This window comes from Magnolia sinica, chromosome 3, assembly GCF_029962835.1.
Source record: "Magnolia sinica isolate HGM2019 chromosome 3, MsV1, whole genome shotgun sequence".
In the NCBI taxonomy this organism is placed as follows: domain Eukaryota; kingdom Viridiplantae; phylum Streptophyta; class Magnoliopsida; order Magnoliales; family Magnoliaceae; genus Magnolia; species Magnolia sinica.
In genome coordinates, this window is record NC_080575.1 from 951,641 (window position 1) to 1,023,729 (window position 72,089).

The 72,089-nt window shown below is 39.5% G+C and overlaps 6 protein-coding genes and 1 long non-coding RNA gene across 10 annotated transcripts in view; all 7 read right to left on the reverse strand.

Moving 5' to 3' along the window:
- Positions 1 to 8,220: 8,220 nt before the first annotated feature.
- Positions 8,221 to 10,717, reverse strand: LOC131241354 (UPF0481 protein At3g47200-like). The gene is made up of 2 exons (XM_058240171.1): positions 10,128 to 10,717; positions 8,221 to 9,039 (listed from the first exon to the last, which is right to left on the reverse strand). Exon 2 carries the CDS (start codon positions 9,010 to 9,012, stop codon positions 8,221 to 8,223), a length of 792 nt encoding a protein of 263 aa, XP_058096154.1. The 5' UTR covers positions 9,013 to 9,039; positions 10,128 to 10,717.
- Positions 10,718 to 15,057: 4,340 nt separating this feature from the next.
- LOC131239213 (UPF0481 protein At3g47200-like) lies at positions 15,058 to 17,049 on the reverse strand. The gene is made up of 2 exons (XM_058236813.1): positions 16,624 to 17,049; positions 15,058 to 16,028 (listed from the first exon to the last, which is right to left on the reverse strand). Exons 1-2 carry the CDS (start codon positions 16,891 to 16,893, stop codon positions 15,138 to 15,140), a joined length of 1,161 nt encoding a protein of 386 aa, XP_058092796.1. The 5' UTR covers positions 16,894 to 17,049; the 3' UTR covers positions 15,058 to 15,137.
- Positions 17,050 to 21,391: 4,342 nt separating this feature from the next.
- Positions 21,392 to 24,537, reverse strand: LOC131239215 (DEAD-box ATP-dependent RNA helicase 15-like). 2 transcript variants are annotated; one of them, XM_058236817.1, is made up of 5 exons: positions 24,378 to 24,537; positions 24,229 to 24,299; positions 23,592 to 23,648; positions 23,294 to 23,478; positions 21,392 to 21,782 (listed from the first exon to the last, which is right to left on the reverse strand). In XM_058236817.1, exons 3-5 carry the CDS (start codon positions 23,643 to 23,645, stop codon positions 21,692 to 21,694), a joined length of 330 nt encoding a protein of 109 aa, XP_058092800.1. In that variant the 5' UTR covers positions 23,646 to 23,648; positions 24,229 to 24,299; positions 24,378 to 24,537; the 3' UTR covers positions 21,392 to 21,691. The 2 variants fall into 2 exon arrangements, with proteins under 2 accessions (XP_058092800.1, XP_058092799.1); XM_058236816.1 differs by lacking the exon at positions 24,229 to 24,299.
- A 4,833-nt stretch (positions 24,538 to 29,370) lies between these two features.
- Positions 29,371 to 33,712, reverse strand: LOC131239216 (uncharacterized). Of its 3 annotated transcripts, XR_009168089.1 has the most exons (5): positions 33,399 to 33,712; positions 33,062 to 33,142; positions 30,367 to 30,426; positions 30,204 to 30,276; positions 29,371 to 30,102 (listed from the first exon to the last, which is right to left on the reverse strand). It is a non-coding gene; the product is annotated as an uncharacterized LOC131239216 (long non-coding RNA). The 3 variants fall into 3 exon arrangements; XR_009168087.1 differs by lacking the exon at positions 33,062 to 33,142; XR_009168088.1 differs by lacking the exons at positions 30,367 to 30,426; positions 33,062 to 33,142.
- Positions 33,713 to 44,751: 11,039 nt separating this feature from the next.
- On the reverse strand, positions 44,752 to 45,872 carry LOC131239214 (uncharacterized). Its single transcript, XM_058236815.1, has 2 exons — positions 45,164 to 45,872; positions 44,752 to 45,004 (listed from the first exon to the last, which is right to left on the reverse strand). The coding sequence occupies exons 1-2, from the start codon at positions 45,431 to 45,433 to the stop codon at positions 44,852 to 44,854; spliced, it is 423 nt and encodes a 140-aa protein (XP_058092798.1). The 5' UTR covers positions 45,434 to 45,872; the 3' UTR covers positions 44,752 to 44,851.
- A 2,327-nt stretch (positions 45,873 to 48,199) lies between these two features.
- Positions 48,200 to 50,480, reverse strand: LOC131241355 (UPF0481 protein At3g47200-like). The gene is made up of 2 exons (XM_058240172.1): positions 49,923 to 50,480; positions 48,200 to 49,403 (listed from the first exon to the last, which is right to left on the reverse strand). The coding sequence occupies exons 1-2, from the start codon at positions 50,478 to 50,480 to the stop codon at positions 48,549 to 48,551; spliced, it is 1,413 nt and encodes a 470-aa protein (XP_058096155.1). The 3' UTR covers positions 48,200 to 48,548.
- Positions 50,481 to 69,414: 18,934 nt separating this feature from the next.
- The window catches only part of LOC131241379 (exopolygalacturonase clone GBGE184-like), a 9,496-nt gene continuing 6,821 nt past the window's right edge, over positions 69,415 to 72,089 (reverse strand). The window contains exons 2-3 of the mRNA XM_058240195.1: positions 70,537 to 70,571; positions 69,415 to 69,599 (exon numbers count right to left, since the gene is read on the reverse strand). Of these exons, the coding sequence (XP_058096178.1) occupies positions 69,595 to 69,599; positions 70,537 to 70,571 (40 nt within the window). The 3' untranslated portion in view covers positions 69,415 to 69,594. The remainder of the gene's footprint in view (positions 69,600 to 70,536; positions 70,572 to 72,089) is intronic.

Below are 72,089 nucleotides of genomic sequence, written 5' to 3' on the forward strand. Positions count from 1 at the left end.
TGTGGCTTTCACACCGTCCAGCCATTAGACGTCCTGCTGGACTGCACGCAAGTGATAACTCAAATATCACTTCATTTCAAAGTGTGTGGGTCCCACTCGTGTGGACCCTCCTAACGTACACGTGTGGCCCTGATTGATGCATGTTCTACGTCCACACCAGGACGTAAGGCCCACCTCTTGCCAGTACCGTCCATCCGTTTGATCCAGACCGTTGGACGATCTGGATGTAGATGAGATCTACCGTGATTTGTGTATTTGGGGCCCACCATCCATCCGATGTGGGGATCCAGCAGCGTACGGCTGCTGGAATGATGTCAGCAAACCATCTGGGTTCCACATGTACGTCAAGATCCAGACCATCCAACTATGCATCTCATGAGCAGCATCGCCGTTGTGCTATGGGTGTTTGATCCACACCATCAACCTAACTGAAGTAGATTCAAATTTCTGGTGGGCCACATCCGTGGACCCCACCCTGATATGTGTGCACGTGTGTAGTACATCCACACCCTCCTCATCAGAGCCCAGATGGGCAGATTCAACGGCCCCGGGTCTAGCTGATCAACCTGCTGCTGGACGCAGCAGGTTGGATCTTATATTTTATTAAATAATTATTATTATAATATATTGTATAATATTGTGGTGGCCCTGCGTGGGCCCACCTTTGTGAATGAATCCCAGCTGTCCATTCACCCGGGACATGCGGACCCCACCGACGCATGTGCTTCATCTATACCGTCCACTCGTGTGGGCCCTCTCCATGATGCATTGTATATACAAGCCGTCTGTCCATCTGGACGGAACCATGGGACCCACCTTGGTATATTTGTGGCCGCACCATCCAATGGACGGTGGGCCCTGATGATGTCCGTGGGATGTATCCACACCGTCCAGTCCTTTGGGCAGTGGACCAGCTGTGATGTATGTTTTCCATACACTTCATACATTTGCTTTGGATGTGGGGCCTGCCCCACACGTGTTGGGACCACCTTGATGCAAGTGTTTTCTATCCACACCGTTAGTAGCCCACCATGATATATGCATTTAATCTTGGCTGCCCATTTCCATTCATCTGGGCGTGGACCCTGTGATGAATGCGTTTCATCCAACCGTCCATCTGTGCTGGATATGGATGGACGGTGATGTGGGTTGCGTGGACCTGGCATGTGTGTTGCACCCCTACTGTCCACCGTCCAGCAAAGGACGGTGGAACCACATGATGCACCAGCTGCTATTGCAACTGGGTCTCCCAGCTGGTGGGCCACCACGTGGCTCCACTTTAATATCCAGCCGTCCATCAGGGACGGTGGTACCCATCTTAATCTATGTATCTTATCCACACTGTCCAATGTTAGGACGGTGGGTCCCACTGCTAGCTGACGTCACTAAGTTTTGTGGGTTTGATTAGGAGGTATGTTGATCCAAACCGTCTATCAGGTGGACCACACTCCACTGATCAGTGGAGGAGTGATCGTCTACCATTGAATCTGTTTGGGATTCACATAGGTGCTTAATCATGCTTGCACGGTGTCACGGGACCCACCATGATGTATTTATTATATTTGCACCGTCCATTCATCTGGACGGTGGGCCACCTTGCTGTATGTACGTATCCCTCACCGTCCAGCTGTCTGGACGGTAGGCCCTACTAAGATGTATGTGTTTTATATCCCACGCCGTTCATCTGGACATGGGATGGTGGGGGCCCCACCTGCTATGCAATTAACATCCATGTTGTACGTATTTTATCCCGGCCGCCCACCTGTCTGTGCACCCATAAGGTCTAGCATGCAGCTGGGCTGACCGTCCAAAGTGGCCCACCTGCTGTGAAAATTTCATCCATGTTGTCTATATTCATCTGGTGGGGCCCATTTGGGAGGTGCAGGCCCACCTATTGGCTGTACAGGGCCCACCTGCTATGAGACCCATTATGATTTACATTGGGCCTTTATGTAAGGTCTATGTGATGAGGCCTAATGTGATGTTTATGTGGCCATGAGGGAGGCCCAATGTGATGTTTATGTGGCCCGTGTTCGAGGCCCATGTGATGGGGCCCACCTGTATATATTTGAGGCCCATGTGCAGGGCCCACATGTTGTGTATTTGAGGCCCATATCTTACGGCCCATCGTGATGTATTCGAGGCTCTTGGGCAAGGCCCATTGTGACGTATTCGTGGCCTATGGGCAATGACCATTGAGATGTATTCAAACCCCGTGGTTGAGGCCCAATGCGATGTATGTATGGCCCGTTACGTTGTGCATGAATTCCTTATATGAGCCACTCATTGGGAGCAATGTTGGTTGAATGTCCACATTGATGGGCAATGATGGTTGGATGTCCACATTGTGACCTTCCCTTAAGCCTTATTAGGCCCATTCCGATTTGCCGACTCTGATCATCGATCGATCCGATTCTTATGACCGATTTGCCGACTCTGATCATCGATTGATCCGATTGTCGTGACCGATTTGCCGACTCTGATTATCGATCGATCCGATTCTTATGACCGATTTGCCGACTCTGATCATCGATTGATCCGATTGTCGTGACCGATTTGCCGACTCTGATTATCGATCGATCCGATTCTTATGACCGATTTGCCGACTCTGATCATCGATTGATCCGATTGTCGTGACCGATTTGCCGACTCGATCATCGATTGATCCGATTGTCGTGGCCGATTTCGATTTCGATTATCGATCGATCCGATTCTTATGACCGATTTGCCGACTCTGATCATCGATTGATCCGATTGTCGTGACCGATTTGCCGACTCTGATTATCGATCGATCCGATTCTTATGACCGATTTGCCGACTCTGATCATCGATTGATCCGATTGTCGTGACCGATTTGCCGACTCTGATTATCGATCGATTCGATTCTTATGACCGATTTGCCGACTCTGATCATCGATCGATCCGATTGTCGTGACCGATTTGCCGACTCTGATTATCGATCGATCCGATTCTCGTGACCGATTTTTCGACTCTGATTATCGATCGATCCGATGGTCGTGACCGATTTGCCGACTTTGATTATCGATTGACCCCGATTGTTGTGGCCGATTGCCGATTCCGATGGTCGTGACCGATTTGCCGACTTTGATTATCGATTGACCCCGATTGTTGTGGCCGATTGCCGATTCCGATTGACGTGACCGATTTGCCGACTTTGATTATCGATTGACCCCGATTGTTGTGGTCGATTGCCGATTCCGATTGACGTGACCGGTTTGCCGACTTTGATCATCGATTGACCCCGATTGTTGTGGCCGATTACCGATTCTGATTAACGTGACTGATTTTTCGACTCTGATTATTGATCGATCTGATTCTCGTGGCCGATTTGCCGATTCTGATTATCGATCAATTCCGATTGTTATGGCCGATTATCGAGGTCAATCATCGAGGCTGAATCCGATTGCCGATTCCTACTATTGAGGTCTATCCTGATGAGCATTCAGCCTCGGCTTGATATATTTGAGGCCTATGTAATGTATGTGAGGCTCACGTGAAAGGCTCATTATGATGTATTAAGCTCTTGAGTGAGGCATATGATGTTGTATACTAGGCCCTTGTGTGCGGCCATGGGTCCACTCTATGGTAGGTTCTATGCGGGCCATTCCTTGGGGGTAATGTTGGTTAAATGTCCACATTGTCAAGGCCTATTGTTGATACGGATTATGAGTATATGACAGCATAACATCACGATATATGCCCACACGCATCATCTGCATGTTTGTTATGAGTTGTGGTTGACCATTGCATATGTCATTGGGCATGTTGTTATGAAACTCCCTGTTAGGCGGAGATTTTCTCTCATGAGTACACGGTATGCGTAGGATTGATGCATGACTGGATTGCATGACTCATGCATCTTGCATTGTGTGTTGTGATTACTGTACGCCCTAGCGACATCAGGGTCGTAGCCTTCACAGGTACTTCGTGGATGGCCAGATGGGACACCGGAAATCTGTTCTACATGGGGTGCTATAGATATCCCTGGGTGAAAGTCCCTAAACCCTCTTGGTTCCAGAGGTTGCTCCAACGTCTAGACCGAGTGGATGCATGAGCGCATGAGGGCCGCATACCGTTAGGCCGCGTCTCCCACTGTGTCGTGGTCGGTTGGAAGGGGGTACGGCCTTACCTGCCCGAGAGGAGGGGGCAATGCTAGGCTGAGTTTGACCAGCTCGAGGAATGGGTCCGCTATCGACGAGCCGGGCCCGATATTGGCAGGCGGATAGTGAGGTCTCTTCCACTCACCTTGTTGCGCGCGATGGGGCGGCAATCTGGTTTGGAGTGTAATAGACCCCGGTGATTTTCCAGAGAGGAACCATACTGATATGTGGACTTATTGGGCAAGGATTGCACATTCATTCATTCATTCATTCACTATCCACTCGGGCTGGTAGTGCGCAACTAACTGTTGTGTACCTTCGCATGGCCAGGATTTCGGTTGGGCGCGCGACTAACCTGAGATCAGGAGTCTACTACATTGGGTCTAGCTATCCAAATTTAGGTATGGGACTGGTTTGGATAGAAGTCTCTTGTGATGGACCCCATAGCCTGCGATACTACGTACTATCATCTCGACTTCACTCCAGCTTGGTCATTTCATTTGCACCGCATATTACATTGCATCCGCAGTACTTAGCATTTTGGGTTGCCATGTTTCTGCATTGATATGGCCGTTAAACATTCATGCCTTGCATCACATAGCCTTGGTACGGCTGATGACACTCATAGACTTATCGGTTTATTTCCGCTTATTTCGATATTGTATGATTCATGGGATTGTATCCTCGACATCTAATATTTAGCTCTCTTTGACTCCTCATTTGCATAATTGATTTGCATTGCGTACCCTGATATTGTGTGACTCATGGACTTATCAGTACTTCCACTTACTCTGATATTGGTTACTGGGCACATACCTTGTGCACACACTTTCACCACCCACTAAGCTTTCTATAAGCTTATGCACGATAGATGCGTGCAGGTGATATTAGGTTGCAGCAGCGTTGAGCCTGGAGCGTGCAGCGGTCTTCTGGAGCTTTGATTTATTTTATATATGCATTTCCCTTTCAGTATTGTACTCAAACGATTATATTAGTGGATATATGATGATGATGTTGGTTTTGTGTTTTGGGTAATCTTGTGGTTATGCTCATTACGAGATAAATGTACATTGGAAAATCCTCCTTGTAGGATCTCAGGATCGGAATCTGGCGTATATATACTGGGAGCCGAGAATGGGGTACTACGGAGGCTGTCCCTTCTAAACAACAACTCCCATCAGCCACCTCCCTCTAGCAGCACTCGGCCTTTTAGTCCTCTTCACGAAGGTCAAACGACCCAATCACAAGGCAGAGTATGCAGTCCAGCCCCCTACCCAACATCAACAACCCCAACGCTCTTCCCACCACCTTAGCAGCTCCCTTCCCCGATCCCCAAGTTGAAGACTTGGATCATCTTCTCGGTCATGGCAGAATTGCTTCTCATGTTTGGTGCCACTTCTCTCGCCCCTTCCAGATCCCCATCATCCAAAATCAATCCATCTAGGCAAGAGTCTTGTAGTGGACATCAATAAATTCTAGATCTTCCTTTTGACTACTTCTTAGGGGCATGACCCCCTTCATCATTATTTAAGAGATCTGGCTTGGCAGGAATGGGGCAAAATTTGAGAATCGCAAGTTTAAGGCAGCTGCCACAATTAGCAGAGTATCCAATTGGCTCGTGGAGACTGGAGCTCAACTCCTAGCGTTGGCATCTCTAAATGGAGAGGGCTAGTTCTTCAGGGCTTCAATATAGCTACGTCCACCACCTATTCTTCAGTTGATAAGGCTATGATTTTCAGATGGTTAAGACCAACCGGGAGCTAGAAGAAGCTGATGTTGACGGCTCTGCTAGGGGCAATCCAGGGGCTGGAGGTGGTGGAGGAGTCTGCCGTGACTGCTCGGGGAATTTAATCTTTGCCTTCCATAATAGCTACGACCAGGTCTCTAATATGATAACAGAAGCCCGAGCGATGGTTGATGGTCTCATATTCTGCAACGATATGGGGCTTTCTTCAATCATAGTTGAAACTGACTCCCGCGTTCTCTTTGAAGCGGCCTCCTGCCACTCCCTTTCCTGCGGCTGGAAGCTCTAGTATCACTTAGAAACCATCCATCAGTTCTCTTAGTCCCTCAAGCTTATATACAGCCACACCTTCCGGGAAGGAAATTCTGTGGCGGATGGCCTCGCTAACATCGCTAGCAGTGGTGCCCCAGACAAGCTTTACCTCAGCTCCTCTACCCTTCCCAAACACGTAAAAGGGTCCATAGTTCTAGACAAAGCAAGGATGGGTCAGATCCAGCATTGCAAAATCAGGAAAGGTGTTGGCTAGTCCAACCTTTCTTAGCCCGCCCCTCCCACCCACTTTCCTCCAGGGTAAATTTGTTTGCCCTCGCCTTCATGTCCCTGTGATGCTGCTGATCCTCGTGGTCACTCCACTTAGTCTGCTTTCTCTTCAACCTTGTTTTGGTCGTTGGGTCTACGATAGGTGGGGTCCGATATCTTTTTACTAATCTGGGACCAGCCCCGATGGTTGTACAATCTGTTCATCTTAATAAAATGCTAGTGGCAAATGACCACCTTTCTTTTTCTTTTTTTCTTTTTTTAAATAAAATAATAACCATCCAATACATGGCTATCAAATCCCCTAGTTAATACTATTCTTCTCTATGAGTTGTACAAAATTGAAGGTGAAAACCTGATGAAGACGGAGGATGCGAGAAAAGCAATGACGATTGTAAAGTTATGATGGAGGCGATATTAAAGATGGAGCTTGGAGCTTAGAGCAATGAAGCATGAATATTGAATCCATGGTGGATATTGTTGTCAGATGTCTTCAATCTAACTGAAAATCAAGTCTGTTGATGCCATAAAAGACCAATTGATCCATCGAGCATCTGTCGATGCCATTGACAAATATCCTCGATCCAATTGAGAAACTCCCAATTTATTCCAATTACACGGTGGACAGTTTTTAGGATGCTACTGAATGCCATCGAGGAAGCTTTGATCTCATCGACATGCCTTTGATGGATGTCAATCCCATTAACAGAAGCACGTAGTTATGAGGAATTGTGGGAATTGCTTCCTATTCTGGGTGCAACATTGTGTATAGGTGTAATTGTGGGATTAGAGTAACCTAAGGTATTCGAAGAGGGGTTAATCGTTTTGAGGGTTCGGGGAGGAGAAAACGAGGGTGTCCCGACGTTATAAATGCATCAATCTCTTATACTTTTACCTTTATAGTGATTTATGGTCGCTTTGTGCCGTGGTTTTTTCGTACAAGTGTTTTTTCACGTAAAACGGGTGTGTTCTTGTGCATACTAGTTTATGTTTGCTTTATTAACGTGTGATCTAAATTCAGAGTCTGCTTCCGCATATTCCCAACAAAGGACAGGCAAAGAAACTAGCCTTATATTGTAATGGATAATCAAATCCCTCTTATATTATTCTTCAAACTTGAAATATCCCTATAGATAGTCAAACATCATTGTTGTAAACAAAAAGCCACAAAAGCATCACACAATCAAACGCCATTAGTGTAAACGCAAAGCCAAAAAGGCATTACACAATCAGCAGCCATTGGTGTAAAAACAGCCACAGAAGCATCAATGACCTCTTTGAATATCTTGTTATACTAAATTCCTCCGTTCTCATTTCATAAAGCTGTCGGACAAAGAAACAGCGGTACCAAGCATCTGATGCATTGAACACTTTCACTCCTGTACAGAAAAAGGAACACCTACGGCCGATATACTTGTCACATTTTATGTTCAAACTGGTGATTGAAGCAGGCTCTATTTCATGGAGATGAAGAAAAAGAGGAGGGCCAATCTCATGCATGTTTTAGATCAAATTGGCAGGAGCTAGGCTCCTTAAAATAGATTGTTTTGGCATCCAAATGGGTTGAAAGAGTTTTTGGGAGGAAAGGAAAACGTGAGGAGTCAAATCAACACAAAAGGAAAATCAATTGATAAGAACTATAAAAACAGAAAAGAAAACAAATTATATATAGAACTCAATCACTGATAGATAAAATGAAAACCTGATACCTAAAGAAGAAGAAGAAGAAGAAGAAGAAGATGATGATGATAGAAAGATGCAAAAGCAATTAAGCAACACAGAAGGAATAATAGATCACCAAGATCAGGCAATGGCGCCTTAGTTCCTATAGAAATCAAGAACTTGGTACATGGCCTGGGTGACAGTGAGGCATAAGAGGAAAATTGCTGCAACGAGGGAAATGCAAGACCATGGGCTACTGAAGTGGGTGTGCCTGAGGTAGGCAAGCGACTGGCGACAACAGCCGTTGCAGTAATTATTCACATTCTTATGCACTTCTCCCAGACTACTATTTGGATCGATGGGCACATCGTAAGCGATTCCGTTGAAGAGGTCTGCTACAGCCTGATCAGTCCCCAAAAAATTCTTGATAATCCTTTTTTTGTTGAGGAGGATTACATCTTTCTCTGTATCGATAATATTGTCCATGAAAGATACATATAAACTCACTTCACTGCCGGCACCTGCATGAATTTGCTCAAAGGCTATTAGATTGAGGAATTTAGACTCGGTGGCATCATCAACTTCTATCACAGGGAGGCTGAGGATGCCGGGGAAAAAGAGGAAGCCCTTATCGAACTTGATGCTTTGGAGGCTCTGAGCTTCGATCTTCTTGAACTTGATTCCAGCCTCGTAAAGCTGTGTGGCAGGCCAGATCACCTCATGCTTTTCATACTCGCTTTGATGTTCCCTTTTGCATAGCTTAAATAGTCGTTGACACATGCTCTGCCCCGTCGATGAATCAGCTGGTTGCCTGGATCGGTTAAATCTTTGTGGACACGTGCTCTGCCCCATCGATATGACTTGAAGCATACTCCCCCTAACCACGTCCAACACATGGTGGCGCTGGCCCATTTTACAGGTTGACCACTGGGGGTCAAAGAATTTCATTACGAGCTCGTTTATGGATTCCTCATCCTGCATGGGTGCATACAGGCGAAACGAGTATGGTTTATTATTATGGATGTCCGAGGTCCATTTCCTTGCCTATCAATATGGGCCCACTTGGGTACTCGCTGGGGTACTTGATAATGTCAATCATAAATGGACCAAATTAAATAACACCAAAAGAGTAACCCCAGACATTTGATTTGACCTTTTGAACCTGAACCCTTGTTTTAAAAGCCACCAATCAAATGGCTAGGATTTACCCTGGGCGAGAAACATCCACGCATGAAAAGAAAACGTTACGTTGATTCAAGTTTTTTTTTTTTTTTTTTATTATTGTTATTATTATTATTATTATTATTATTTTCAAAATGAACTTTTCATTGATAAGGATGATGACTTTACAGATTGGAGGAGCTCAGGCAAACAAAAAGACCCTGAGACCCTGTCTGAACAACTCATTCACATTCGGGGAGGCCCAACACAAAAGCAGGCCCACTTATCGTAAAAAGGAAAAATAACAAAATCAAGGCCTAGGAAAACCGCACCACTCCTAAACCAGCCCTATCCATGACCAGCTCCCCGTGGGATAGGAAGGGGAGGCTGGAAACGTCATAAAAAATTATGGATTGCTGGTTTGAACTACCCTAGTGAGCTAGGCTGTCTGTTACCCGTTGGCCTCTCTCGGAATATGCTTGATGGAAATAATTCTTGTGGATAGAATAGAATCAAACTTCTTTTTCCAATAGAAGACACTCCAGGGAGTATCATCCGGCCTGGAGAACATATCAACTACGGCAAGTGAATCACTTTCCACCTCAATCAAACTGAACTCTGTCTATACAAATGATGAGTCCATCTACAGCTGCTTTCACTTCCGCGAGAAAGCTCTAGTTGTTATACATATAAATTTCCATATGCCGTGGTAACTGGCCATGCAACCAAGCAGTCCATGCTCAGCTACGTGTTCTCCCAATCTTCATAACACATAGAGGGTGTGTTTGGTTGCACCATATTTCATGAAATATCGCACTAAATCAGGCTAATTTATCATGAAATATTGCTGCAACCGAATTCACTCGAAAGTAAAAGGGATTTAAAAAATAAAAAAGTCTCACCTGGGGAGATCTGTCTTCAAAGGCTAGTAACGTCTTCAGCAGCAGAAGAGGAAGCTGGTTTTAAATCATTAGCATGTCTCTCTTCATGCGAGGCAGATTACAGAGCCTTGCATGGTTGCTGAAGATGGGATCATCATCCGCATAGCCATTTCCGCTCTCACCCACATTTCTCAAGATCTCGATCATGAAACATCCATCGTTGATCATCAGCTCCAAAAATCTCTTTCTATCTCTCCATATCTCTTCCAGCTGATCATAGGAGCCCATCAGTTGTTGCACCACTCCCTCCACAGCAGCCACACAATTACTAGCGCTTTTGTTTGCTCTTCCAAGGAAGTGAATGAGCACTCTACGCTTGTGCTCTTCCACCTGTTTCAGTGGGAATTCACCATAATGGTAGGGCCTAAAGGACACCAACTTAGGCTTGTAGGCCTCTTTGCGTTCAGGATTGCCAAAGCCTTCTGATATCTTGTAAATCGACCGCTTTTTCCAAATTGGTATAGGAAGACTCCCATCTCGGAGCTCCACATCAACGTTGGTGACCCAATCCCCCGATGTAGGAACTTGTAAAACTGACATATTATTTCCAATTGCTTCTGTGCAATGACAATTTGAGTCTCTTTTGCCTACATTGCATTTATAACAAACAATCTTCTTCCACTCTCTCTGCTTCTAACTCAAATTTCTCTTATTCTTCTTTTCCTTTGCAATTGTAGCGAATAAAGCAAAAAGATGGGGATTGGTCATGTTGGGTGGGAAAATTGACCAATTCGAGTGGTGACTGAGATGTCTTTATCGCCTCGGGTTTGTATGGTGTCTCCTGGGTTTGTTGGCTTCCACGTTGAGTGGGCTGTGCGCTCCTGGAGTTGCTGTCTGCAGTCCCGGCAAGCGGTGTAAGCAGGGAATTAATTGTTCCTTTGATAGCCGGAGTGGCCGGCTCAAGGGCTGCAGGTTGGTCATATGCTTTTTGTTTTTTCCTTTTTCTGTTTGCTTTTCAGGATATAGGATTGGTGAGGCCCTGTTCCTTTTTGTGGAGCTCACCTGTATCTCCGTTTTATACATTCTGTTCATAAATACAAGAATACAGGGGCATGCCACTCCTTTCTTTTTTTGAAAAAAACAAAAAAGAAAAAAGAAAAAAAGAAAAAAAAGAAGAAGAAAGAAACTCACCTTCAGTAGCCTGTCTGATTTTTTAGGAAGAACATCTAAGCATTGTTTAGAAACTTGTTGGAAAGCTCAGATCTTTCACACGTGTTTCACATTAGCCACACATACGAAGAAATGGACAACTAGTAAAATAACAACCAATAAAATTTGTATGTTATTGTCTCTTGGTGTACTGGACGCTATCATCAATTGTTCATAATGAAGGGTCAGTCAAGAAAAATTGATTGCAGTTCAAAATCCAAATTCTAGTACAGTAATTAAAGTAGACAGATGGGATTACACTACTCCTATGCTAAATCTAGATCAACAAAGTAGGGTAGATACGTCATCCAAGTCTGGGATAAACTAAGATAAAATAAAAGGATATACAATGTCGCATTGTAAATTTGATTTGTATTGGATTGAGGGGGGTCCGGTGGTCTTTGATCTTTTTCCTATTTATAGAATTTTTGAGTGGTAGCTAGAGAGAAATCTTCATAGCTAGCGGCTCTTTACATCCGTTGATGTGAAGATAACCGTCAGGGCTCAAAGACAACTGTGGTCTATTGAACAATGCCACGTATGCTAGTCATTAATCATGGGTTGACCATTAGTTACGCATATATACTACTATTATGTTGATGAGAGTTACTCTTGAGATGCCACGTGTTGGTGATAGCCATCTCTTTCTTTGTGTGAATGTCTGAAATGCGCCATAAAATTTAATCAACTTAATGTGCTTTTACTCCGCTCTTGAAACATTTTCAGCCATAAAGGCTTTTACAAGATGCCAGGGTGCATCAGTCGAACCCCTCACTTTCCATGACAGTGCTTCGGTTGATAATTGTCTTCAGTTGATATAAGGCAATTTTTTTTAGAATATGAAATATTCTAGTGGTCCCCAATCTGAGCTGTTGGAATTGGAATAGGTTCGACAGTGAAACACGAAATCTTGACGAGCTTCTCTATCTAATGAATCTATTTTCAAATTATCTTCCCTGCACCCACCCTCTGAGTATATGGTTTAACAAGAATCACTTTAGGGTAAATTTATATAATAAAAATTACGAGTTGTTAATTATATCCTAATTTATGGAAATGGCAAACCTTAAGTGAGTAAATCCGTAAGCCATCTACCTATATTGTTTATCATGGTTTTCAATCAAAGCAATCCTCTTTTTCTCTCTATTTCTTATTTGTGTTCTATTTTTATTTTTTTTTTCATTTCTTGTGTTGGATGGGCATCAACAATGACACGCAATGAATAAAGGTCCTTGGATTTATAACAATTTTCTAAGTTCATCATTCTCCCTTTTGGTATTTTTAAGTGGCACAGCAACAATGCGATAGGAAAAGAATAGAAAAGAAACATACAGTCTTTGACACTTATCTCAAGGAGATGTTAATTAATACAAAAGAATCACAAATTAATCAATCTTTGATTCTCGGTCGGTATATAAAACTAATTTCCATGTAAAAAAGCCATTGCCCTTGATTCTGGTTTTGGCATATTGAGTTTGTAATTTGTTTTTGTTGCCTTGATTAGGAGGTTATTCTAGAGGATAAAAGGAGAAAGGAATGGAGGCCTCAGGGCTTCATCTTTCCAGTCCATTCTTGGAAAAATCTGTTTTAAAATTCATGATAATTAATTGCAGGGCCCATTGTAGGTGGGCCACATTTCAAAAATTACAATGCATGGATGATTCCAACTGTTCAATGAGCGGAGGAGGTGCATTACAGTCCATTCATTCTTTGGGAACTTTTGGGTGGTCCATGGTCCATCCAAGTTTCCGATTAGTAGCTTTTAGGCTTGACGTCATCTTGATTGAAGAAATTAGCAATATTCCGTGATCACCGATTTTTGTTTTTTTATTTTTTATTTTTATTTATAGCTTTTTAGTACACTCCATTGTCAATTCACACTTCACACTTTACTATTAGCCACCCCACGAGGTATCTTTCACTCAGTCTACCACTTGAGCATCGAATCGTAAATAAAAGCATAAACTACACCACATAGGAGATTTTTCGTGAAAAATTCTCAAAGAGGTAAAAACCACGGGACCTCATCCAGATCAACAATTCACTATGAAGTAGAACGTTACAACCTTCTTTACTCACGCAAGAGTGGATAAACAATAAAAGAATGAAAGAAAAACGGAGATATCTCACCGATTACGAGGACATAGAAGCACTGAGATATCAAGTGCACAGTAGATCACCTCTACGAGCATAACCTACAAGCTTTCTCTCTCTCTTTTCTCTTACTTTCTTACGCCTTTGATAACTCTAAACCATTTAGCAAACCCTTGCAAAGCTTTAGAAAACCTTTTTACATTACCTCTTGCATGCCCTAAAAAATCCTAAGGACCTTATATTTATAGTTTAGGAAACTCTCTTTCGCACCCCTGCGAAAGCCGCCTCAAAATTCTGCATCCCGTACAAACTCAGACTCAAAACTACGTAACCAGGACTGATCGAGCAGGCTGCAGGACTGGTCAAGCACTGTTCACTGAGTTCGCTGGACTTTGAGTCGAGTGACTCTCGACTGGTTAAGCACTGTTCACTAGACCGGTCGAGCAGTGCAATGATTCCACTATTTGTGACATCCAAACCGCACCTCATCTTCTCTGAGCTTAGGAGGAAAACCCCATCAAGACTCCTGTGTCAATTTTGCACGCTTTAAAAGATAGTGGTGACTTGTCCTCAAATGGGCAGTGATGTATATCTATTGAGACCATTCAAATTGTGGGTCCCGTTGTATATGAAGCGTACCTATTTAAATCATGTTGATAAAGCAATCATAGCCATCCAACAAATGGCTATCAAATCCCATTGTTAATACTATTCTTCTCAATGAGTTATATAAAATGAAGGTGAAAATCCGATGGTTAATACTATTCTTCACGATGCGTTTTACCTTCATAAAGGTATGTGTAACCTTATCAACTGGTTGGATGGCAAATAAACAAAACGGTGGACCCAAGGAAGGTTTCAATGTTGGCATCATTGTTCCCATTGATTTCTATTTTGATCTGCTTGAACTTCGGATCTCCCTCATTTTTTTTGAAACCTTTGGCATGGGACTATCATAGCAAGAAAATAAACATTCTGATTGGGTAAGCAATCAATCCCTGTTGTTTCTTGTGGTGTTGTCCACTTGAGCTTTGTATATGGCTCATTTTTGGGCTAATAACCTAAAATAGCTGGCAAAATGGATGTACAACAATGATATAATACATACATCAAGGTGGGGCCCACCGAGCTTTTCGGTACCAATCCCAGTTGGGACCAAGGTTGTTTGGCCATGGTCCAAAGAGTTTTGGTGACGAAAGTACATATGAATGTAAGGCCACAAATCAACTCGAAAGGGAAATCAAACAATAAAAATACCAAAAAAAAAAAAAAAAAAGGCCCTACGACATGAATTTGGAAAGGAAAAAAAACTTACTAAAGATGAGAAATGATTTGCACACCCGCCATGCTTGTTTTGCTCACACCAACTTTCCATTTGATATTATTATTATTATTATTATTTATATAGGATAGAACAAGTACCAAAGTGTAGCATTAGAATTCTCAAAACTGAGAATGGGCGTACCCAAATATAAAATGGGTGGGTATTAATCATGCCTTCGTAAAAACAATGCCCAAAAAAAAGAAAATAGAAAAATAGAAAAAAGAAAAAGAAAAAGGAAAATGAAAAGGAATTTGTATATAGAACTCAATCCACTGGTAGATGAAATCAAAACTTAACAAAAAAAATTTTCCCTCTCTTCACCTAATGAAGATGAAGAAGATGATGATAGAAAGATGAGAGATCGCCAAGGTCAAGCCATGCGTCTTCTCACAGTGGATTTAGCCTTACTGATGATAGAAAGCAAGGACTCCATACACGGTCTGTATGGCAGTGAGGCATAGGAGGAAAATTGCAGCCAAGAGGGAAATGCAAGACCATGGGCTTCTGAAGTAGGTCTTCCAGAGTTCGTCCAACGACTGGTGAAAACGGAGACAATAGTTGTTGCAGTAAGCTATGACTTCCCTATGCACGTCCCCTACCTCCCCTATCCTACAACCTGGATCAATCGACACATCGAAAGCAAGCCCATTGAAGAGGTCCGCAACGTTCTTCTCTGTTCCAACAAAATTCTTAATAATCTTATTCTCATTGAGTAGTATTACATCTCTCTCCGAATCAATAATATTGTCCATGAACGATACATATGAACTCACTTCACTGCCAGCATCGGCATGAAGTTGCTCAAATGCCATTATATTCAGGAATTTGGATTCAGTGGCATCATCCACTTCAATCTCAGGGAGACTGATGGTGCTGGGGAAACAGAGGAAGCTCTTTTGGAAATTGATGTCATTGAGGTATTGGGTTTTGCTAGTCTTGAACCGGATTCCAGCCTCATGAAGCTGTGTCGCGGGCCAGATGACCCCTTGCTTGCCTTGCTCCCTTGGGGTAGGGGATCTGCATGGTTTAAATATTTTTTGACACATGCTCTGCCCCATTGATGTGATTCGTCGAATACTTCGGTTAACTATTCGTGGATACATGCTCTGCTGCGTCGATGTGTCTTGACGAATTCTCTCGTGAAGCATGGTAGTCGATGTGAGTCGATGATGAATGCGCTCTCGAAGCATGCTCTGCCTAATCACGTCCAACACATGGCGGCGGTGGCCCATTTTAGAGGTTGACTGGTGGGGGTTGAAGAATTTCAGTACGAGCTCGTTTATGGATTCATCATCCTGCATGGGTGAAATTAGGCAAGAAGAATGTTGTGTATTACTATGGATGTCCCAGGTCCATTTCTCTGCCCATCAAGATGGGATGCTTGATATTATCTCGATGTACTAAAATAACATCTGGACATTGGATTTGACCGTTTGAACATGAACCCTTGACTAAGCTGTACCTTTTTCAAGGCCATCAACCAAACGGCTACTATTTCCCTCCGGCGCCCAAAACATCCACATATGAGAAGAAAACCTTCTATGTTGATTCAAGTTGCTACACACATAATTGTGGATATGACATAGTAAAAATCTCATAGTACTGAACCCTTGTTATTTATAGGTCCCGCCTGAAATGGATGGTCAGGATCATCTAATCTAGTCATGCAACCGAGCAGTTGTCCTGGTGCGTGTTCTCCTGATCTCCAGAACACATGAAGGGTGTGTTTGGTTGCACCATATTTCTGAATTATGGCACCAAATTAGACTGATTAATCATGGAATATCATGATATTTTTAAAAAAAAAAAAAATCATGGAATATCATGATATCTGGTGCAACCATATGCGCCCAAAAATAAAAATAAGGAATAAAAGAAAAGAATTCTTACCTGGGGAGATCCTGTTTCGAAAGCTACTAACGTCTTCAGCAGCAGAAGAGGAAGCTGATTTTCAATCATCAACATGTCCCTCTTTATTCGATGCAGCTTGCAAAACATTGCATGTTTGCTGAAGATCGGGTCATTATATGCATATTCATCACTGAATTTGGGGTTAATATTTCTGAAGATCTCGATCATGAAACACCCATCCAGGATCATCAGTTGCAAGAATCTCCCGCTCTCTTTCCATCCTTCGTCAAGCTGATCATAAGAGTCCATCAGTTGTTGAACCACCACTCCCACGGCAGCCACACAATCACTGGTGCTTTTTCCTACTCTCTGAAGAAAGCGACAGAAAACTCTTTCCTTATGCGCTTCCACCGGTTTCAGGTGGGGTTCGCCGTGATGGTACGGCCCAAAAGACACCACCTGAGGCTTTTACAGCTCTCTGCGGCGGGGATTGACATAGAGCTTCGGTAATCTGTAAATTGAGCGGCTGGTCCAAACTGCATCTTCCATTGGACGACTCACGTTTTGGAGCCTGGAATCAATTTGGATGACCCAATTCTTCAGTGTAGGATATTGTAGACCTGACATACTTATTTCCAGTTGCTTCTGTTCAATTACAATTCGAGTCTCTTCAGCTTACATTCCATTCATGACAAATGATCGTCTTCTACTCATCTTCTTATTAAAGTTGATCATGTTGCTCTTCTTTTTCTTCTTCTTTACAGCTGTAGTGAATAAAGCCAAAAGAAACTCTCCTTCAAAAGCGTTGCTGTCTGATTTTTGAGGAAGAGCATCTAAGCATTGTTCATGGACTTGATGGAAAGCTCACATCTCAAACACGTCTTTCACATTAGCCGCACGTACGAAGAAACGGACAGTTAGTAAATTAAGAACCAGTAAAATTTGCATGTTATTGTCTACTGTTGCGCCGGACGCGATCAACAGTCGTGAAGAATAAACTGTCGGTCGAGAAAAATTGACAGCCGTTGAAAATATAAATTCAGTTGTGGGTGGTTCGACAATCAGAACTCGTTCACTTTTTCGGAGAAGAAATCTCCACGGTGGGAATTTTTCTGATGAGCTTTTGGATCTTTGACGTGTGTGCCATTCCCACGTGTGAGAAGTGAGTAGCAGAAGATATTTACTCGCTCGAGTTCACTGAGGATTCTCAAAAGAAAAACCGCGGATCCACTGTTTCCAGCGCACCCTGGTTCCCGTATTCTGAAATTTAATTGGTCCATGTCATTTTTGCTGACATTAGCACAGCACTTTAATAAAATGATGATCCGTTTACAAAATACTGAAGAAAGGTCACATTTTCCCTGAGTTTACTCAGCTAAATTTTGTAGCGTCAAAAGTTTGTCCGATTCATGTTGTCTCGGACTAATTAGTTTTATGTTAGTTTTAAAATGCTCATTTAAGTGCATAAGCTACATGTGCAAATTGAAAACTTTGGGCATGTTTGGAATGTGAGAGTAAGTGGGATGCAATTTCAACGTGTCTTAATTTCTTGATTATTTTGATTTTTCAGTTTCCATATTTTACAGAAAATATTACTTCTGTATGAAAACAGACTTTCTCATGAGGGGCTTCTTGTACATCTCCCCCAAAGTGTCAAAAGCTGAATGAAAACTAGAGAACCTAATCTTCTAGGCACTGGACGGCTTTGAGGGAGATGAAGAGAAAATACCTCAGTTTCAATTCTTCAAGCCACCACCATCATCATAGCCATGGCCTAGATATTTGATGTGGGCCCCATTATGGGTATGCTAATTGACTCGATGAGTCTGCACAGAGACTTCTCTTGAAATGTAACCGACTGAGTCGACTCAATGAGTCTAAGAACTAAGGTGTACACATCGCCTTTCTCTTACAACTTGAAAACTAAACTACATAGCATGGATTTATGTAAGGAAGATCTTAATTCACCATCACGCTACTCCGTCGCGATGGAATCTCAAACTACCGACGTCCATGTATTCTAAATTCGCTTATATCTTATCTTTGCGTGCAATTGCAAATCAACCATACGAGAACTAGGTAGATAATTGGAAAGGAGTTCTGATTGGCTCTGATCGATGGATGGGATGATGGGTTATAGTGGGGCCCAGTTGAATTGACATTCGTCGAGAATTCAAAAAAAAAGGGTTGACGACTCCTTGACTAATCCAAGGGTCAAGAAAATTTGTGATGCTCATTTTGAGAATCCATCAAATGATGGGATGTTTGAATACATTTGCCAGAGCAGCTTATTCATAATTCACAAGGACGACCAGCTCATGGGTCGTTTGGCTCCCTAGAAAACTCATTTGGAATTGGAATCCATGAGTCGAAGTGAATTCCTGTGTTGGGACCTTAGAGAAGTTCTTTCCTATTACTCAAACACAACTCCTAAATTTCATAGAATGGATGGCCATGGATTAACAATGGAATTTTTAGATTGGATACATCTGTTTGGGATCCGTGCACTGGATGGGTCCTGTCTGTAGATGATCTCACCAAGCATTGGGCAGATCGACTGATCAGGTGGGCCAAATATGAATAAGTACAACGGACAGTTTTTAAAAGTTTGATGATAGTCCATCTTCAAAAATCAAGTCGGTCCAAAACTTAGATGGGATGGACCTAAATCCTCTAAAATAATGTTTTGTGGCATGCAGGAGTTTTAGATTTTTCTAATTTTTTGGGCGTTGATTCATCCTGGTGGAATGTATCTTATGAGTAGATTAGATTGCACATAAAAATGCAGTAGCCCGCACACGCACAATCTAAACGTTTTTAAATGGTCAGCGTTCCTAGCTCAATTGTTCCCTATGGTGTGGCTCACATGAGTTTTAGAACTGACCTAGTTTTTGAATGGAGGCATTAATTTAGGCTGGCTAAATGATGGACGTATTGGATGTAAATAAAACATCACGGTGGGCCACACAAGTCCGTTTGTACATTAAGGTTAGACTAGAGGTTTGTGATCCTTGGGCCCGAGGATATGTGCTGTCCCTGGGCAGAGAGTAAGTCCAAGTGGGGCCCTGATTCTATTATCCAGGCCGTTGATCTGACGGGAAACATTGTGGAAGTGAGATATACCGTATAAAAATCTCAGTTTGTAAAATCCTAACCTTTCGATTGTGGCCTGCAAATAGACAGTTGCAAGCTGAATTCCGTGGCAGTCTAAACGTGATGACAAAGGCCAACGATTGTTATTAGAGTATATCCATCCATGATTCATTAAATCAACGGTCTGGATGACCAAATGATGGGCCTAAATTGCATTAAGCTAGGGCCCAAGTATACTATAATGTACTATGTAATCAGAAGAAAGAAGGGTCTAAGAGATAGGAGGAAGCACTGCTACAGGTAAAACTGGCCCCACAAGATTTCAATATGTAAGAGAAAAAAGCGGGCCCAAAATCATTCCTAGAAATAAAGAGAAAGCAATGATACCCACAGATACAGGTAAAGCTGGCCCACACAAATATATTCCTAATAGAGTAAAGAGGAATCAATGGGATCCCCAATAGTATGTGGAAGGAGTAGGGCCCACAAGCACTTCTACATAGTTAAATCATTCCTATGAGTAAAGAAGAATCATTGGGATCCCCAGATGTATGAGGAAGGAGTGGGGCCCACTAGCACTTCTACTGGTAAAAATTTTATATGTAAGAGAAATAAGTGGGGCTCATGCATTAGATGTTCCGGATGTATTGAAAGAAAAGGAGGTAGGACCACACCATCATCCCTAAAGGTAGAAGAAGCAATGAGGCCCACAAGCTTTTCTATAGGTATGAGGAAGAAGTGGCGCCCACAAGCTTTTATGGAAGTGGTGGCATAAATTAGTTATGATATCAGTGTGATGGCCCTTTGGCTTCGTTGCATGTTAATGTTAATTTTTATTTTTATTTTCATTTCTTTACCTTCATTTTTCTCTCATATGAAGGATTTGATTTTGTTCTTTTTGGGTTTCTTGCTGATTGTGGGCCATTGTCATGGTGTTGATAGAATACAGTCTGCAAATCACTATCTGTTGGATTTGATGTAATTTTTCAATGATCCAAACCGTTGATCTTGCGAGATACGCAGCTAATATTGGTAGCTGCCTCCAAAGACTATCAAGATAGGATGGTCCTGAAATTAAACGGTGTTTAAAGATGCGGTCCATATCCAAAGGAAAAGGGTTAAATCATCAAAGGGCATAAATATTTCAATCTGACACGTTTTTTTAGGCATCCCCATACACAGTAGATACCTCGGCAGACAAGCCGATAGATAGATCATGGTGTGCCCATCCAACGGTTTATAACATCCTGAGGCAGAGAAGGGTCACAACGCTCCAGTCGACTTGGATACTCTTTGTTCAGACCATAGAAATCGAGATTCAAGGCACTACAACAAAAATGGTCTTTCCGGCAGTTAAAAATGCCGGGAAAGACCCAAAAAGCCGCCGGTAAATGGTTCACTGGTGGTCAGGGAACCGCCGGTAAAGGCGGCATCAGTAAAGGCTTTACCGGCGGCCATCATCGTTTACCAGTTTGCATGACAGGTCCTGCTGGCCCTGTTTTGGAGCTCGCCATTCATGACAGGGCCTACAATCAGTTTCAGGTGCCTGCAAGTGCGGATTAGATAGAGCAGAGAAGCTGGCGAGATTCAAACACAATCTTGAATGGAGATTGACTCAATTGATGGGCATCTAGCATGCAATTCAATCCAACATGATGCATGCTAATTAGTTGAAATTATAGGGCTTTGTGTTAAACCCCTTTGATGGAGTTGATGACCCAAAGAAATCCCACCATTCCCTGTAATAGATTTCACTTTTGTACGAGACAAAAGTAGAAATTGACTGCTATCAACGGCGGAATTACATTGATTCAAAATTTTTAAAAATATAGTGCCACACTACTAGGGTGATCCGGTTTATACACGCATGGATCTAGAAGCCACACGCATGGATCCTGTTTAAAAATATAGTGTCACCCATATGCCCCACCACAAGTGGATCTAGAAACCAAATGCGACACATGTCCATGTGCGGTACATCAGAACACAAATACAAATGCATAAGGAAAAAATATTACATATCAATCAGAAGTACAAACGAGAAAGTAGAGTATTCACTAGCAAGAAAGTAACTTTTTTTTTCTTTAGTACGCCTCACGCTCCCCCTGCAAAATCACGGGCATTAATCAATATAATCTTCCTGGAAACATGGGGCCAAAAAAAAAAAAAAACGACAACAACAAAAGCAAAGAAACAAAAAAGGGGGTTATAGTGAATGTTTAAATCTATTCAACTCCAAAGAATGTAAGGCTGCTACTATGTGTTCCCAAGTTTTGCAGAAGTTATTGAATGTTATTTCTAATAGGTAAGTATCATCAAGAATTCACTGATACATCCCAGTGGAAGTGCAATGCATGAAGAGAGGCATTCAAGAAGTCTTACCCATCAAAGAGAAACATATAATAACAAAAAATGACATGTAATGGCTAAATTATACGAGCAATCTATGCATGAGTAGTCACTGAAAGTAAGCAATATATAAATTATATACAAGCATCCATAGTCTTCTACTCATGTTCCCAAAAAAACACCCTTTCTTGAATTGCAACCACTTTAGAGGGCTTTCAAAAAGCCACTATTTACATCCCCACCTTTTTGGCAAGATGCAACCTTTCTACATTTTCTTAGAAATTCAATAGTAAAAAAGTCATGTTTGTGTATTACCACAAGCAAAGATGGGGCATATCCATCATTGAGGCTGGGTGTGGATATCGGTTTGCATTTTCAACCTTGGTTGTAAATGAAAATCCAATGAGACAAACCTAGACACTACAACCAAGCAAGGAGATCCTACGATGGCATATTCATGCAGCTCATGCAGTAAGCTGAAAGAGATGATTCACTGCACACGTTTGGATATTGCCCACATCTTCCATGTGCACAGCATACCACATATTCTATTTTTCCCAACAACGACTGGCATAGCATTTCTAAATGAAAACTTACCAAACCCATCAAAGAAATGGCATTATCAAAAAACAAAAAAAAACAAAAAATAAATAAATAAATCACAACTATATGTATGCTGAACAAGGTTTTTCATCCATAACCATTAAAAACCATCATATCTTAGTGTTTTAAATAAATAAATAAATAAACACTAATGCAGAAACAGAATAATACACTTTCTTGACAAGTCATGCCGCAGGCTCACCATTTATGTGCAAATAAAAGATACTCCCACCTCAGAAGCAAGCATCCAAGAGGCAGCAATAGCAAAGCGCGCCTGTCTCCCGACCATTTATCTTCCCAACACATGAAGCAATTTATGTGACTTTAAGTTGGACTTCAAAGGAATGCAAATTTGCAAGATGGAGAACTACTTCCTCATTATGAAATTGTAATGAAAGAATAGGAATCCAAAGTGCAATTATATTAATTTAAGTTGGACTTCAGAAGGAATGAAAATTTGAGGGCTATTTCTTTGTTATGAATACTAAGGTAATTGCAATTTAGTCGATTTCTACTTGATTGAACTCATTATTGCAATTCACTACAACAGTGCAACTGAACAAAGTGTTAACCTTCCAAATCAGAGAAAATGTGAGGACCTGTGCAGGTACAAAATAAAGCACTTGCAAGCAAATCAATGTGTAGCCCAAAGACGTTTACCAACCTTTCCTCCTGGGACATTCCAGAATGGATGCAGATAGATGGGAAATTACACTCCACGAGTAGCTTGTTCAGCTCAGCTGCTCTGCTCACACTTTTAACGAAAATGACGACTTGATTAAAATCCGATGCATTTAGGAGGTCATTCAACTTGCAGTTTTTCTCCAACTCGCTCAGTTTAATGCAGTGCTTCAGAAAATTAATAAAATTGTCAGAAAAGAAGTGCAGAGCAATTACAAAAAAGACAAGAAAACAGAAGGTAATAAGAGAACTCAATGCACATTTCAGAAACCATTGAGTACCTGTACGAGACCATGCAGGGTCAACTTGGCCTCATCATCCACATATAGCTCCATTGGCTGAAACGAAACAAATGTCAAATTAAAGTAGATTAGGAGCCTCTCCTCAAGCTAATTGAATCCAGTTGGGCGATGTACGGACAACTCTGGGAACCGATTCTGGTCCATATCTGACTTGAAATACTAGCATTATGCTTCCTAACAGAAACTCGTTTAATTCACAACCTTTTAATCCGTATCCTACCCAAAATAGATCCATTAGTAAACAACTGATACTCAACTCCAGATCACAGCCTTATGTGCTAAACAACCAGGTATATGACAACTATGTGACATTGAAGACATCAGCACAAGTAGGCTATAGAAATAGCTCCAACAATGTAGATGATTAACCATCATTAGCCCAATTAAAATAATTGAAGTTCTAGGTGACCTGTATATTGTATTTCATACTTGCTAGCACAAACCTGGAATTACTAAACTGAAGCATCCTAAGGAAGAAATACCACACCCCCAAAAGTGAACTAGAACATATAGGACCCAGGCAAACATGTCATGTCAAAACACACACACACACACACACACCAAAAAAAAAAGGTTCCAAAGGAAAAGACCAAGCTAATTTGATGAAACTACACACCTGAATTTCCTCATCAAAGGCCACATAACCTTTACTTCATCACTAGAAAGAGCAGCATCCTTCTTGGCTTTCTAACACCAACCACCATTCAATTTCTTTCAGCTCTATGAAATGATAAAGATAGATCTTAACAATGAATTTGCACTCACCTTGAGATCATCAAGATGGTCAAGTATGAAAAATCATGCTTCATCTTTCAATCTAGAGTAGAAACCTACAAAATTCTTTAGCTTTAGTTCAGTAGAAAAGTTTTGATGTGCATCTACAATCTCAAATTTAGGATTCCCATTTCCAACTGTGTCTTCTGAGAAGGCATCCTTGAATTCCCAATTATTTTCATCCAAATCATCATCACCATTACTAAATCTGAATTCAGGCCCAACTGAGTTGAACTAAATTCATTTGCAGTGGGTTGTCGAGTAGAATTTACAGTGGATATCTGCTCAGTTTGACTGTACAGATCTGAAATAAGATCACTAAAAGCACTGCTCCAACCAGAATTGACGCCATTGAAGCCATTGCTAACAGAGGTGGTGAGTCCATGAAAAAACCCCTCCTGGGCATCAAACATATCACCATAATCCGGTTTTCCATTGCTAAAAGTATATGGAGTGGTTCCTTGACTATGCTCCAACATTTCTTCAATGCCCTACAACTAAAAATTACTGAATTATCAAATATAGCCAGCATTCTTACAATGCATGTGCCACAAGACTACAGGCAAACTTCAGTAGTAAATAAACGTAGGTGGTACATTTTTTTTTAAATGCGAAGAGTTAAGAGTACATCCCAGCACTAAACCGGGAATAATCAAGGATGAAGCAAGAGCTAGTTAAGAGTACATCCTAGCACTAAACCAGAAATAATCAAGGATGAAGCAAGAGCTAGTTAAGAGTACATCCCAGCACTAAACCAGAGTACATCCCAACACTAAAAGCACGTCTTCTCTTGATGCCCCCATTTAAAGGTTTCTTACAAAGAGCTCTTGAAAGCAACAAATAGGCTTTCTTTATCCAATTTGATTGGAGTTGGAAGTTGTGGATAAAACCAGGCATTGTATATACAATGAATGAGAGAGCTCCTGCACTGATGCTTCATCGAGAAATTTCATTTGGCAATCTAGTTGTTGTTTGTGTCACTGTCAAATCTCAAGATGAGTATTTATTTCTTCCCTCCAACAATTTCAAAACCAATGATAAAAGCTTAAAAGGAAAAAAGAAATTGCAAATGAAAGAGAACTGTTACAGCAATGTTCACCATTTAATTTCTCAAGTTGCATTTGGATGACCAAGTCAACTGAATTGCAAATCTGTCAACCAAATGGCATGTTTACAGGTTTCCGGATTTGTGACTCTCAATTTTCAAGATGAACTAAGATGAACTGATTGTGAGTTCTCATAGAACAAAACTCTACATGTTGCAGCATGAAAGTATAACTGATTGCCAGCTATAAAACAAATATTGACATGAACATGTGCATCAATGTGGCTGAACATGTCTGGGAACATTTTAAAACTTTTTTTTAAAATAAAAAAAGTGAAAATTTTCTTATTTTTTAATCCTGTTTTTGGATATTTAATACAAGAAATGTTCTTTACTTTTTATATAATTAAATACATTTCAGCAGACATGTCTTGACTAATAAGACAGCAAGCCCACTTATTTTATATACATATATGGGAAAACAACATATTTGTATTTGTGGTCACATGTACTTCATGTAAACCAAGCAAAGCTCCTGGGATTAACATCATGCCAAACTCTTCAACGCAAGTTCCAGCTCATAGATAAGCAAACATGTATTGGAAAAACAAGTCAAAATAAACGAACATTGCCCTTCAATGAACAAGAATTTTCTGAATTGATCTTTGGCAGATTTGTGCTAGTAAAAGTATGAAATACAATATACAGGTCACCTAGAACTTCAATTTGTATAGAGTAGTCCCATTGCGCTCTAGCATGCCAAACAATGTCTAGGTAAAAGAGAACATGGCAGTGAATGGGTTACCTCCCAAGCTTTGAGGTAGACTTTGATTCTGCAATTGACGTCAATAAAAGATAAAATAAATAAGAGGAAAATCTTGGATGGGATAAAGAGAACATGCCAAACAATGTCTAGGTAAAAGAGAACATGGCAGTGAATGGGTTACCTCCCAGTCCCAATTGCTTAATGGATCCCATAAATGAGACCCAAATGTATTAACATTGGGTTGGATTCATCAGGTACCCATTGAGAGCCACACATGCAATTGAGTGCAATATTAGCAACATACCAAGTTGGTGCAAAAACTCTCTTGATTGTACTCATGTCTGGTCTTCTCTAAGCCCAACCATGGAGATGTTTGCATAGGTCCCTTTGGCGAGCAATCTCAATTCGCAGATATGGTGGTCCCCAGCACTGATTTCTGAGTAGGAAGCTTCTTCAGCCATTGGATGAGGGACACCCATTTGGATGTAGATGCTATTGCCCCAACAGTAAGGTTGTTTTGAATCCAACGGCAGGCCATAGACAAATCGATCACCAGCAGTTAGGCCTGAGAATGGGAATTCTAGAATCAAGAAGCTATAGAGTTAAAACAAACATGTTCAGACCGGTTATTCATTGAAAGGTGCGGTAATTTAAAAAAAAAATGTGTATACGTTAATCTTGCATTTTACTCCCACGTCAAGTATCAACACAATGTGAGGATATTTGACATTAGAAATAAATGTAAGAAACATAACCAGAGAGAAATGAAGAGATGCAACGCAGAACAAGCATGAACATTTAAATTAAGGAACCGAAAGCATTCTAATATATCCAACCTTGAATTGTCCAAATGTAGGACAATTTGAGAAACTCTATACCTCCAAAAGCATACTATATCTATGCTTGGCCACATAGAATTTCTCAAATGGGCAACTAATTGTCCTATACTTAAACAATTCAATAATCAATCGTAATTGACATTCATCATCTAGCTAACTAATAATAAATTCAATATCAAATCCATTAAATTAATAACTTGCAACTTAACTTGTAAGCATACTAAATTCAATATCAAATCTATTAAATTAAATGCTTTCATAGGTATAAGTATAAAATAAGACTAACAAACAAAAATAAAAAATAATTCATATCTCTTTTAGACTCAACGGGAAGATCTGGTAGTTTCACGCTAAGACCCTTGGGTCGACGTGAAATGGGGCTCTAAAGGAACGATTGCTCATAGAGCACGGCTAGAGGTTACCTCTTCTACCAAACAGGCTATTGTTCTAAAGAAATCAATTCCATAATGGATAACTGATTGTCCTATACTTAAATAATTTCATAATCAATCGTAATTGACATTCATCATCTAGCTAACTAATAACAAAATGTGTTTAAACTGAATAAAAAAATTTTGCTTTAATAAATTAACCAAATAATATCTACTATATACTACAAAATAATCAAAATAAGCGATAGAAAAGCAGAAAAAAATCCAAATAACTACAAAATGGCCCACATGATCACTAGACTAGTCTTTTTTGCAGAAAGGCATGCTTGCATTGTGCGTACTCGACAAATGGCCCATATCTCACACCCGCGTGATGCAAAGCCCCCAACTTCCCTTTCATCTCTCATGCAAGAGTGTACCCTTAACTTTCCTAGATAGTCAATATAGAGATGTAGAAAGAGTTCTTTGCATGCTTCAATGAATGATACATAAGCAACTGATTAGAAGGTGCCTTGTATTGTTTTTAGGACTTTTTTTTCTTTCATTATATATATATATATAGAGAGAGAGAGAGAGAGAGAGAGAGAGACTCTTTATCCGCGGCCGTTAAAACTAGCCGCCGAAAAAGGCTAGCCCCATCGGTCGGCTAAAGCTCGTTTTCTTATAGTGAGGGCTGCCACTGGGGATAGCCCAATGGGCATTCCCTGGCCCAGAAAATCCAAACTTTGAACAGGGCGGGCCCAACCAGTTCAAATCCATGCCTAAACCAACGCTGGCCCAATCAATGCTAGGCCCACCAAGAATCTTGAGGAGTAAGCTCTTGAACTCCTTGGACAACTCCGAAACTCCATACCAACATTGGCCGAGGGAATTCGGAGCCTATCGAGGGAGATCAGAAGCTTGCACAATCAACACACACACACACAAACAAATTGCCACAGTCCTCTCAACACCTCCATGGGTTTACATAAGGTTGAAACTGGGTCGGGCCCACATCCAATTTCTTAGGCTTATCTGTTTTAGTTAAGCATTGGCCATATATACTTACCAGGCAACTAAGCATACGCAAGCCCAAATACTACCCTTCGGGTTGTCAATGGAATGTGGATAGCCCATCGGGCTTTCATGATGAGGCTTAGTCTGTGCATAAGAGCCCATCAACTCATGTGAGCCTAGCACAAAGGGCATTTTTATCAATATCATTCATGTGGGTACATTTAATGAAAAGCCCAGATCTTACACAGAAGTGGGCGGCAGGGCTTGGGCTTGGGCTCAATCATAATCAGGCTCGGTTCATGCATTATCATCATGGGTCAGGCCTTTTTGTTTTGGCCAGGCATGGGGCCAGGCTTTGATAGATCTCAGCCTATAAATGCCTGGCTCGCAAAGTGAAACATAGGCTTGAGCCTGCCCCGGGTCCATGATGAGCCTGGCCTGAACCTTGGCTGTATGATGATTATTCATTGCTTAAATCTGAGTCCAGCCCTAGCCCAACAAACCACTTTTGGACAAGATCTCCCAGCATGCATCATATATGACAAAAATACCCTTGAAATCCTAAATGGGCTAGACCGGGCCAATGAGTTCTTAAACAAAGCTTGAACCCAGCCTAGTATTCCAGGCCAAGCCTGCCAGAAACCCTGACAGGCCACCCTACTAAGTGCCCTATCTGGGACTAACCCATGAGCCTTTAGGAGCATCCGCTGGACAAGATCTGGGCCTGGTCCAGTGGCACCCAGTTTCAACCTTAACCCAGTTTCCATACTTCAAATTCTTCAACGGTGTGCACCGGGAGCTTTGAAAGGAGGCTGGAAGTTCACCCAACTACTATACAAAACCACACACTTGCATGGGCTTATATAAAGAGGATCTGATTACACTCTATGTCATAAACCCGACCCATCCAAACACAAGGCGGAACATATGATAGACAGAGTGGATCTACTCCATAAGAAATCTTTTCTTCAAGTCAACAAATGTAATGCCGCTTATATTTACAACAAGAAACAATGTGATATGAAATTTACAACAAGAAACAATGTGATATGAAATTTACAACAAGAAACAATGTGCTTATATGCTTATATAAAATCATATTGAGAGCAAATATTATCTTCAGTCACTGGCCGCATCCCCGTCTTCCTCAACTTCGATGAAGCTTCATCTTCTCTCATCGGTTTTTTCAACCCAAGCCATTTCAACACCAGCACAATCAACACTAATCCTAGTGAGGAAAAGACTCCAGCATATATACCAAATCCAAATGGACTATTCTTTGCTCCGGGTATCCCATCCACGTTCATTCCGAAAAAACCTGTGAAAAGCGAAAGAAAAAGTCATACACTACCCAAAATCGTCAGATAATGGGCTACATATAGGCTTTTATCTTGGTTGCAACATCAATAGAAGAAACATATTTACATCAACATCTATAATTTTACTAATAATTTGCAATGATATTACCACATACCTGATAGCAAGATCGAACAATGTCATCTATGACATCCTGAATGGTAAACTGACAGCCACAGACTTGTTCTTACTCTTCCATAATTTTTTTGGTACTCTTGCTTATTTCAGTCAACAGAATCTTTGCGGCAGTCCCCTTCATATGTTGAAGCGGCTCAAAAATTATGCTTTCTCTAGCATTTAACACATTCTTAAGTTTCATCACCTGCCAAAAGGATATGAAAATAAAATAAGGGAGCAATTTCTTTATTCCTAGCTGTAGTAGTGGGAGTTTCATGAAAGCAAAGGTGCACGTAAAATGTATACTTGGTTTAACAAGTTTCTGATCTCTGTATCAAAAGCTACGCACGGTGCTTCTTTCAATGCCTTATTACATCTCCTATCCAATAGTGGAAATTATTTGGTGGATGAGGCACTTCCAAAGCAATTTCTTTTAAAGAGAAATATTACTGGATGTGTAGGAGTGTACAATTGCATAAACTCCAACTCCATATCGTACGATAACTGAAATATATTCCTACGGAACAATCTAAAACAATTGAAAGAAAAAATGACAATTAGCAATAAATAGGTCAACAAAACCAGTTTATGTTGCAATGACACCGACAACAGAGGAAGCATGTAAATGTGAACAGAGCCAAAGAAATTAAAAGTAGTGCATCCCTCAATATAGTGAATAATGAGATGAATGTGAAGTACTTCGGAATTGAAAGCAAGAGATAATAATCAACATAACTTCTTTAAACTGTTAAGCCAATGTTTTTTGTGATTATTTTAGAAATACTCCCAACAAGGTTTATAAACCAAAAATCCTTCAATCAACTGCATCAGACTTCAATCAGTAAAAACTATCCCCAAGAATGACTCTAAACAAAACTAAACTAGAAAGGAAAGCATCCCTATGCTAACACTAGGGACAAATATGAGCCTTCAAGTGATGACCAAGGGATCACATATGGACTCTAGGTAATTCTACTCTGCGCCATATAGGTGGATGGGATATTGCACCCATCAAGGAGCCACTAGATAACCTACTAGAGTTAGTATGACAATGTCTCAATGTCAACTGGCTAATCCTATGCTATAATGGATAAGATCTGATAAAGAGGTACACTCGGACGTAACATTCCAGATTGAAACCATCATCATCTAGCCTTATTCCCAACAATTTGGATTTGACTTTTAAATGGTTGATTAGCAAAGGTGTTTTGATGAGCTGACACTAGACATCAACCTTCCTCCTTTACCGAACTCTCCAACAAACTATGTCAAAGGCTCACTGTTCTAGCTTCGTGCCAATGAAGAATGGCATGACAAGAAACTCATTTTTTATGTCCATGCCCCATCTACTCTGCACTCTCGAGTTCCGGTAAGGTAGACCAGAATTTTCCCGAATTCAAAACATCTTCCAAAAGTTTAAGTATATAACTTCAACTTTATTCGAGATAAATCAAGGCCCATCAAATCTTGGCAGACAAACTTCACTTTAACCTTGAAACTGACACTCCACATCATTCAAACAACAGAAATCATTACCTTATTCAAGACAAAACCAAGGAGAGAAATGCACGCTTTCTGAGTTTCAAGTGGCAGCTGGATTGGTAAGAATTACATTCCAGTACCATTTATGTTCTTGTCTAGGTAGAAAGGAGCAAAAGAAGAAACTGCCACATAGTGCAAATAGTATGTAGCGTAATGATCACCCCTTTGAAATGTGAGGCGTAAGTTACATAACATGTAGCATAAGCTAAACGTTACTTCTAAATTTTTAATCAATATTGCGTTTGGTTGCACCAATTTCATGATATTCACCAAATTAGACTTATTAATCTTGAAATTTAATAAAATTTCAAGATATTTGGATTTTGGAACAAACAAACGCAACCTGAAGTAATAGGAAGTGACAAGGTAAAGAAAGAGTAATGAAACTAATTTATATTGTTACTCATATTATTTTAGCTAAAAGCAATGAAAAGATTAATTAATTCTATTGAAAAATAGAAAAATATAATAAATCGTTAAAAACATTAATTGATTTTAATGTTGTATTGAAAATAACTTGTAATGTGAGCTACGTAGTGCATAGCATAGTCTCTCTCTCTCTCTCTCTCTGTCTCTCTCTCTCTCTCTCTCTCTCTCTCTCTCTCTCTATCTATCTATATATATATATGAGAGAGAAATGCTCACACACAACTAGTTGGACCATCCAATTAGTTCTAATTAATTAATGGTAATTAATGTTGAGAGAGAAACAAGACTTTGTCTAACGTTAGCTTTCAAAATGATCATTGGCTTGATTGGGACCTATTGTGCTGTTAATGTAAAATTCACCCCGACCATCACGTGTGTCACCTCATGTTAGACTTATAGACTGAAAATAAACCCCGTTGGTGGTTGAGATGGAACACACAATTGGAAACAGTATGCTAAAAAAGCTCAACCTCCAAAATGATTCGCTTGATGAGGCCCACTTGAATCATATATGGATATGATTTTTAAGTCTCACGCCTAGCCTTTACTGTCGTATCTAATGGGTGGAGTGGATTTCACATGCTCATGATTGGGGTCATGTAAAAAATCAAAGGTGGATGTCTCTCCCTAAACTATCCCATTGGTGTGGCTCACCTAAATTACAAATATGCCTTATATTTTCGCTCTAGACCTACAATGAGATTGCACATCTAATGGTCGGAGTGGATCTTGTATACATGATACGGTGGGCCATATCAAAAATCAAGGTAAGCGAATGTTAATTGTGTTCTACATATTGTGAACTTCTACCTGACCCCACATTCTATAGGCAACTGATTGAGCTATTAGGGGATTGATTGAACTTCTCATTGCTTGGCAGGACAAGGTATAGGAAAGAAATGAAAAAGGTGTGGCGATTGAGTTTATTAGTGACCTTTTGGGCCTTATGGTGGGAAAGGAATCAGCGATGCTTCAGAAACAAATCAAGAGATCCGATGCCAGTTTTCAATACGGCAATTCTTAATATGAAGGATTAGGTGGTAGTATAGAGGGTTCAATCTTGTTTTCATGCACTCTAGTGGGTGTTTTGGTTGGGGTTTGTTGTATTTTTGTATATTTGTATGTTGTGGCTGTAGCCTTTTTTCTTTAATTTATCATTATCGTTCAAAAAAACCTACTTGACCATTTGTTACCTTTTTGAACTAAAAGATTGAAACGTAGAGATGAAGGGTTGTTTTGTAATCAATTTTCGAATTGGTCTTGAAGCAAGGGATCTGATCCATAAGAGCAATCAAGAGAATATGTAGAAAGAAAATGTTGTTCTATTAGCAAGATGAGGAGATCTACAAATATACATTGGTACATGTATACTAGTTCTCAGCCTGTCACGACAGTTATAGTTGTCACGACAACCAACACAAGGATTTACACATATTTAAGTGTGTCTATCAGGCATCATACGTTGTCAGATGGCATCAAATAACTAATCAATCATCAAATATAATTAGAAAATATGTACAAAATACATACCTTTTCCTATACCACCCATTCCAAACATTTACATTCCCAAATAATCCTGCATTAGAGAAATAGAGATATTATTAACCCTTTAAAATGAGCATGATGTGAATGCATGGATCAATGCAAGCTGAGCACATTGTCTTTGAACATTTAAAAATTGTTGGCAGAAATCTATAAGCATTTTAGACATTGATTTTGAAATTCCTATTCTGAAATGCATGTTAACATTCATGTCTGCCATTATTGGGCAGTGATCGTAATGCATACTGAGATTCTTAGTGCACTGCTAACTATGTATGAATATCGTTTTCCTTTGTTTTAACCATGTAAGAAACTCAGTTAGGGGAATCGTGCCATCGCCTATTTCCAGATTGATGAAATTAAGTGGGAAGCTCAAAGGGTGAGTCCTCACCTTACATGTCTAGTCACCCATTAGTGTCGCTAGGGAGCGCATGTGTCATTAGAACCAAATCCTACCATTCATTGTAAAATTTCACGATTAGAACCAAGCTTAATACACTATTTATAGTTTAAAGTCCCAACCTAAGGTCTAGATTACTTAGATTTAGGGTTTTGATGTAAAATTAGGATTTTCATCCTAGGGTTTGGGGCTAGGCTTATATTTTAGGATTTCAATTGTGGTCGGCATACAATAAATAACAATATTAATTTAATAATTGAAATATAATTATTAACATTGTTGTTATGACTAATACTAGCTAACTTAGTAATAATAATTATTATGATGCTAATAAATGCTATGACCTACTATTAATGATTGTGCTTAAGAATGATAGATAAATGACTAATATCTAATAACGGTAACTTTGTTCGCTATACCTACTATTAGTATGGATAATCTATTAATGGTTAATCATATCTAACTTTAAAAAAAAATCCTAAAAATGATAGTAACAATGTTAATTGGAATAATTTAAATCTGGAAGGAAAATATGGACTCACTTTTGTCAACTCGGCTCGATCTCCACAAGTAGTCACTGAATGTTGGACCGAATCAACCCCTTAATTCCAATTCCCCTGTTGCTTCAACAAGTTTAGAATGAGTCAACTCAACAGTAAGTTGATACATCTAGCAGTGACTCGACCCGACAAAACTCAACTCCGATTTCTTTTGGACCTAGTCAACTCATCCAAGCAAGGACTCGAACCGGCACAACTCAGCACCTTAGTTGCTAGCTGCACCTGACTCAGCCCTCTCTCTCCTTCCTTCCCTGTTCCTTCTTCCTTTCTTCTTCCTTTCTTTCTCTCTCTTTTCTTCCTTTCCTTTCTCTTTCTTCCTTTCCTGCTGGAGCTCCAACAAGACTCCAGCCCGGGAATCAGGTGTCGTGGCAATGGTGAGTGCGGCAATGGCAGCGGCAAAGGTAGCGGCCCTGAGCGGCACCACGCTGCCTGCTCTCTCTATCTTCTCCTCTTCCTCTTCTCTTTTCTCTCGTTCCTCTCTTCTGTTTTCCAAATGCTGGAAAATCCAGCCACGTCTGGACTGGACCAGACCGACGCCCAACTCGGACTGAACTAGGCCCGATATTCACAACCCGACCCAGTTGTCTCGGCTCGGGTCGAGCTGGTGCAACGCCCGACTGCGCCCTCTCTTCTCTCTCTTTCTTCTTTCCTTCCTTCTCTCTATTTCTTTCTTCCTTTCTTCACCTAGTCTTAACCTTTCTCCTCCTACTCCTTCTCGCGGTCAGACAGTCCACAACGCCTGGACTTGGTTTGGCGCAGGTCTGTGGCTGGGACGAGCTGCTGCCGCACATGGCAGACTCTCTCATCCATCCTCCCCTCTATTAACTAGGGCGGAAGGCATCTCGTTCCTCTTCTCTTACTGACGAAAACGGATCGATGAACAAAGGTCAATAGGGGTCTAACGTTTGCTGCATTTTGATGGGGAAGACAATAGAGCTCTAATTTGAGATTACCGACGGATGGGTCTTTCTCGATTCCACTGCTTCTGGACGGTTTGTATGCACCTATAAGAGCTCATGGAAGCTCGAGATCGAAATTCTAGAGGTGTTTGGGTGGTGGGTTTGGAAGGAGAAGGAAACGGCCAATTTCCTCTTCGAGTTGCGGCTGCGAGGGTTGGAGTATCTGCTCTCTAGCTATATCCGACCCCATCTTGAAGCCCTAGGCCTCTTAGAGTCGTCGGATGGGGAGTGGATGGCCGAGATTGAAACCGAATGGCCATAGCCTCCAAGTACAGCTAGCAGAAGCTGAAACCGGTCGTGGTTTTGGTTTCCTATGGGTGGAAACCTCTCCCACGTGGAGAGTTACTAGATGGCTGAGATTTCCCTCAATGAATGGCCAAGATTTGAGGATAAGGGCGGACGCGGATCGCCGAGCTGGAAGAAAAACAAAGCTTTCCATTTTTGGAAAGAGAAGAAACACAACCATCCCTATTGGGCCTGTGATCGTGGTCACATGTGTGCGATAAAGTTAGTGAAAATGGACAGTGTTTGGTCTTCCCCGTGTCCTCTACGAGATGGACAGTTTGGATCTGTCAAGACAATCACGGAGGTGGGCCACAGCGGTTACAAATGGACGGGTATCCGTCCGTTCAAAAACAGCTGGGCGCGGGAGAGGAAAGAAGGAATTTCCTTCTTTGGAAATTTTCGGTCAGAGCTGCTCTGACCGGTCTCCTTGGTTCAGTGCACAGCGGGTGCACTTGCAAGTGTCGCACATCCACCCTCGTGTGGGGCCCAGACTGGTATTTGAATCAGATCCGCTCCGTTCATCTGCTTCTTCAACTCATTTTAGATCCCGGTCCAAGGAATGAGGCAGATACTAAACTCAGGTGGGCCATATAAGCGAAGTTTATTATTGATTAGTAGTTTTCACGGCCCATGGTGACGTTAAGTGAAATCTGACCCGTCCATTAGTTTCAAAATTGGCATAAAAATAATATATCATGTAATTTTAATTACATTAATATATGATATAGTATATATTATAAGTATATACACAACTTCTAATACATTTATTTGTATTATTTCATATTTTATATTAATAATTATTTATCAATTAATAAGGTATTTAATTTGTAATATTATCTGTGTGTGTGTGTGTGTGTGTGTGTGTGTGTGTGAATATTATTTATATATATATGTGTGTGTGTGTGTGTGTGTGTGTGTGTATGTATTTTTTTCTTTTATGTACATATAAATATTAATAGTAATATCCAAAGTGTACTATAGTTACTTAATACAATATTATTATATATTCATTATAATAAATATTAGTAATTAATATTTTAGATTATATAATAAAAATACATTTACATGTTTGTTTAGCATAATACATCAATAGTTATAGATAAATATTTACTTAAAATCATTAGTATTTATAGTGTATTTTTGTGATTATATATGCACATGTTAGTATAGTAATATATATATATATATATATATATATATATATATATATAATATACGGTTAAATTTAAAAATGTAAGTACTAGTCAATGTACATCAATTATATGATAATGTGTTAACATAAAATTTATTTTATTTATAGTTTAAATAATATACATAATTTGAATAATTTAAATGACATATGTATTATTACGAATAATTATAAAATTACTTTGTATTTTAATATATATGTACAATTACATCACATTTAAAATGAATTATTAGGGTATCAACTTAAGATAGGTCACCCATCTGACTTTGAGATAGATTTATTGCTTTAAATCTGACGATCACTCCTACAATTAGATTCCCCTTCATCTCAATTGGACGGTAGATCTCGAATCTCGTAGTTGCTCCACTATCTCGACGGTTGGATTTTATAACTTATCAACGCGACCATTTCAGCTCCCTTCCTCCATAGTTCTAAATGTCTTAAAGATAGTATAAGTAGAGATCTAACCATTGATCTTATGTTTAGAGGGTCGGATGGCCCAATCTACGAATGCAAGTCACCCCTAACAGTTGGATTAGGTCAGAGTGTGAATGTTCACATAAATCGGGATTGTATTTATACTTTTCATGGTAACACCCGAGTACAAAAAGTACGGGGCGTTACAATCTACCCCCTCTAAAGAGAATTTCGTCCCCAAAATTCGGTACTTTTATCTTAAATGAGAATGAGGATAAGGTATTCTACCATGTCTCTTAGCATTCACCACCTTCCTCGTGATGTATGTTTATATGCTCAAGGGTTCGTGACTAACTAATAGGACTGGGGTTGTTACAATCTACCCCCCTTAAAGAGGAATCTTTCCCACGAGATTCAATCATGATCATCCCAATTTCTTTAAGTACTAACTATCATCAAGGGTTTGCTAAAATGACGTAGGGAAAAGTTTTATTATCATTCTATATTTATGTGTGGGTTTGAACTTCACAATAACAAATTTCAGGTCATCTAGAGTAAGAATAGTGGTTTATCTTTTAAATGTTCGGGTTAACACAAATAGATGGTTATGGTTGGTCTGAACCTGATACACCGATCTTCTGCTTGATCAGAGCAGGGAGTTCCTTGGCATCTATTTCTAATCCTCGTAAACCTTAGCCTTCTACTTGATTAAGGCATTGAGGTTGTTAGAATTTTCTAGGATTTAGATTTTGAATTAGACCATGTACACTTCGCTTAAATATGATTTCGTTAGTTCGTGAACCCGATTATTCAGGATTTTTTTTTTGAAATACCATATAGTCTTCTATTTTAACAAAGGACAAGTCTATAATGGCCTAGCACGCTTTCATGCACACTCTAATTATCTAAGCATTAAGGAAATTTTAAATTATAGTTCCTAGTATGTATTTTTAGGTTCAGAGAGTGCATATGTTCGATCTAATGTACAATGCGGTGGTTAGTTGTTTCCTTACGATACTGGTGTTCAGTTTCCTAATTTCAAACAATTATAATCTACAAGGGAGCCTTATTTTTTTATTATTATTATTTTTTTTTGTTTCTAAGTTCAAATGGCTAACCCTACGAAATTCATGGCAGCCTAAAATTTATATTTCTAGATTCACAAAGCACCCTAAAAATAAGGGAATGGAACCTAATTTCAATTTTCTAATTTCATTAATAAGGGAATAGAACCTAGTTTCAAGCTAGGGTCATATAGACATGGATGAAGGGAAAACACAAATATAAGTTAAATTCAAAACTTTTGTGCCCTCAAAAGTTTTTGATAGTGAGTGTTCAATCCCTACCATGCAGTCCACCTATGATTTGGATGTGCTTCATTTTTTGGATTGCCTTTTAAATGAGCTCAAAAAACTAATGGACAGCATAGATATACAACACTTATCAAGGTGGGGCTCGCTAGTTTAGTGGACTATGAAGCTTAATGCATGTAAAATTTGTTCACTTGGCATGTATTAAATTAAACTAAATCTACTAAAATATGAGAACTTTTGTTGCTAAGTCAAAATCCCAAAATCAATTTGTGTGATGATGTTAACAATTAATTTATGGACACTTGTGTATTAAAATTAAATATTTTTAATTCTTCATTGTCCAATAAAAGTCAAACGATCTGATAATAGGATGATGAAATAAGTATAAGTTGGGATTAATTACATAATTTAGGACCATTGGATTTTTTTTTTTTTATTCTTTTTCACACTCCAATAAAAGTCCATTGATATAGGGCTAATTACTTTAGTGGGATGAGTGCTAATAAACTGTATAAATTTGAGGTTAATTAATTTGAGGCATCGATTGGTCCTAAAATCGGTCCCAAATCATTGACACTATTTATCCTAATTTAATTTTATTTTTTTAAAAATATTAGGGTAAAATAATTTCAATTTATTAGGGATACACATTAGTAAAATAAGTGCTATATCTTGCATGAATTTAGGGCCAATTTATGAGTATTTGAGTGGCCCTTAAATCAATGATACTATTCATTCTAATTTTATTTTATTTTTTTCTTATGATTACTTGAGAAGTAATGATGTCAAATACATAATAATATGTATTAATGGGATGAATGTCGTACATTAAATGAATTTCAAGACTATTATTACCAATGGAATGGCTCCTTAAATCGACAATATTATTCATCTAAATTAAATTAAAAATTTTAAAAATTTCTCTAGGTGAATGATTTTAAATGTTTAGGATTTTGCATTAGCGTGATGAGTGCCATAACTGGCATGAATTGTGGGCGAATTTGAAATCAAACTAAGCTTGTCAAGTTTTTTTAAAAATAAAAATAATAAAAATCATCAAACAAGCTAAAACCACGTTCTCATGAAAAAATAGACAGTTATGCCATTGTAAACATAGTAAAAAAATAAATAAATTTTAGAATATTTGAAACAAGAAGAAGAAGAAGGAAAAAAAAAAGAAGGCGAACATACTTAAAACCTTCTTCTTTTTCTTCTTCTTGGATTTAAGGTTTTCTTAAGAGGCTTCTTAAATGTTGCAATAAGGTTTGATGGAGAAAGAGGCATTAGGAGACATGGGACCGTGGAAGAGAGCTGGAGTGTTGGGACTAGGGAGAATGAGGGGTTTATATAGCAAGAAGGAGAGGGAAGGTGGAGACAAGTAGGCAAGTGAAGAAGTTAGATACAAGTAAAGGTAGGTGAAACTAAGACATTTGATAATCTGGCAAAGTATGATGCTTGCTACACATACACTTAAAGATCATACACATGTAAAATACTATATCAAATTAGAACAACTCAAACGTGCAAACCACAGTCCTTGGTAAGCTGCAATGCAAAAATGGTTTAATCTTTAAATCCTAACCTCTCATTCATGGACACTATATTGGATATTTCCCTTTTTAACCATCTAATAAATGTCAATCAATCTTCTAATCACATAATAATGATTTTACTGTATTTTTTTTTTAATGATACATTTAAAATGATATTTATAATTTAAACAGTTCATCTTATGTCCTAGGCTGCATTTAGAATTTCTAAGTGCCCACGTATTATCCAACGCATTCTACCAGAGTATCAATATTTTTCTCTTGGTTAGGCCCTTGTGGTGACTCTTCCATCCTAAATGTGGCAATGATGTAAAGCTATCATGACAATCTAATTGTGGGTCCACTACAGAGGCACAATAATGTAAATCCAAGTGCGGGTCCCATTGGAGAAGACATGTCACACCATGTAAAGCTATCATGATCGTTGAATCGTGGGTCCCATTGTGGAAGCCGTGCACTGATGTAAACATTGTCATGATCATCGAATTGTGGGTCCTATTATTGAGAAATCTTCACTCTAAAACTACATTAATCAAGCAATACTGATCATCCAATTAATGGCTATTACATGGATGGTTAGAAGTAAATTATTCTTTGGTTCAAATTAAAAGAATCGGGCTGGTCCACCTTATCAGGTGGGTCCCCTGTATAAAAAAGAATCGAAAGCTTAAATTTATAACAGCCCAAAAATACAAGGATAACATGTGTAGCTTTATGGTAAGCAGAGTAGCCCGATTTTGCCAATGGTCATCTGGATACACCTCATGAATGGATGTGGATTTCCTATGAAAAGGAAGTTCTTACCACTCAAAAGCTAGGTCGTCCATCCGTTTTTCCAGATCATGTTAGGATATAAGCTCAAAGATTATGCAGATCCAAAAATCAAGTGGGCAAAGAAAAGGAAAAAGTGGGTAAGAAAATGCTTGCCACTAAAACCTTCCTAGGTCCACCATGATGTTTATATAACATCCAAACCCCTTGTAAGGTCATTCCTAATGGGATGAACTGAAAACACAAAAATATTAGCCTGATTCAAACCTTTTGTAACCCTAGTGTGGATGTTGGATCGATAATGCTCACAGGGGCCTTTTTAGGCTTTCTTGTTTAATTGTGACTCGTGATTATGTATGTTTGACTTAAATTCTTACTCAAATTTTATCAGTCAACTAGACCTGCAAAAACTTTAAATCAGAGAATTTGAAAATTCCCCGCCTTAGAAAAAACAATTTCTTGTTTCTTTTCTTAACAAAATTCCTTTTCTTTAACAAAAAGGAAAAACAAAAAGAAAAACAAAAAAGAACACCAATCTGTTTGGTTTTGCGAGTGGGCTTTTTAGTGCCTAATTATCATATGGGCTTTGATGTCTTTGATAGAGACAAGATGGTTATCTCTAACGCCTACTCAACTACTCTCCAATTCCTGATGTCTCCTAACACCTTGATACAATGGCTTCATAGACTTTCACTGCCGTTTTCCTTTCAACTCCACTGCTTTAGCATACCACCTCATGGGCTTTCGGGCACAGAGTATGTCACGGAATGAATCCTCCCTGTGCCATGGTCTGCTGTTTTGTGGTGGACGTTGGGAAGGTTTCAGCAGTAGGCGTCACTCTCCCCACTGTTTTGTGGGTCCACTCCAGATTTGGATCTGCCTCATGCTTTGGCTCATGTCTTAAAATGATCTATCCAAATAGATGGACGGTGTGGATATAACATATACATCATGGTGGGCCCCACACAACTTGATGTGTTGGGCACTGTGGGGCCCAACGTGATACACGCCGTCCATCCTTTTTACACGCTCATTTTAGGGCATCAGCCCAAAAAATGAGCTCCAAATCTCAAAGTGGACGACACCACAGCAAACAGTGGTGATTGAACACCTACCATTAAAAACTTATTAAGGGCAAGGAAGTTGTGTTTCAACGGTGGGTGTCATTAACTCCACTGTTTCCCGTGGTGCGATCAACTTGAGCTTCTGATCTACTTCATTTTTTGGTTTATTTTCTAAAACGAGCTGGAAAAACAGATGGATGGTGTGTATATAAAATAAATACATCACGTTGGCCGCACAGTGCTCAACACATGATCACATACCACATAATAGTTGTCTGTAAGAGTATAATACCATATGTACTCTTGTACGGCAGAAATTTGTATTCAGTATTGGAAATGAGGGGTGCGTTTTGATGCATTAATGATGTAAGAGAATCGATGTGGTTCTCTTAGGGCGGTTATGTTTGTTTGGCTGCTGTGTTGCGGCTGAATTGCGCGATGATGTCCAGCCTTGAATCGGTGTCTCGGCTCACCTTGGTCTGCCCCTCCTGCTACTCCAGCTGCAGTCTTGTCTTCCAAGGGCTTTCATTCTCTCTGTTTTCCGTTTAGCCTTGTATAGATCTCATATGATAGGCTGGGTCCAAATCCTTTTTGTTAGGCCCAGCCCGAAAGGCTGTATATACTGGCTCATTTATAAATTGGTGGTGGCCTGATCCCACCTTTCTTTAAAAAAAGAAAAAACAAAAAAAAACCATGTGGCAGGGCTGGAAGCATGTTGACTTGTTGCCACCTCTATTGGACATCCCTGTGGTGTAGTGTGCAAGCAAGTTTTTCTTCCCGTCTTCTTGATTGGTGTATATATCATGGTGATTGTCTTTGGTATACTTTTAAATCGCTTGACTTCTCATGGGCATGGCTTTCAACCGGTAGATAAAGTACATTTCAACACTTGAGTTCATATGTTCGAGTACCCATGAGATCGCATTTCAACCGTTTTGCCCTGTTAATTTGGTCACCATCTGATAGATGATGGTGACCGGATGGAATTCACCAGCTGGATAGGCCATGCCATACGGTTATTTTCTTAAAATGTGGCCCATCGTATGAGTGGAATCACCTATCTTTTTTGGCCAAGAGGTCTACATAGCCAGACCTATATGGTCGGTGGATTCGATACAGTACATCTCTGCCCTCATCAAAGATAGATAGGGACGGTGATTCATCTGATGAGCCTCGCATGGTATGCATCATATCCTTCAAATACGAGCCGTCCAAATAATGGGACATTAGAGATGTATTATAACACACACATTAAAATAAAAGTATAATCCGAACAAAACTATCCATCAGGTGGGTCCACTTAAGCCTTTGATTTAGCTGATTTTTTATTTCATACTCTAACATAATATTTCCAAATAGATGGATGGCTTAAATAAAAATATATATAATTTTTAGGCCCCATGGAGCCCTTACAACACCATTAATTATTAATGGTGTGTCAACTTCATTAATTATTAATGGTGTGTCAACTTTTTAGCTATGGATGAAAACCGTGTAACTATAGCTACGGTTTATATCCGTAGCAAAAACTTAATGTGGTCTATATCCTTTACCTTTTTTTTTTTTTTTTTCTTTTTTTTTTTTTTTTGTAGTGAGTGAGACATTCAGGATAAAGGATCGGGAGCCTGCAAAGAAGGTTCTCAGTGATAATGTTCTATTTTTTTTATTAGCCCAACTGATAACCTGAGACGCATCTGATCGGACCTGTGTATGCAAGGCATACCCCACTTGAGTTGCATTCACACACAAAGCTACCCAGTTAGCTGCAAATGATAATTTACAGTAGTAATTATCTATTGAAATGCCTAATCTTCTTTTTTCTTCTTTGTCTTTGACAATGAATATGCTGCTTTCTTCTATCCATCCTTGATCAGATGGGTTCGGATTGTTCTCGAGCCTTGAATGTCCAAATCTCAGTTATGTATACATCTTTCCTTGCGCACTGATCAGGCTCCGACGTTGGGATGTTGCAGTCTGTGCAGTCGGAAATCAATCGATGATATCTGCAGTAGGATTGGGTAAAGTATAACACATGAGTGGGAGCCGGGTTGACTCGTGGAATTTCGGTGGCCCCACAATGATATATGTCTTAGATCCAAACCATCCATTCAATTTTTAGAGTTCGTTTTCCATGATTAATAAAAAGAGAAGAAAAAAAAAGGAGGTAGCTTAGGTGGACCTCAACATAAGAAACAATGGAAACTGGATGCTTACGTTTGAAAACTTCTTTAGTGCCATAGAAGCTTTGGATGAAGCTTATATTTATGTTTTACCTTTGTCATCAGGTCCGTGTGACCTTATCAACTGGTTGGATGGCAAATAAACAACGCAGTGGACCCAAGGAAGGTTTCAATGTTGGCATCATTGTTCCCATTGCTTTCTATTCTGATCTACTTAGAGCTTTGGATCTTCCTCAAAATTTTCAAATCTTTGGCATGGTACTTATCATAGCAAGAAAATAAACATTCCCATTGGGTAAGCATTCAATCCCTCGTGGTGTGGTCCACTTGAGCTTTGGCTATGGCTCATTTTTTGGGCAAATAACCTAAAACGAGCAGACAAAATGTAGAGCAAGGAAATAATACATACATCAAGGTGGGGCCATGGAGCTTTTCCGTCACCAACTTGGGTAGAGGGTCACAACCCAATCCGAGCTGGGACGAAGGTTGTTTGGCCACGGGTCCAAAGAGTTTTGGTTACGAAAGTACGTATGAATGTAAGGCCACAAATCAACTCAAAAGGGAAATCAATCAATAAAAATACATTAAAAAAAAAAAAAAAAAAAAAAACAGAAAAAAAAGAAGAAGAAGAAGATGAAGAAGAAAACCTTCTATTTCCCTCCGGCGCCCAAAACATCCACATATGAGAAGAAAACCTTCTATGTTGATTCAAGTTGCTACACACATAAATGTGGATATGACATAGTAAAAATCTCAAAGTACTGGACCCTTGTTATTTATAGGCCCCGCCTGAAATGGATGGTCAGGATCATCTAATCTAGTCATGCAACCGAGCAGTTGGTGTCCTGGTACGTGTTCTCCTGATCTCCAGAACACATGAAGGGTGTGTTTGGTTGCACCATATTTCTGAATTATGGCACCAAATTAGATTGATTAACCATGGAATATCATGATATTCAAAAATAAAATAAAATAAAAATAAAAAAATCATGGAATATCATGATATCTGGTGCAACCATATGCACCCGAAAATAATAATAAGGATTAAAAGAAAAGAATTCTTACCTGGGGAGATCCTGTTTCAAAAGCTACTAACGTCTTCAGCAGCAGAAGAGGAAGCTGGTTTTCAATCATCAACATGTCCCTCTTTATTCGAGGCAGCTTGCAAAACATTGCATGTTTGCTGAAGATCGGGTCATTATATGCATATTCATCACTGAATTTGGGGTTAATATTTCTGAAGATCTCGATCACGAAACACCCATCCAGGATCATCAGTTGCAAGAATCTCCCGCTCTCTTTCCATCCTTCGTCAAGCTGATCATAAGAGTCCATCAGTTGTTGAACCACCACTCCCACGGCAGCCACACAATCACTGGTGCTTTTTCCTACTCTTTGAAGAAAGCGACAGAAAACTCTTTCCTTATGCGCTTCCACCGGTTTCAGGTGGGGTTCGCCGTGATGGTACGGCCCAAAAGACACCACCTGAGGATTTTACAGCTCTCTGCGGCGGGGATTGACATAGAGCTTCGGTAATCTGTAAATTGAGCGGCTGGTCCAAACTGCATCTTCCATTGGACGACTCACGTTTTGGAGCCTGGAATCAATTTGGATGACCCAATTCTTCAGTGTAGGATATTGTAGATCTGACATACTATTTCCAGTTGCTTCCGTGCAATTACAATTCGAGTCTCCTCTGCTTACATTCCATTCATAACAAACAATCTTCTTCTACTCGTCTTCTTACTCAAGTTGCTGTTACTCTTCTTCTTCTTTTTCTTTACAGCTGCGGGTAATAAATCGAAAAGAAACTCTCCTTCAAAAGCGTAGCTGTCTGATTTTTGAGGAAGAGAATCTAAGCATTGTTCATGGACTTGATGGAAAGCTCACATCTCAAACACGTGTTTCACATTAGCCGCACGTATGAAGAAATGGACAGTTAGTAAATTAAGAACCAATAAAATTTTCATGTTATTCTTTACTGTTGCGCTGGACGCGATCAACAGCCGTGAAGAATAAACTGTCGGTCGAGAAAAATTGACAGCCGTTGAAAATCGAAATTCAGTTGTGGGTCGTTCCACAATCAGAACTCGTTCACTCTTTCGAAGAAGAAATCTCCATAGTGGGGATTTCTCTGATGAGCTTTTGGATCGTTTACATGTGTGCCATTCCCATGTGTGAGAAGTGAGCGCAAGAGGTTATATTTACTCGCTCGAGTTCATTGGGGATTCTCAGAAGCAAAATCACGGTACCTGAATTGCAGAACATTTATCCCTCTTTATCCGGAATGCTCTCCCGTAAAGTTACGGAATGCTCTCCCATGGATGGGAATCCTCTCGAGCGCGACCATGTTGTATGTGTGGAATCTACTCCGTCCATTAGGTAAACTTCTCTATGCTAGTCCGAATCATAAAATCAGCTTGATCTACGACTCAGTAATCGACTTTGGGTTAGGACTGCGTTTGAGCAACGTGAACCGTGACTTAGGACTTCCACTAACTTGGATCATCATAAAATCATAAATCCCACCGACGTGCTTATGAAGGTGGTTCCACATAGAAGTTCCGATTATGTTCGGATTCTCTGAGACTGGCAAAGTTTTGATGAATACAGAATATGTAAGAAAAGTAACAACATTTGTAAAGTAATAATGGAGGCAATTAGAGATGGAGCTTAGAGCTCAAAGCAATGGAGCATGAATATTGAATCCAAGGTAGAAATTATCGTCAGATGTCTTCAATCTGACTGAAAATCAAGGTTTGTCGATGCCATCAAAGGACCACTTGATCCATCGAGCATTTGTCGATGCCATTCACAAATATGCTCGATCCCATTGATAAACTCTCAATTTATTCCAATTACACGGCTGGCAGTTTTTAGAGTGTCACTCGATGCCATCGAGGGAGCTTCCATCCCATCGACATGCCTTTGATGGATGTCGATCCCATTGACTGAAGCACGTAGTTTTGAGAAATTGTGGGAATTGCTTCTTATTCTTCTAAGAGGGGCTAATCATTTCTAGGGTACGGGGAAGAGAAAATGAGGGCTTTCTTACGTTATAAATGCATCCGTCTCTTGTACTTTTACCTTCACGGTGATTTGTGGTTGCTTTGTGCTATGATTTTTTCCCACAAGTATTTTTCAAGTAAAACACATGTACTCTTATGCATGCTTGTTTATATTTGCTTTATTGTCATGTGATCCAAATTCAGAGTTTGCTTTTCTAGGGTGCAGGGAGGAGAAATGAGGGTTTTCTGACATTATGAATGCATCCATCTCTTATACTTTTACCTTCATGGTGATTTGTGGTTGCTTTGTGCTATGATTTTTTCCCACAAGTATTTTTCACGTAAAACACATGTACTCTTATGCATGCATGTTTATATTTGCTTTATTGTCATGTGATCCAAATGCAGAGTTTGCTTATGCAAATTCCCAACAAAGGACAATCAAAGAAACCAGCATCAAATTGTAATACATAATCAAATCCTACACTCTTATATTCTTCTTCAAAAGGGTCCTTAGTCTTTCTCCTATGGTAGACTCTCAAGAGTTTCAACACCTGGTCAAGGGTTCGAGTACACATAGGTGGTGAAATTCCACTCCGGCGTCAGTGCGTGTGTAAAAATAATAATAAATATTATTCTTCAAACTTGAAATATATATCACTATAGATAGCCAAACATCATTATTGTAAACAAAAAGCCACAAAAGCATTGCACAATCAAACGCCATTAGTGAAAACACAGAGCCAAAAAGGCATTACACAATCAGCAGCCATTGGCGTAAACACAGCCACAAAAGCATCACTGTCCTGTTTGGATATCATCTTAAACCACATTCCTCCGTTCTTATTTCATAAAGCTGTCGGACAAAGAAACAGCCGTACCAAGCATCTGATGCATTGAACACTTTCACTCCTGCACGGAAAAAGGAACACCTACGGCCGAGATAGTACTTGTCACATTTTCTGGTAGGCTAGCTTTTTATATCCTGTCCAGTTTAGATAGTGGTATATGATAGATGCGGCTGCCTCTCTTTTTGTTACGCTCATTTTCTGATCTATGAAATATACTTCAGTTAAAAAATAAATAAAAACTGATAATTGAAGCAGGCTCTATTTCATGGAGATGAAGAAAAAGAGGAGGGTCATTCTCCTTAAAATAGATTGTTTTGGCATCCAAATGGGTTGAAAGAGTTTTCAGGAGAAAAGGAAAGCGTAAGGCATCAAATCAATGCAAAAGGAAAATCAATCGATAAGAATTACAAAAACGAAAAGAAAACAAATTATATATAGAACTCAATCCACTGATAGATGAAATGAAAACCTGACACCTAAAGAAGATGAAGAAGAATAAGAAGAAGAAGAAGATGATGATGATAGAAAGATGCAAAAGCAATCAAGCAACTCAGGAGGAATAATAGATCACCAAGATCAGGCCATGGTGCCTTAGTTCCTATAGAAATCAAGGATTTGGTACACGGCCAGGGTGACAGTGAGGCATAAGAGGAAAATTGCAGCAAAGAGGGAAATGCAAGACCATGGGCTACTGAAGTAGGTGTGCCAGAGGTTGGCAAACGACTGGCGACAATAGCTCTTGCAGTAATCAGTCACATCCTTATGCACATTTCCAAGGCTACTATTTGGATCGATGGGCACATCATAAGCGATTCCGTTAAAGAGCTTTGCCACAGCCTCATCAGTCCCCACAAAATTCTTGATAATCCCTTTTTTGTTGAGGAGTATTACATCTTTCTCTGTATCTATAATATTGTCCATGAAGGATACATATGAACTCACTTCACTGCCGGCACCTGCATGAAGTTGCTCAAATGCTATTAGATTGAGGAATTTAGACTCGGTGGCATCATCAACTTCTATCACAGGGAGGCTGAGGGTGCCGGGTAAAAAGAGGAAGCCCTTATCGAACTTGATGCTTTTGAGGCTTTGCGTATTTTCGATCTTCTTGAACCTGATTCCAGCCTCGTGAAGCTGTGTCACCGGCCAGATCACCTCATGCTTGTCATTCTCGATTTGAGATGTCCTTTTGCATAGCTCAAATGGTGGTTGACACATGTTCTGCCCCGTCGATGCATCTGGTTGCCCGGATCGGTTAAATATTTGTGGAGACGTGCTCTGCCCCATCGATCTGTTTCGTGAACATATGCTCCGCCGCACCGGTACTGTGACTTGAAGCATACTCTCCCTAACCACGTCCAACACATGGTGGCGCTGGCCTATGATACCGGTTGACCAGCCGGGGTCAAAAAGTTTCATTACGAGCTTGTTTATGTATTCCTCATCCTGCATGGGTGAAAACAGGTGAAACGAATATGGTATATATGTTATTATGGATGTCCGAGGTCCATTTCCTTGCATATGAAGATGGGCCCATTTGGGTACTCGGTGTGGTGCTTGATATTGTCAGTCATGAATGGACCAAAATAACACCAAAGGAGTAATCCTAGCTAGACATTTGATTTTACCTTTTGAACATGGACCCTTGTTTAAAAGGCCACCAATCAAATGGCTAAGATTTACTTTGGGTGCAAAACATGCTTCCACGCATGAAAAGAAAACGTTATGTTGATTCAAGTTGCTATCCATATAAATTTCGATATTTCATGGTAACTGGCGATGCGACCAAGCAGTCCATGCTCAGGTACGTGTTCTCCCGATCTTCATAACACATAAAGGGAGTGTTTGGTTGCACCATATTTCATGAATTAATATGGCACCAAATCAGGCTAGTTTATCATGAAATATGGGTGCAACCAAATTCACTTGAAAGTAAAAAGGATTAAAGAAAAAAAAAAGTCTCACCGGGGGAGATCTGGCTTCAAAAGCTAGTAACGTCTTCAGCAGCAGAAGAGGAAGCTGGTTTTCAATCATTAGCATGTCTCTCTTTATGCGAGGCAGATTACATAGCCTTGCATGGTTGCTGAAGATGGGATCATCATCTGAATAGCCACTTCCGCTCTCTCCCACATTTCTCAAGATCTCGATCATGAAACATCCATCCTGGATCATCAGCTGCAAAAATCTCTTTCTATCTCTCCATTCCTCTGCCAGCTGATCATAGGAGTCCATCAGTTGTTGCACCACTCCCCCCACAGCAGCCACACAATCACAGGCGCTTTTGTTTGCTCTTCCAAGGAAGTGAATGAGCACTCTATACTTGTGTTCTTCTACAGGTTTCAGTTGAGATTCGCCATGATGGTAGGGCCCAAAGGACACCAACTTAGGCTTGTAGGCCTCTTTGCGTTCAGGATTGCCAAAGTTTTCCGCTATCTTGTAAATCGACCGCTTGTTCCAAATTGGTATCGGAAGACTCCTATTTTGGATCTCCGAATCAACGTTGGTGACCCAATCCCCTGACATATTATTTCCAATTGCTTCTGAGCAATGACAATTTGAGTCTCTTACTCTTACATTGCATTTATAACAAACAATCTTCTTCCACTCTCTCTGCTTCTAACTCACTCAAGTTGTCCTTATTCTTCTTTTCCTTTACAATTGTAGCGAATAAAGCAAAAAATAAAATCACCTCACCTTTAGTAGCATAGCTGTCTGATTTTTTAGGAAGAGCATCTAAGAATTGTTTAGAAACTTGATGGAAAGCTCAGATCTTCCACACGTGTTTCACGTTTTCCATACATGTACGAATAAATGTACGGTTAGTAAAATAAGGACCCGTAGAATTTGCATTTTATCGTCTTGTGGTGTGCTGGACACGACTTTGTTCTGCCAAACAAACTATCAGTCGATAAAAATTGACGGCAGATCAAAATCCAAATTTAGTTGTGGCCCTTCCCATAATCAGACTGTCTTTAGATCCGTGTGATGAGCTTTTGGATATTTTACACGTGTGACTTTCACCGAGCATCATCAAAGAAAAATAATACCGAAATCCTCTCCATCTCCAATACGTGTTTCACGCATATCGAATACGTGGACCCACTCTCCGTCCAGCATGTGCAATTCTCGATGTAGGCTCACAAATTAACGGTCCAGATTATCTTTCAGTTTGATTTGTGATGGTTACCTAAGTACTATGATGCCTGGTTCGCCGATCCGGGAAACGGATTGCCTGCGATCCCAGGAACATATATACCTGAGCCCAGTGCTGTGTGGGTCTACAGAGAAGTACTTGAGAAATCCACTCCGTCCATCTGTTTTGAAAGACTACTATAGGCAGGATTCTAAAAATCAAGAAGATCCAAAACTCAGGTGGGCCACAACAACTAAACAGGGGGAACTGAATCGTCCACCGTTGAAAGCTACCTGGAGCTGACCATGATATTCAGATGCCATCCAAACCGTTCGTAGGGTTATTACCACTTAGATAAACTGTAGGATCAAATAGCATACTGATTCAACTCTTCTGTCACCCCACAATTTCAATCCCGGCTGTTTCGCGTCGTAAGGCCCACATGAGTTTGCGTGAGTTTTAGAATCCTGTCCGACTTGTAAAACATACGGAGGTAGTGGAATTGTCACGTACATCTCTGCCTGCACAGCCTGGCACGGGAATATGGCAGGCAATCCGCTCCCGCATGTACGAGGTGACGGATAGAAGACGGTTGAAAAGCCAACCAGGCATAGCCAACTTTCCTTTCTTTATTGTCGGTAAACATCTTTGTACGAAAATAACTTTGTTTTTAGGAAAAAAGAAAAAGGAGAAAAAGAGCAAGGCATAACCATCGATCGAATGATCAAAGGATGATTCCATCTTGGATTCGACCTTTAGAATAATCAATTTGATTTCAAAACTTGATATTGAATACAAAAAATTATCCTTAATTATTCAAGAATATTATAATAATTTTGATCACCTCAAATTAATCAAGTGAATCTCAAAGTGAAGAATACCCATTCATTATCATATGTTAAAAATGAAAGTTAAAAGTGTTGAAGCCAATGGTTAGATTCTTCGTATAGTTCATAAGTTAGATTTGATCAACATATGAGAGGCTAATTATATAAGTTGTTGAAATGTAAATATGCTTTAATTGTATTATGCATTCAGGTGGTTGTCGATTGATTTATTTTGGAGTAGCATTTTGGAATTCATGTACCAAATTTTGAGTGAGTGATCCCAATGTGTTTTCTCTTTATTGATGATTGTGATCCTTTGTATTGAATGTTTGTTAAATTTGTTGACAAATGCTATATGTTATTATGTATATATGTGACAACTGTTAATATCATATACATGTCATTTTCATATATCCATTATTATGCATCACATAACTACGTTGAATATCTAGAGGCACTTCTTGGACGATTTGTATGTATTTATAGTACTGGGTGACCTAAGGGACCATCCTTAGATGCCCACAATATACGGAAGCCTTAAAAAAAAAAAAAAAAAAAAGATACAGGTTGTTGATGAAATCCAACTTAAGTGGACAGGCCAATTTTTTTTTTTAATGACTTATATTCATATGAAGCAAATAGAGATCTACACATTCGGATTGGACCTTCACCATGGGGTAGCCTATCGTGAGGCTATACATTAACAATCAAGAAAAAAATAAAACCTATAATTGACCCCTAATTGAGCCCAAGCCCGTTCGGTCCAAAACTAATTCCCCTCTAGTAAGGGGCGGAAGGTCTGAGGTGACTGTGAATATCATATTCGTTTGAGTGGAACTGCGCATATGAGCTAGGCCATCCGATACTTTGTTCACCTCCCGGATAATGTACTTCATTTCAATGCTAATGCCGGCCCTTGTCTTATCAAAAGAAATTTTCTAGTAGTGGGCAACCCACGACGCTCTACCCAATCAGTGGAAAATAAGGCCACCACATTTATGCATCTTATTTTAATTATGATATGCATGAATCATGATGGGCTTACTCACTAGCTTGGCCAGCTAACATTGTGAATTGACAACCGTATAGAGATGAATGAAACAGGAAATCTGAACTAAGTGTCGGGAAATGAGGACCAATTGGGGGGTGAATCATGAGACTAATGGTCGAATGTGGTAGAAGATGAACTTGTTACGTTAGATTAATTAATTATTTATATATTTATTATTTATGAGTTTGATTTCTTCATTGCATCTATTTATAAATAAATATGATTCATCATTAAATACGATTATGTTGAACAATATTTGATTTCTTTTTTAATTGAATGAAGTTTTAAATGAGTGGACTCAGATGATATAGTTTTGAAAATACGATGATTGAAAATATAGAAATGTAACACAAATATGGATAAATAGATGTTAAATTTAGAAGTGAACTTAGAATTCATTAACTTGTGCCTCTAGACAACTATATAAAGAAAGAATTAAGTACACTCACTCTATGAGTTATAAGTCGAAACTCAAGTTTGAGGGTGCACACACTGTATATAAATTTCGGAGCATGATACTGATTTTCTAAAGGAAGAACATATAAGCTTTGTATATGAACTTAATGAAAGCTTGTATCTCACACACGTGTTTCCCATTAGCCACACGTATAGAAAGAAATGCACGGTTTGTAAAATAACGACCAATGAAATTTGCAATGTCGTGGTCTCCTGGTGCCCTGGACGCGACTTAAATGTGCAGAATAAACTGTCGGTCGAGAAAATTCACTGGCAGTTCAAAATCCAAATACAGTTGTGGGCCTTTCTCTAATCAGACAATATTGACTTTCGACAGAAGACATCTGTCAGGTGGGACCTGTCCGATGAGCTCTTGGATCAATAACACGTGTGTCATTCCCGCGTATGAGTAGTGAGTGCCGAAAGGAATCAGTCGTGCCAGTTCACCGAGCATTCTTCTAGTAAAAAAACACCAACGGGGCTTGTTTAACAGACCTTCCCACAAGACATAACGAACATCTCTTTCTTTTTTTCTGTTAAATTTGTACGGAAAACGCTTTGTTTTTGGAAAGAAAGGAGGATAATGATAAGGATCAGATGCACTCTCACGTCTGGTAATTATCATACGTTTGAGCCGTGCAGGTCACACAACCTTGAATGTGCATGTTATAATCCAAACCGTGCATCTGGCACGCTTCATCATGATCAGTATACATCCTAAGAATCATCCCTACCATAAACTTATAAGGTGGGACACACCAAAGAGAATAGTACAAACCATGCTTTAAAATTATGCATTCGATCACTTTTGTGGCCCACCTAAATTTTGGAATTACTTATAATATAGTTGTGCCCCTCATCCTTGCGGGGCACATCTTATGATTTGGTAATATGACAGATAAACAATACTATAGACCCATGTTCCATTTGGAAGTAATTTCTACGGTGGACTCTCAATCCTTGATGTATACCCATTGTTCCCTAAGAAGTAGCCAACCTCATGACTTAGGACCTGGCTGGATTTTAGGATCTAAGCCTAACATGTAATGGACGGATTGTATGGAACTTACACATTACAGTGAGCCCCAAACAACCAAGTACCATATCTTGGAATGCATGTGATCATTCCCATAAAAGGATACTTGCCCGTTTGCAGTATGCCAACTTTCCTAAGGAAGGCCTACGTCTCTATGCCCCACCACCAGATGATCTAATTATGAACCATTCTTCTACAAGATACCATGTAGGTGGCCCAAATGAAAAAGTTATCACTAGGGCATATTACTTTATTTCCTGTTTAAGCAACTTAAATACAGCTAAATTTTGTAGCATCAAAGGTTTGTCCGATTCATGTTATATTGGACTGATTAGTTTTATGTTATTTTTAAAATGTTTATTTAAGTGCATAAGGCACATGTGCATATTGAAAACACTGGCGGTATTTGAAATGTGGGAGGATGTGGGATGCAATTTCAACCTGTTCTAGTTTCTTAATTATTTTGATTTTTTGGTTTCCATATTTTACAAAAATATTATTTCTATATAATTTCTCAACAATATACCATGATACAAATAATAATAATTATTCTTATTTTTTGAAATTTAAATTAACAAGTATAAATAAAATAAAAATAAATAAATAAGAAGAAGAAAAAATAAGGAATAGACAAGGAATGTGCACCGAGGTTATGCACAAGACCAGAATGCATGGAGTCTAAAACACAAATAGCAAGGATAGAAGAGGCTGTGGGCCCATGAGATGAGGGAGCAACACTCCGTGTCCCTCATTTGTGTCAGCACAAGTTAGGAAATGAGCCCAAAGATAAGGCCTATCCAAGACTTAAGTGGGCCAGATCTCCCTGTGGCCCACTGTTATTTTTATATGTCAATCCAAACCGTTCATAAGGCAAGTCCTACCAAGATTAGGGAAATTTTCAAATATGATCAGCACTTCCTGCATGAGCTTGGGCAATATGATGGATAGAGTAGATGTCACACACATCATGGCAGGCAACTACAGCTTTCTCTTTGAGGGCCTAAATTTGCGACCTTTGTATGTTGGCGCCTTGGCGGTATGGCAGGTGATTCTGGGCTTCGAAGAACCGGAATATAGTAGATTCATCTCTCTACATAATGACTGGCAGGGAGATGTATAAATCAAGTCCATCCATCTATTGGGTCCTATCACGGATGCTTGATGCTTCAAAAGTCAGAAATCTTATTAAACTTCAAATTCCCTACTGAATATTTACTTGGCCATCAACCTTTTTGTCTCTACCATCGGTTTTAGTACATTGATTTGGTGGCTAGGATCATCTGGTCCATCTATATTTTGAACCATTTTCCAGTCCACGTTCTGATATGGGCCGTTACCCATGACGAGACACCATCTTTACAATATTCCCAAATAGCCAATTGAGTTGGGCTGGGCTGGCCTAGGCCGGGTTTCGGTCCAGCATCCTCTGGCGTTGTCTTAGGTTGACCCTTCTGGGTTTTTGGACCCAGTAAATTAAACAGGCTGAGCCCTGGTTTCCATTCCACTAGCTCTTCTACATAAGGTCAAACTGACTTGCTCTCTTGATTAAACTTCACTCAATCTCTACTCTTGGTCGGTGGTTTAGGTTTGAATTCCATCCAAGTAGTTTTTTTTAACTGTTTTTCCAACTATGTTAAATTGTGGCACATCTTATTAGGTTGACTTGATTTTTAGGAGAGGATATCAAAATAATGAACCCTCACACGGGATGTGAAATTGGAAGATGAAAGACATTTTATTGCTTTAAAATAAAAAGTTAGTCGACTGCCTTTTGTTTTAGGTGGGGGTTCATGTGACTTAGGCCTTGACTCTTTGGAAATTCAATAGAAGTGATAGAGATTTTGAGAGAAATATAGAATATATGAATAGATATCCATGAATATATATATATTTAAATAATAATATCTTACCGTGTTAAAAATAAAATCTAACAACTACTGCATGGGTTGGAAGTCGTGAGAACGGTCGTTTCCACTCCTTGAAAAACCGTTGCTATGGATAAGAGCGGCTTTCACGCATTCGTACATTCTCTTTTTTTTCTTTTTTTAAACTCAGGCACTCACACACTCACACCACAATGGGTACACTCGAATCCATGACTTTGTACTGAAACTCTTGTGAGTCTACTTGTATTGTTGGTGACAACTTGTTCCTATGATAAGGCTGATTTTTGCCATCTTTTGCAGTTTTTCTTCGGTCTTCTTGATTGGTGTATACATCATGGTGATTGTCTTTGGTATACTTTTAAATAGCTCGACTTCTCATGAGCATGGTTTTCATCCGGCAGATAAAGTACATTTCAACACTTTGAGTTCATATGTTCGAGTACCCATGAGATCGCGTTTCAAACATTTTGCCTGGTTTGGTCACCATCTGATAGATGATGGTGACCGGATGGAATCCACCTGGATAGGCCATGCCATACGGTTGTTTTCTTAAAATGTGGCCCATTGTATGAGTGGAATCACCTATCTTTTTTGGCCAGGGGGTCTACATAGCCAGACCTATATGATCGGTGGATTTGATACAGCACATCTCTGCCCTCATCAAAGATAGGTTGGGGCCGTGATACATCTGATGGGTCTCGCATGGTATGCATCATATCCTTCAAATACGAACCGTCCAAATAATGGGACATCGGAGATGTATTATAACACAGAAATTAAAATAAAAGTATAATCCGAACAAAACTGTCCATCAGGTGGGTCCCACCATGGATATGATATGGCCCAAAAAATGAGGTTGCCCAACTCATCATGCCACCCACGCACGATGTAGTACAAAGCATATGGCTTTGAAAAACTAAGCTCAGATTTTTATTTAGCCGTCCATCCGTTGTGTAGACCGCGGCCAACGTGAGTTTTGGATTGGCATAGCAAAAGAGAAGATGAGTAGGGTGAATGTGTGTGTGGAGTGCAAATGATGGATGGATATGATTGAATGTTATACCAATACAAGTGGACCCCACACATTGCGTCGTAGGTTAAACTTAATCCACACAGCTTTGTTGTGGATCCCACCTCGGTAGACAAGCCGATAGATAGATCATGGTGTGCCCATCCAACGGTTTATAACATCCCGAGGCAGAGAAGGATCACAACGCTCCAGTCGACTTGGATACTCTTTGTTCAGACCATAGAAACAGAGATTCAAGGGTTGCCACTGGCCATAGCCCAATGGGCCATCCCCGGCCCAGAAAATCCAAACTTTAAACAGGGCGGACCGAACCAGTTCAAATCCTTCAAATTCTTCAACGGTGTGCACCAGGAGCTTTGAAAGGAGGCTGGAAGTTCACCCAACTGCTGTACAAAACCACACACTTGCATGGGCTTATATAGAGAGGATCTGATTGCACTCTATGTCATAAACCCGACCCATCCAAACACGAGGCAGCACACATGATAGATGGAGTGGATCTACTCCATATGAAATCTTTTCTCCAAGTCAACAAATGTAATGCTGCTTATATTTCCAACAAAGAAAAAAATGTGATATGAAATTTACAACAAGAAACAATGTGATATGAAATTTGCAACAAGAAACAATGTGCTTATTGAAGTATAAAGTTATATTGAAAGCAAATCTTATCTTGAGCCACTGGCTGCATCCCCGTCTTCCTCAACTTCGATGAAGCTTCATCTTTTCTCTCATCGGTCATTTCAACCCAAGCCATTTCAACACCAGTACAGTTAACACACTAATCTTGGTGAGGAAAAGACTCTAGCATATATAAAAAATCCGTATGGACTATTTTTTGCTCCGGGTATCCCGTCCACGTTCATTCCGAAAAGACCAGTGAAGAGCGAAAGAAGAAGTCCTATACCACCCAAAGTCGCTAGATAATGGGCTACATAGAGGCTTTTATCCCTAGTTGCAACATCAATAGAAGAAACATGTTTACATCAACATCTGTAATTTTATTGATAATTTTCAATGATATTACCACATACCTGATAGCAAAATCGAACAATGTCATCCATGACATCCTAAATGGTAAACAGACGACCACAGACTTATTCCTGCTCCTCCATAATTTCTCTGGTACTCTTGCTTATTTCAGTCAACAGAATCTTTGCGACAGTCCCCTTCCTATGTTGAAGCAGCTCAAAAATAATGCTTTCTCTAGCATTTAGTTTCATCACCTGCCGAAAGAATACAAAAATAAAATAAGGGAGCAGTTTCTTTATTTCCAGCTGTGGTAAGAGTTTCATGAAAGCAAAGGTGCACGTAAAATGCATACCTATTTTGACAAGTTTCTGATCTCTGTATCAAAAGCTAGGCACAATGCTCCTTTCAATGCCTTATTACATCTCCTATTCAATAGTGGAAATTATTTAGTGGATGAGGCACTTCCAAAGCAATTCCTTTTAAAGAGAAATATTACTGGATGTGTAGGAGTGTACCATTGCATAAACTCCAACTCAATATCGTACGATAACCGAAATATACACCTACGGAACAATCTAAAACAATTGAAAGAAAAAATGACAATTAGCAATAAATAGGTCAACAAAACCAGTTTATGTTGCAATGACAACAGCAACAGAGGAAGCATGTAAATGTGAACATAAGAGCCAAAGAAAGTAAAAGTAGTGCATCCCTCAATATAGTGAATAATGAGATGAATGTGAAGTACTTCAGAATTGAAAGCAAGAGATAATAATCAACAACTGTTGAGCCAATGTTTTTTGTGATTATTTTAGAAATACTCCCAACAAGGTTTATAAACCAAAAATCCTTCAATCAACTGCATCAGACTTCAATCAGTAAAAACTATCCCCCAAGAATGACTCTAAACAAAACTAGAAACTAGAAAGGAAAGCATCTCTATGCTAACACTAGGGACAAATATGAGCCTTCAAGTGATGACCAAGGGATCACATGTGGACTATAGGTAATTCTACTCTGCGCCATATAGGTGGATGAGATATTGCACCCATCAAGGAGCCACTAGATAACCTACTAGAGTTAGTATGACAATGTCTCAATGTCAACTGGCTAATCCTATGCTATAATGGATAAGTTCTGATAAAGAGGTACACCTGGAAGTGACATTCCAGATTGAAACCATCATCATCTTAGCCTTATTCCCAACAATTTGGATTTGACTTTTAAATGGTTGATTAGCAAAGGTGTTTTGATGAGCAGACACTAGACATCAACCTTCCTCTTTTACCGAACTCTCCAACAAATCATGTCAGAGGCTCACTGTTCTAGGTTCATGCCAATGAAGAATGGCATGACAAGAAACTCTTTTTTTGTCCATGCCCCATCTACCCTGAACTCTCAAGTTCCAGTAAGGTAGACCAGAATTTTCCAGAAGTCAACACATCTTCCAAAAGTTTAAGTATATAACCTCAACTTTCTTCGAGATAAATCAAGGCCCGTCAAATCTTGGCAGACAAACTTCACTTTGACCTTGAAACTGACACTCCACATCATTCAAACAACAGAAATCATTACCTTATTCAAGACAAAACCAAGGAGAGAAATGCACGCTTTCCAAGTTTTAAGTGGCAGCTGGATTGGTAAGAATTACATTCCAGTACCATTTATGTTCTTGTCTAGGTAGAAAGGAGCAAAAGAAGAAACTGTCACACTGTTTCAAATGGCAAATAGTATGTAGCATAATGATCACCCCTTTGAAATGTGAGGCGTAAGTTACATAACATATAGCATAAGCTAAACGTTACTTCTAGATTTTTAATCAATATTGTGTTTGGTTGCACCAATTTCATGATATTCACCAAATTAGACTTATTAATCTTGAAATTTAATAAAATTTCAAGATATTTGGATTTTGGAACAAACAAACGCAACCAGGAGTAATAGGAAGTGACAAGGTAAAGAAAGAGTAATGAAACTAATTTAATATTGTTACTCATATTATTTTAGCTAAAAGCAATGAAAAGATTAACTAATTCTATTGAAAAATAGAAAAATATAATAAATCATTAAAAACATTAATTGATTTTAATGTTGTAGTGAAAATAACTTGTAATGTGAGCTCTCTCTCTCTCTCTCTCTCTCTCTCTCTACACACACACACACACACACACACACACACACACACACAGAAATGCTCACACACAACTAGTTGAACCGTCCAACTAGTTCTAATTAATTAATGGTAATTAATGTTGAGAGAGAAATAGGATTTTGTTTGACGTTAGGTTTCAAAATGATCATTGGCTTGAGTAGGACCTATTGTGCTGTTAATGTAAAATTCACCCCGAACATCACGTGTGTCACCTCATGTTAGACTTATGGACTGAAAATAAACCCCCCGTTGGTGGTTCAGATGGAACACACAATTGGAAACAATATGCTAAAAAAGTTCAACCTCCAAAATGATTCGCTTGATGAGGCCCACATGAATCACATGTGGATATGATTTTTAAGTCCCATACCGAGCCTTTACTGTCGCATCTAATGGTTGGAGTGGATTTCACATGCTCATGATTGGGGTCATGTAAAAATCAAAGGTGGATGTCTCTCCCTAAACTATTCCATCTGTGGCTCACCTAAATTACAAATATGCCTTATATTTTCGCTCTAGACCTACAATGAGATTGCACATCTAATGGTCGGAGTGGATCGTGTATACATGATACGGTGGGCCATATCAAAAATCAAGGTAAGCTTTCTCTCCTACTGTTAAACTTCTTCCGAGAGAAAAGGTGCCCATTCCCAAAAAAAAAAAAAAATTGGGAGTGCAATGGGTGCAGCCTGTCCTCACGCAGTACTGTGCATCCCTAATCCTGGGCCTACCTTCATAAACATATCGTATATCCATTCTCTACATCTATATTTTTAGCTCAAGATAGGACAAGATTCGAAAAATGAAATAGATACAGATTTCAGGTGGACCACACCACAGAAATAGTGGTGATTGGCCATTAAAAACCTTTTGTGGGCCAAAAGTTTTGGATTAAGTTGAAATTTATTTTTATTTTTATTTTCCTTCATCAAGGTCTTTGTGACCTTATCAATAAGTTGGGTGGCAAGTAAAAAATTACAGTGGGCTCTAAGAAATTTTAATGGTAAAAGTTTTGGTGTGGACCACTTGAGATTTATAATTGCTTCATTTTTGGATCAATGTTCTAAAATGAGCTGAAAAAAAAAAAAAAACAATGGACTGGATATACAATACATACATGAAGGTGGGCAGCATGGTCGGGGACGAACTGTGTTGCATGAGTAATGGACTGCACTTAATCCACTCTTTATATTTTTCGTAACATGGCTCCTTTTTTCTTGTAACGAAGCCGGAAGAAGCTTAATGGTGGAAGAGGAATGTCTGACCTTATTTTTATTAGGCCCACCATGATGTCTTGATGTGCATGTGAGATCCACTACAACCATCAGATGTGTGATCTTATTCTACATCTCGAGACAAAATATTAGGCTGACTTTTGATTTAGGTATGACACACCAATAGAGCAGTAGAGGGAGAGACATCTACCTTTGATTTTTACAGGACCCACGATCATAAGTAAGTGAAATCCACTCCAACCATTAGATGCCACATCAAAAGCTAGGCATAGAACTCAAAAATCAGGCCCATACTTGATTTAAGCGTGCCTCATGAAAGGAATCATTTTAAAAGGTGAGCTTTTTTTTTAACACTATTTCCAATTGTGTGGTCCACTTGAACCATGGATGGAGTTGATTTTCGGTTCTTAGGTCTAACATGGGGCGACACACGTGATGGTCAAGGTAGATTTTACATTAACTACGCAGTGGGGCCCACCTAAGCCAGAGATCATTTTCAAAAGACCTCTTAAAAAGCTAACGTGAAGCAAACGCCCCTCTCTCTCTCTCTCAACACTCAACATTACTTAGCATTAAATGCACTGTACAACTAGTTGTATTTTTCTCATTAAATGCCCAATTAGTTGGACCAAAATGCACTGTCCAACTACATATATATATATATATATATATATATTGAGAGAGATAAAAAAAAAAATGTGTAGTGCAGCCTACATAACATGTAGCATATGCAAATTATCATGTAGCGTAGGCTACACATGACCTAAGCTATTTTCATGAGCTATGTAGTATTTAAGGCTAAACTACGCACTACATAATGTAACTATTTAAAACCTGGTCGCCACAAAGTTTACGAATACTCAACAATAAGTTGCATTAATTTCGTAAGATTTTCATTTCATTTATCATGCACACATGGCATGATATGCATGATTAAAAATTAATTATCCAAAAATATTAAAGCAGACTAATAAAATCAGGCACCTGTCATCCCAACAAGAAAAGCGGGCGAGAAGATGTGCTATGATCTCATGAATTGATTTAGGCACTTGACCACCGCCGGCAGAAAGAAGTTCCTAAATAAGAGGCACACCATCAAACTAAGAATTGAAAATAAAGAAGGTTGCAAATCATCCATTACAGTTAAATTGCACCATGTTGATATATTCTTTAAAGTTCTAAAGTAGCAAGAACGTACCTGTACTTCAGTGATGCTCAATACACGTCCATTTGATAGGGAACTATTTATGTGCAGTGAAGATACCAGAAAATTTTGTGCATGAAAACATCGAAGTTTAACTGAGGTTTCACCAATGCATTTTATATCAGGCACTGAGTGCTCCAACAACTCCAACAATAGGCCTCCTCCAACCATAACCGGAAGCTATGCAAAGTACAAAAAGACTATGTCAGCCAATCCTCCAAGAACCACCACCATTAAATGGCCACATGAAGAGGAGACAAGAAATTAGCATATGACTGATATAAACAAAAGGATTAAAAATGAATGAGAGAAAGTGTGGATCCTATTTGTTAAGGAGAACCTTTACATACACATGACTCGTGAAAAGAGCAGAAAACATCCTAGCATTACTTTTTAAAAAGAGAGAGAAAAATAAGAAACAAATTAAATCACTTGACTCCTAAGTTGAAAATCAACAGTGCATTGCAGCAAAGTTAACAATCATTGAACCCACAAAAAAAAGGGGGAAATGCATGCATTAATATATTTTCAACCAGAACATCAAACATATTATTAAGTTAGAATGAATGGGGTAGATATTAATATTATCATTTTGCAATCTACAATATGAATCAATCTCTGCTGTCTACTGTTGACTAAAAAAATATCTGCCTTGACAATGTAACAAGATAAAAAGGAAAAATGTTTACTTCCAATAACAATACTAGGAAAAAGAAAGTTAGATGTAAACAAAGATCAAATCTTGCTTTGGTGCGGCAGAATCCTATCAAATCCAATCTACCCAATCATTGATCGTTAGATTGTCAAGATGCACAGTAAGGCCCTCACTGAAGTCCTGATTTAGGGGACCAATACTAGCACCAGAGGATGCTACTTAGGAGGTTTGGGATTCTACCTAGACACGTTTTCCGGATTTCTACCCTTAGAATAAGGGCATTTTAAAGGGGGTAGGAATGATACATACCATCACCAACACATGGTGTGGCCTGGTTGACATGTTATCATCATCAACTACCATATCAGATTTTTAACAATTTGAAGTTCAAAATAAAAATAGCAATAAACTCACCTCATATCCAAGGTGCTCTGTGTAGTTGCTAATCCGGTGTCCTCACTCTCTCAAGACAATAATGGCTCTAAAATCTAACCACATAGCATTACTTAGCCATTCCTTAATAGACTGATGACCTCCGTTAACATGGCACCACCACATAGGATCTTTTGACTAGGAAGCCGAGTTATAAGGAACTTGTATTTTTTGGACATATTTTGAAATTTGGTCCCATCCAATGGGAGTCCAACGATTTCCGTTAACAAACTCATAGGCAAAGATAAGCCCGTTTATCCAAAGATCGCTCTTATCTTGCTTCATCATCTTACCACCTGCAGTAGTTGAATAAAAGAAAAAGAATAACTATAGCTTCAGTTTAGCAACATACAGGCAGTAATTGACATATAATTCAAAACCTCAGACTTGAAAAGCCTAAGACAACAATCATGCCATCAAAGCAGTAATTAAATAATAAGAATAATAAATAAATCCAAACACAAGTGGGTAGAAATGAAATGAACAAACTGTGCAAATGAAAATGAAGAGGTACAATCAACAATGAATTCTTCACAACTAATTATGGAGCGAATTCGTCTGTGGAGCCCAATTAGGCCAGCAAATGATCATATTTTCCATGCATTGCACATGACACCAATATCATGTGGATCAGATGATCAATGGTAAGAGCAAGAGTAAGGGACATTGAGACCCTTTTACTCTTACCATCCATTCTGCATGCCCTTAATTGTATGCCTCTGATTATCCGATCATGGTTATAATTAGGTTGTGTTCAATCTATACAGCTCGCCCCTTCTATCCAACAGTCTTTTTTCTTTCTTTCTTTCTTTTTCTTAATCATAGGTGGGCCTACTTGAGGCCCTGCATATGAGTTCCAACATAATAGGGAACAAAGATATTGTACTGAATGGTAGTAAGATGAAAGGAAGATAATGGACAGTCAATATAGGGCCTGTGCGGCATTTTCTCAAATACATGAAGTGCACCTTCAATTTACACACAGTAGGCAACATCAAAATCAAGATAAAGCCTTTTCCTCGAATCCGAACGAGGAACACATTCCTCCGAATACGAAGGTGGTGGTCATGGTTGGACGATATGGCTATCACAAGGGTTCCACGGCCATGAATGGAGGTGGATCAATGGATCTTGTGGAATCAAAGGTTATAGACAACGCCGGTGGAAGATCGAAAATCCATGGCTGCCTCCACCGAATACACAGGTAAGGGTATGAAAACCCTAATGAATGGATTTGGGAGTCCGTTCAGAAATCCCTAATATGGGAAACAAAATCCCTGTTTCTGAATGGAATCCCTAATCTAGTTGATTTGGGATTGAAATCCCTAATCGATTCAGGAATTGGGGATTCGATCTCCAAAAATCAGCTCAACTCGGCTCGAACTCAGTTTCAAACCAAATTGAATCGATCTTTTTCGAGTCGAGTTGCCCGTGCACGAGACTGAGTCTAGCCCAAGCCCAAGCCCAATCCCAACCCCATCAAGAAAATTGACATAAAGAAGCAAGGAAATTATAGGGAAATTCAAGATCAGTTTGAAAAGGTGGGTTTGAGCAGCGATGAGAGGGAAACATAGGTAGAAGGAAGACAATGGACAGTCAAGATCGCGGCATTTTCTCAAACACATGAAGTGCACATTCAATTTACACACAGTAGGCAACATCAAAATCAAGATAAAGCATCTTCCTTGAATTCGAACGAGGAACACATCCCTCCAAATACGAGGGTGGTGGTCACGGTTGGACAATATGGCTATCACAAGGGTTCCACGGCCATGAATGGAGGTGGATCAATGGATCTTGTGGAATCAAAGGTTATAGACAACGCTGGTGGAAGATCAAACATTCATGGCTACCTCCACCAAATTCACAGGTAAGGGTATGAAAACCCTAATGAATGGATTTGGGAGTCCATTCTGAAATCCCTAATCTGGGAAACAAAATCCCTATTTCTGAATGGAATCCCTAATCTGGTGGATTTGGGATTGAAATCCCTAATCGATTCTGGAATTGGGGATTCGATCTCCAAAAATCAGCTCGACTCGGCTCGAACTCAGTTTCGAACCGAACCGAGTCGAGTCGCCCGAGCACGAGACTGAGCCTGGCCCAAGCCCAATCCCAATCCCAAGCCCATCAAGAAAATTGATATAAAGAAGCAAGGAAATTACCTGCTGTAGGAAAGCCGAAAAGGAGAGAGAAGGGGAGGCGGTTTGAGCATAGAGGAAGATGGGTTTGAGAAGATGGGAGGGAAATTCAAGATCAGTTTGAGAAGATGGATTTAAGAAGATGTTTGGGCAACAATGATAGGGAAACATAGGTAGAAGGAAAATGGACAGTTAAAAGACGACTCACTCACTGTTTACACTATATCCTGATTGTTGAGCCAAAATGTTGTTGAATCTCTTTTCAGGTCTAGCCTGTTACTCTCCTGGTTCTGAAATGACGCAAGTTCGGACATTATACCAAACCTGGCCCGTATTGTGTTTGGGCATAGAAGAGGCAATGGACAGATCTGGCCATGCAATAGGAAATCGGATTGGGTATTGAGTTACTCAGCACGCTCTTATCGTACTGAGTTAACTCAGTTGGGCCCACCTTGAATGTAGGTGGTCTATCCACACCGTCCATCCATTTTTTCATATAATTTAAGGGGTTGATCCAAAAATTGAAGCATATTCAAAGATCAAGTGGATCATACCACTGGAAACAGTGGGGATAATGATTTCCATTGTTGAAACCTTTATAGGCCCCATAGTGATGTTTATTTGTCATCCAACCTGTTCATAAGATCATAAAGACATTGATGAAGGGAAAACACAAAAATAAGCTTATCCAAAACTTCTGTGGCCCCCAAGAATTTTTCAATGGTAGATGTTCAATTCATCTGTTTCCCGTGGTGTGGTCCACTTGAACATTGAATGTCTCATTTTTGGGCTCAAGCCCTAAAACTATCTGATAAAATGGATGGACGGAGCGGATAAAATACATAAATCATGGTGGACCTCACAAAGTTTACTCAGTATGCTAAGCATAGTGAGTTACTCACTAGGCAATCCGCTTCCATGCAATAGTCTGATCACCTCACAATAACTTGTGTCTTAGCACCATCTTTTCTGCTAACATGCCAATCGTGTAGGACATCCATACCATGAAAGAAGGACCCACCGTAAAGATCAACGGAACTAAAATAGGCCATACCTGATGGAATATCAACAGACAGCCCACCATTTGACTCAACATACAGATTAGGTCCACCTAGTGAGTAGATCAGCTTGGGTTTCAAAAACGGTGATCTTCATTGTGGGCCCCACTGTTTCATGGTATGGGTATTGCCGGTGCCTGTAAATGATCATTGTTCAACATACATGGACAGCCCTTCTCAATTGTTCCGAGTACGTTGCTGGGAGATCCTTATCATGTGAGGGCTTAAATCAGTGCATAAAGCAAGAGAGATTGGTGCACTCCTGCAACAATGCTTCATTAATTTTCATGTAGCTTTATACATAGTTGGAATTTACATATGTGGAATGACACCAAACCCAAGCTGTTTTGGACTCCAATACAACCAGTATCCCACAGCGAAAGGTGGGAAGTTTGACTGGAGCTGATGATCTACCAAGCAACGGTATAGATCTACCACAGTCCATGGTATGCAAAACCACACCAATATATGTATCTGTTTCATAGGCCACACATATATGACAACATTTGCCCAAATTCAACTACATGGAGGAAAAACACAAACATCTGCTTGATTGGAAACTTTTGCGACTCCACGAAGATTTTAATGGTGGGGTTCAATCCCCACTAATTCTTGAATATGGTCCACTTGAGTTTTGGATTTCCCTCACGTTTGGGCTTGTTTTGGAATGAGCTGTGACATGAATGGACACTTATCCATGTTTATCTGTTTAATGTGCCGCACAAATCTCACACCATGTGTCCAAAATTAGGGGTAATGCATTGATCAATTAAATCACAGGTGTATTTTGAACTTAGACATTGTATAGTGGGGAAAGAAAAGAAAATGTGAAAAATGAAGATAATTTTCCATTGATGTAACCTCTACTGTTACAGGATCCCAAGCTGTACAAGGCCCACTGTAATGTTATATCCACTCCAATCATTGTTTTACTAAATCATTTTAGAAAATGGGCCCAGGTGTGGAGACCAGAAACTCAAATATATCTATTAAGGGATCCCGACAATTATGGAATTCTTCTAATACATTCATAATTTACAATTAATATTATTATATATTCAAAATATATTTAAAATTCCAATTTGAAATTTATGTATATTAGAAATATATTTAGAATTCAAATTTTATACATTTACTTTAAATATTAAATCCTCCTCAAAAGATTGGAAAGAGAGAAGTTTAAATCAAAATTTTTATATTTATATAATACATACATCATAGTGGAAGATGAGTTTGAGCCTATGTGGACACCAGAGGGGGAATTTCCAGGAGGATGGGAGATCGACTATCTTTTTCATTAGTTGTCTCGTTCGAGTGCTTTCATTTAGGGGTAAAAGGATGTTATATTTGACCAGAGTCGCCATTAGCCAATTATTTTGATCTTACATTCGGTTAAACCCTATAGAAACACAAAGATTGAGAATCCGAAGATTCTTAACCCTAAAATGACTCTTGAGTTTGCGTTCCATAGATTTCGAGTAAGGGACCGTGGTTACAAAGAGGGAAGGTATTAGGCACCCTCTTTGCCCGTACAAATGTACGGTCTTTACTTCACAAAATCTGACTAATTTTTTAGGAATGTGATTAGTTTTCTGGTGCAAAAAATATAATACAATGTAATGACAATGATGATTGATCGATTGAATTTTTTATAAACAGGATCCAATTATATCAGCAAGTCGCAAAGCATACATTTGAAATGATATAGTTTAGGGTGCAAAGTATGTAGAAATGTGATGTATGAGACGTTTAATATTGTATTGATACTTATAATAAATGACGACTAACTAGTTAAGGTTTTTGGCAGGTAGGATCCAATTATATTGGCAAGCCGCAAAGCATACGCCTGCCAGTCAGATATGAGAAAACGATGGAATGTAATGTATACGACAAAACGACGGCTAACTAGCTAAGGTTTCTAGTGGACCTGCACGGGCCTGTTAGCCCATGCTTGTTTGTGGGTTTTACTTTGCAAGTCAAGACTAGGAACATCCCTAATGGAAATGGATGGCCGCGATCCCTCATGGTGGAATAATCTCAGGATTAGCAAGTTTCTCTCTCTCTCTCTCTCTCTCTCTCTCTCTCTCTCTCTCTCTCTCTCTCTCTCTCTCTCTCTGTTGAGCCTACTGTTAATCGAATGGAAGGTTCAAGATCATTGGTCCAATTCAAACGATTTCAAAGATGAGTGGTCTGATCGGACCAATATTTAAGAACAAATGTCCAATCGGTCTGATAGTAAGTGGTAAACGGAGTAAATATTCAAAATAGATCTTAAATGGCTCAATAAGTTTGACCTTACTAATCATCGGATCAGAGGACTGAGTTTATTCACAGTTGTTGCATCTTTTCTCTTTTGTGATTCCAACTTTTCAATCTGGTAAGTTGAATCTTATTGCAATTAGTTTCTTCCTTGAACGATTTGCATTATATTCCTAAGATCATAATGGTTGAACAATCCTAACCTCTTATTCGTGGACGCTTGTGGAATTAGGATCTTCAGATATTTTTCATTTTTAACCGTTCGATAGATGTCCACCAAACTGATAGTTAGATAATCAAATAAGCTTAACTTTTAGTTCATTATACATTGATACTGGGGACCATTATTTAGACAGTTTTATTTGAGTACGTATATGCAATGTGTGCAATTTCTAAGTGCCTGAATATCATCCATCACATTCCGCAAGAGTATCAAAGTTTTTCTCGAGTGAAAAGGAAGGAAAATGGGAGGGAAACTCGTTTAACCAAAAAAAAAAAGAAGAGTGAAAGTCTAGTAATCTTCCAAATGGAAATGGATTGTACGCAAGCACTTGGCAACTTCTTACAAATTTCATACCTATGTTAACACTAATTTAAATAAAACTCCATGTAAAATTTAGTCTTTTTTTTTATACGCACCATGAAACAAAAATTGAGATTATTTCGTTATATTACTATCTAATTTGTGGATTTTTTTTAAGTGGATAAAATGAAAATAATAATAATCTAATAGTCATGTTTTAATAAACAAACATTCACCAATCAAAGGTTAGGATAATTCAAACAATCTGAGTTTTGGACTGACTTATCTGCATAAGTTTCAAGAATTATGTTGGTTTAGATTGATTTGTGTATGCTACATGCACAATTTTAGAAGTGTTGTGTATAAAGTATCATATGTGGTAGGAATATAAACTAGATGCCAAAGTCAGAAGGACATGTTTTCATTCACTTCCCCGCCAATTACTACTCAGTCAGGATCTAGACTCATTTTAAATTTGTAAAATAATCAAATTTTATAGCTCTAAAACAAAAAATGATGAACATCATACCTTTTTTTCCTATGCCACCCAATCCAATGAGCATCCTAGTTGCAAAAAATAAAAATAAAAATCGTTAGCTTCATTTTATTTTACAAGCAATAAGAACCATTAATATAATGGACCCATGTCTATCGTTTGTAGGGCCAGTGTGAGTTGTATAGAATATGGTGGATTCAAATGGTGCATCTAAGGTGTGCGCACAGGCAAGCAAGTTAAAACAATCTATAGAAAATCACTCAACACCATATAGATGGTAAACATTTTTTATGCAGAATTTTTTTTCCACGTGGGCCTGTATATTTTTTTTTGAAAGGTGACAAAATTATATTAAGAAGGAAGAGATACAACAAAAGGAGAAGAGAGTCTGCAGAGAATGCAAACTCAACTAGCTCCTAAAAAAGAAAAAGAAAATCAGATTCCTTAAGAGAATCGACGGAACAAACCCATTCAACCAACATTCCCTTAGCCTTAGACGAGACAACAAGGGGAGAGAGAGAAAGGTCCCTGAAACATTTGCCATTTCTCTCCTCCCAGACAGCCCACCAGATCGCTATGATTGACATCCTCCATGGTCTAGTCCGCACCTTACCGATATGAACCCCATGCCAAGCCTGAAGCAGAAGATTCATCGACCCGGGAGAGCTCCAACTAATGTTAAACCGCGAAGGGAAATCTGACCAGATTACAGTGATAAAAGGGCAGAAAATAAGGTGATCTACCCTTTCTTCGGCCCGCATACAACACAAACATATGTTAGGGAGGGTCATGCCCCGCTTTCTCAAATTATCCACTGTGAGAATTTTCTTTTTGTCCACCAGCCAGCCAAAAATGATATGCTTCAGGGGAGCATCATACTTCCAGATAAAGTGAGAATTCTGAACTATACTGTCATTTGTCTTAACGTGCAGCTGGCTGTACAAAGATCTGACCGAAAATGAGTTGGACTTTTCCCCTCTCCAAATAATGTAATCTGCGCTAGACTAAGAAGGAAAAGCAGCATAAATGCATTGTAAAAGATCCACAAACTCACCAATCTCCCAATCTTGCAAGTTCCTTCTACAGCCAATGTTCCACACTGTCTTACCATCCCTCACCATGTACCAGTCAGCCACCAAAATTTTTTTATTAGGGACAAGGCAAAAGATATTCGGAAAAGAATCTTTAAGCAGCTTGTCCCCAACCCAAATATCCTCCCAGAATCTGATATACGTCCCATTACCAAGACCGAAACCCACACCTTTCAGCACCTCTTCTTTCATCTTCAAAATGCCCCTCCAAATAGCTGACGCCTTATAAGAAGATGACTCTTTAGTCCACCACCCTGTAGCAGACTTCCCATATTTGCTTTTAATAATAGTATTCCAAAGGTGCCCATCTTCACATCCTAATCTCCAAATCCACTTACCAATAAAAGCTCGATTCATATTCTTCAAATCTTTAATCCCTGCTCGACCACAGAAGATATGCTTAAACACTTCTTTCCAATCAAGGAGATGGATCTTCTTCTTGTCTTCCATTCCATGACAAAGGAAATTTCCATGCCAAAGGAAATCCCGCCTAAG

Bases quoted from the DNA above. Each gene is read 5' to 3' on its own strand.
- LOC131241354 (XM_058240171.1), bottom strand. From the start codon at position 9,012: ATGAAATTCTTTGACCCCCAGTGGTCAACCTGTAAAATGGGCCAGCGC.
- LOC131239213 (XM_058236813.1), bottom strand. From the start codon at position 16,893: ATGGACTCTTATGATCAGCTTGACGAAGGATGGAAAGAGAGCGGGAGA. The intron at 16,029-16,623 runs GTAAGAATTCTT...TCACCCATGCAG, and splicing joins TCGAAACAGGATCTCCCCAG to GATGATGAATCCATAAACGA.
- LOC131239215 (XM_058236816.1), bottom strand. From the start codon at position 23,645: ATGGAGCTATATGTGGATGATGAGGCCAAGTTGACCCTGCATGGTCTC. The intron at 23,479-23,591 runs GTACTCAATGGT...AATTTTCTGAAG, and splicing joins CCCTGCATGGTCTCGTACAG to CACTGCATTAAACTGAGCGA. The intron at 21,783-23,293 runs GTTGGTAAACGT...GTGATTTTGCAG, and splicing joins GGAATGTCCCAGGAGGAAAG to GGGGAGCGTGAGGCGTACTA.
- LOC131239214 (XM_058236815.1), bottom strand. From the start codon at position 45,433: ATGGACTCTTATGATCAGCTTGACGAAGGATGGAAAGAGAGCGGGAGA. The intron at 45,005-45,163 runs GTAAGAATTCTT...GCCATAATTCAG, and splicing joins TTGAAACAGGATCTCCCCAG to AAATATGGTGCAACCAAACA.
- LOC131241355 (XM_058240172.1), bottom strand. From the start codon at position 50,480: ATGTCAGGGGATTGGGTCACCAACGTTGATTCGGAGATCCAAAATAGG. The intron at 49,404-49,922 runs GTGAGACTTTTT...TCACCCATGCAG, and splicing joins TTGAAGCCAGATCTCCCCCG to GATGAGGAATACATAAACAA.